This window comes from Cheilinus undulatus, linkage group 7 (genome assembly GCF_018320785.1).
Source record: "Cheilinus undulatus linkage group 7, ASM1832078v1, whole genome shotgun sequence".
Lineage (NCBI taxonomy): Eukaryota > Metazoa > Chordata > Actinopteri > Labriformes > Labridae > Cheilinus > Cheilinus undulatus.
This window is the reverse complement of record NC_054871.1, coordinates 7,774,227-7,846,315: the sequence shown is the minus strand read 5'-3', so window position 1 is coordinate 7,846,315 and position 72,089 is coordinate 7,774,227. Positions and strand designations below refer to the sequence as shown.

Sequence of the window (72,089 nt, the reverse complement as noted above, 5' to 3'; positions counted from 1 at the left end):
GATAAGGAACTCGGACAGAGAAAATGTTTGTCAATCCGTGTCAAATACATCCCTTTATGAAGAAAAAGAGAAATGGTTAACATACTTCGGTACCCAGGTGAATAACTGCTGCTATCATTAGCATCACGCTGGTTGGCCTTAGATATTACATGTGGGCCACAAAAGGGAATGTACAATAAATTAAAAAACATGTTTTAGAAACGATCACAATACTACTAAACTCTCATCTCTGCATGGTCACGGAGCTTCTTTTCCCTCTCAGCTTGGCTCTCTCTGAGCGCCACATTCTCCTCTTCTAATCCTTCATTGTTCGCTTGAAGCTCCCGTAATCTCATTTACTTGGGATATCTGCTGGACATGACGTTGATTTTGAACTTTTAACATTAAGCATTGCTGCTGTAAAAACCCTACAAAAGCCTTTTGTAGTTCTGGCTCTGGAACCGCGTTTAATTGGTTGTCTCCACTCATCTTAAAAAAATCTGTTTCCAACGTTTTTCATTTCTAAGAGATTTTCTGCTTTCTCAAGAAGGGTCTAGCCGCAGCTGCTACAAATCAAGCTCCGTACATGAGCTACCCCTAAACCTAACCAGACAAGTGGGCGTGTCTTGTAGGGGGCGTGTTTTGTAGGAGGCGTGGTTTGTACAGTACCCACAGAAGTGGGCGTATTTTGTAGGGGCGTGGTTTGTACGGTGGCCGTGGCTGCAGTTGGGTATTATTGGCTTTCTCTGGCCCTTTGGAGGGCTTTGGTCACAAAGATCAAAGAGAGATGTGTGAAACAAATCCATCTGGCGTGTCAGGTTAGTATGATCCTAGGTGGTCCTTGGGAAGAAAAATGGTGAAACCACAGGTGTATGGTGTAATGATAGATCAAACCAGGTGAAATGATTTGTTTTTATTGCTGCCAATAAAAAAAAGAATAAAGGAGGGATCAACTGTGCACTTCTGTCAGTATATGAGATGTTTCTTTGAAGGTGTAAATCAAAAAGCCTGCAGCTCCCCCTTATCTCTGAAAAGTGCTGCTAACATAATCAGTCTTTACTCCAACATGACCTCCCTGCGTAGCTCCATCTGTAAACATATACATTACCTCCGGGGGTTCATCATTTCACATAAGGTGTCTACATGATTCTCCCTCCTGGAGCTTGTTAGGTGATTCCCTGCTCAGAAAATGAATTCCTGTGTATACATGAATATCTGAGGGGGCAGGTTTTGTAACATTCAGGTTTTTTTCATTAATGAGGACAGTGCGAGTGTTATCAAGCTTCTAGCCGGCATGTCTGAGGGAGTTCGGCAATCACGCTCCTATCAGGGGGTGATCTAGCCACTGTGACCAGATTACATGGGGGGAACCCAAGAGGCTGCCTTTATAATTACTTTGCTGATTGGAAAAATAAGAGCCCTCTAACAAGCTCTGTCAATCAAGCATGCACTGTTTTCCACTAAAGATTATGAGGAGAAAAATACTGAGCTTTTTGTGTTAAAATACAGCCTGCAGATCTCGCTTAACACCTAAAAGTCATCCAATTTCCCCGTTTTGCAAACAAATAATGCAAATTCATAAACCCTGTGCATCGGTAAACATTTCAGCTTGAGTGAATCAGCGCACACACATGTTGAGAAGAGGGAATATTAGTTTGTGTGTGCGTGCCAGCGTAGGCATTTCCATGTTTTGGAGGCTGTGTGTCCAACACAGCCTAAACCAAATCCGACAGTGTTTGTTTATTTGAATTTTCCCCCATTGTGGCTCGCTCTCATACTAATCCCTATCTGAGGACTTATTCTGGTCTGTTGTTTGGGGTGAGACTCCAACTTTACAGCAAAGCTTGGCAGGAAGGAATGAAGCCTCTCGCTCTCCCGCCGGCGTGTCATTGATGCATGCTATTAGGCGCCATGTGTCACATTCTTCAGCTAACACATGCAGCTTTTGAGAGAAAGGCACCAAACAATGCTGAGCAAATAAGGGCCAACCTGCAGGAAGGCATTCTGGGAAGATAATAAGGACAACCAGGCGCTCGATATGGGAGTGACTGAGCTGTATCTGCAATTCACAGAGGGCAAAGTTTGGCCGAGAACTTAAGGAGGTCGTTCCGTACAGCCGCTCCGTGGCTATCAATCGTCTGTCAGTAGCAAACAGCTCATTTGTCAAACTAGGAGTGATACCACTATTTACCATAAGAGCAAGGTGAAAGCTGATGACTCACTGCATGTGATGGTAACCAAACACAACTGAGTATTAAGAGTGATAAGCATAGAAAATAAAGAGTCTTGTCATTTCTTTTCTTCAGTTTTTTTCCTTAATCTCTTCTCTTCAAATTTTTATTTTTTATTCATGCATCCATTTGCTGTATCTGTTTGGGGTCGCGGAGAGCTGGAGGCTATCCCAGCTGTCATTGGGCAAGAGGCGCGGTACACCCTGGACTGGTTACCAGTCAAACACAGGGCTGACATGTAGAGACAGACAAGCAGGCACGCTTACACTCACACCTACGGGCAATTTAGAGTCACCAGGAACCTTCATGCTGTGAGGCAAGAGCACTAACCCCTGCACAACACGCAGCCCTGAATTTTTTTTTTTTTTTTAACTCTGAAAAAGCAACAAAAGACATACATGTACAGTGCTTAACAAATTTATTAGACCACCCTAACCCTAACCAAAGTAAGGTTTATGCAACAGCTGCCCTAAATTAACAGCATTGGTAATTACCAAAATCTTTTTTTATGTTTCTGCAATGGTTAATACACCAATATGTAGAAGCTCTTTAACCCAAATGATATTTTTAATTCTAAAATGTAATTATTATTGTTATCCATGAATTTTCAAATTTACTGATTTACAAAAAAACTGAAAAAATAGTATAGCACGTTATTATTTCTTGATTAATATGTCAAGTTATAGTTATTTACTTGCATTCCTGAACAGAAAAATGAGTTTTAATGGTTGAATGTTATGCTTGATTAATTTCTGACTTCTCAGAGAAGCCCAGTGAGCCAGCTCAACTTTGGGTGAATTCAGTTTGAAATCCCTCATTCCTGTTCAAAATGGTAAAACGTGGAGAGCTCACTGAAAATGAAAGAGTCCACATTAAAGCACTTCATGATGCTGGATGGTCTTTGAGACAAATTTGACAGGTGGTCTAATAAATTTGTTAAGCACTGTACATTGCCTCAAGAAAGTAGTCACCCCCTTGGGTGTTTTACTTTTTTATTAATTCTATAAATAAAAAAATACATTAAAAAAACCCCTTAATGTCAAATGGAATTAAGATTTCTAAAAAGTAATGATAATCAAATAAAAAATATGAAATGTAAATTAGTGCTTAGAAGTGTCACAATTAGTGAAATGGGGATCACCTGAGTGCCGTGAATGTGTTTTAAGTGATTGTAGTATAAAAACACCTGTGTCTGGAAGGTCCTGTCACTGGTTACTCAGTATTCCTGGCCACCATTACACCATGAAGACAAAAAAAACACTCCAAGCAACTCAGAGAAAAGGTTATTGGAAAGTATACGTCAGCAGATTGAAACAAAAAAAAATCCAAAGCATGGAACATCTGAATCATCAATCATCCATTTAAATGTCTCAGACTGATGGGAACATTTGCATAAAATTGAACCTGTTCCAAAAAAAAAAAAAAAGAAATGACGGTCATCAATGTGCAAACATGATTAAACAACATGAGATTGATTTTCTTTTTTAATGTGCAAAAAATTTGGATGAAAACAGACTCAGTGTGCTAAGACCCTTACACCATAGGGCATTGCCTATAGATTTTTGAGGTGAAATTATCCTCTCAAATGAAGATTTTCCTCTTGATCCCTGAAAAGTATTTTGAAACTTCCTAGTAGTAGATTATTGTTGGATTTAAACATTGTTTGTGCAGCTTGAAATTCAAAAAGTCCAGAACATTTAGAAATATTGGTGCTTGACTTTAAGAATATTGGATCAGTATGATTTGAATTTATTGCTTGATTATGGCGGATGAGTAGCAGATTTAATGAACTTTTAACAATGTTTACCAAAACCTCTTCACAATAATCAGAATATGGGAGAACCACTGAAAAAGAACGTGGGGTTACTGAGAATCCACAGCCTGCTTTGCCTTAATGCTGACATGCTTCTTGGCTGTTCAGATTGTACATTTTGTGAGATTTGTAATGTGTTTTGTCATCTTTTGGAGCCCAAGGAATTTATTTTCATGTACTCACTCAATATCAATGCCATCAATCTGTATTTGTACTTGTGTATTTACTCTGCAGTTTCCAAACATCAGTCATTTCAAACATCAAATAAACCCGAAAAGCATACCCTCATCCACACAAACACAGTTACCTCTCCTGCTTGTATGCACACTTCGGCTATAAATAGCAGCGAAAGGATGATATACCCTTGAATCAGAGCGTCTTCAGCAGCACAAGTGACAAAAAGAAAAAAGACTGCCATCTTCAAATGCACTGGGAAAGCTTTGGGAGCAATGTGGCCTTTCTGCAAAATTCATATTGTTTTGCGTAAGGCTATAACACCCCAGCAAATAAACAAATCAAAAGGAGACAAAACAAGTGGCTGTGATGAAACTGGGCTGCAATGACACGTAATTTAGCCCGAGTGGAGCTCTGAGAGATGTGGAAAGGACCGCTCACCCCTACGTTTACATCCTGTGAGACAGCCGCTGCGACTGCAGAGCTTACTGTGGGCAGTGCGGGGAAGAGAATAGAAAAGAAAAAAAAGCTGCTGACTTATTCATGGTCAGTCTTCAATTACAGTGTGAGAGAGAAGCAGCAGAAGCCATTTGGCATGTGAAAAACACATTTCTCTCCAGGCAGCTTTATCATTTTTACCTGAGCAGGCATGTGAGGAGAGCTTCCATCTGTTTATTTTAAGTACACTTTGCATTTCACGTCTGTTAGTTATGCATGCATCCAGCAGAGAGGGATCCGCTCAAGGAAAATTATTTGTTAGAATTTTGGTGCAAGCAGTCATAAAGAGATGCAAGCCAACGCTCTCTGGTGCTGAATGTACTTCAGGGAATACAAGAAGTTTTTAAGGCTGGAGAGATGCAGCGATAAAAGTACCCACTGAAGCCATAAGAAGAGGTTATTGCTTACTGTTAAAGCTCAATATTGAGGCACAAATAGTGAAGCGAAAAGAGGGAACGTTCAAAAGTGTTAACTGATGCACCATATTTACACAGCAGTACATTTACTCTGGCGTCCAACTCAGGGTGAAAATGGAAAAGCACTTTCAAAACTGCGATCTGCAAAATATGGGAAATATTTAGGCGTCCCTTACAGGTCACCTCCCTAAAAGACAATGGATGGTGGTGGAATATCAGGGCATAGATCAAACCTAAAACAAATAAATCAATCACAGGTTAGTGCTGAAAGCTTAATTGCATTTAAGGTATGTCTTGATAAAATACTGTTAGCCAGCCAGCATTCATGTAAGCTAGGTATTTACACTTTTCTTATTGTATTGCCTATGATATGAAAATGTTACATAGGATGTAACAAAAACAGACCAAAAATCAAAACTAGCTATAAACATTGATAGTAAACTGGCTTAACTTGGACCTCAGCTTGTATGGCTCTGTTCTAGTCATCTAACTACTCAAAGCTCTTTTTCTATAGCAGGTTATACTACCCCAGCCATATCCATCCATACATTCATGGTGGAGGCTGCTATCTAGAGTGACCATCAGTATCAACTAACCCAGTTCATGCACAGCCATTCCCATTTACACACCACTGAAACAGAAAATTTGGGCTAAGTGTCTTGCCTTTCCCTCAAGGCATGTGTTATGCACACTGAATAATGGCAATGTGGTTCCATAAGAAAAGGTGGTCTTTATTTTCATCCTTGGTAACTGCAAACAAAACAGAAAGACAGTCTTGTTTGAGAACCACTGTCTAGTGCTTCTTTGCAGACTGTCTAATACAATACAGCTGAGCTTCCTTCCTGCTGAGCCAGGAGAGCAGGGTCAGTTGATAACAAATCAGTACAACTACTGACACCTACTGGCCAAAATGAATATCGCCCTGCAGGCACATTACCCCGAATTTCCATATACAGTGTGCGCGCTGCGCACCGAAGCGTCGCGGGTTTGCTCCGACCGAAAGGCGAGCGACCTCGCCCACTGGAAGCGAGTCTAGAGTGCTGAGCCGTGGCGCGCAATCCTGATCATCAGGAAGAGATCACGGGAGAACTGCGAGTCCACGCAGGAATAGCATGTCAACAGCGGACTATTTTACCTTTTGGGGTTAATTTATTATCCTTTCCGCTATAAGTCCATGATATTATTGCTTCCTCCATTGAGTGAGTACATTAGCAAATCAAAAGGTGAATGTTTGCTTAAAGGATCTGTGGTTTTATGCAAAATTCTTTGGCTAAAAATCCCTCAAACTTAACTTTTCCTTGTCAAAGGTGCCACTTTAGCTCTGTGACCCACTGAACTCTCAGTGACCCTTTGCTCTCGATGGAGGACGAGACGTAATGTTGGTATAGTGATGATTTGCGGTCGGGAGTCCGTGCATTGTGTTTTATTTTGAAGGAACCGGATGTTCTACTCTTGTGACTTCCATGGTTGGTGCTTTCTGAACGACGGTGAATTTAAGAGGTTTGGCAGCGCTGAAATAGACCTGCAGCTTATTTGAAACGAAGCAGAGCAGAGTGGCGCTCAAAGGCAAACTCCTCTGTCAGTGGTGCTGTGGTAGCTCTGTTACCCACTGAAAAACTGGTGACCTGTTGCTTGTGCCACAAGATCAAATGTAGTGTTGATGTAATGTTTTACTATCTGGAGTCCATGTATTGAATGCTGTGATCTATCTGTCTATCTATGTGTTGTGATTCAAAGATGACTGAATTGTTTTCCATTTTTCTGTTTGTCACAGCAAGCACCATAAATTGACCCGGTAAGTATCGCGAGCGGAGTGGCACCTCTGAGACAGGCAGGAGTGCATGCAGGGGAAATTGCAGACTGACTAGAAAGGCAGCAATTTGGCCCAGATTGCTGCAGATTTAGTCTGTGGAAACTGGGGGAAGGGACAGATTAGATGGACAAATAATTTATTAATCATGAGAGAAATTCAAGTCATGTGACTGCAGGAGGTGGGGCTTAGACCATGCATTTTCACTTGAGAGATGACCAACTCTACCTACTGAGCCCCAGTCGCCAACACAAGGGACATTAACATGTCACCATGTTAATATGTCAAAATAAATATTATTTAACTGCATTTTGAGATCTGCATAATGGACAGACAGGTGGATGGATGAATAGATGTAAGGACAGAAGGATGGATGCCTTATTGATCTGAAGGAAAACTCAAGCATCCAGTAGCAGCTCACAAACTCGCATAAGCTACAAATTTACACTTTTCCTATTGTATTGTATAGCATAAAAGAGTTATAGAGCAGTGGTTCTCAACTGGTCCGGCCTCAGGACCCACTGGTCTGTCTTATGACAGATCGCAACCCAAGTTTTAAAAAAATTTTAAACAACCCACGACACAAAACTGACACATTTTGTACCCTCTTTCCCTATCATGATGTGTCAATTTTTGCCAATTTCACAGAGAACTTGTGAAATTACTTCATTATCATGGGGAAAGTAGCCATTTATTGCAAGAAGAGGCGATAAAATAGTTGAAATATTGATCAAACATTTAAATTTACCCAATTTCGCAGTAAAACTGGGTAAAGTAAAGTATGTCCAACAGGGACTTAAGGACTTTTGCTACCATTGTTTTTCAGACACCTAATCAGAGCCCACTGAAAACTGCTCCGCGACCCACTTTTGGGTCCCGACCCACCAGTTGAGAACCACTGTTATAGCAAATGTTGCTTGGACAAAAATGGAACAAAAAAGCAACTAATACAGTTATTTCCATATATAAGATAGCAAATAATTTCTATAACCAGACCAGTTATACTGTAAATTAAAAAAAGTTGAAATGAATGAATGAATGGATGGATGATTAACTATATGAGTAAATATGCATTGATAAAAAAGTAGACATACAGACCTGTAGCATCTGATGTCACACAGTCAGTTCTGTCTGTCCTTGTCCTGCTTAGACAGCAGATGGGGAATGTTGTTTAGGACTGCATGCTAGTGCTAAGTAAATACTCATGTCCACTAATTTTCCATGTTATAATATGTGTAGTTACCTGAAAATCATTTTGAAATATTCAGAAATGACCTGTTTGCCACACAGGTACTCATTCAGGCTCATGCAAGCACTTGGTTAGGTTTACATTAAGTTTACATTAACAGTTTCAGCATAATCTTGTGTACTAGTGACATTCAACTGAATAAAATGCCCAAACAGAGAGTACTAACAAATACCTCTTTGTGTAGTCTGATGAGCATATTTTGACATTTTAATTAAATGCTAAACAAAGTGGTGTTGTCATAGACAGCTTTAAAGGCATTGAGGTTTTTGTACGCTTCAGTATCACTGCCTGAAAAACACCTTTTCCAGTTTGCTCTTCACAGGTCTCTGTGTTTGTGAGCACCCTTGAGGTGACTCACTTGATTTGACAGAGTCGCTGACATTTGTTTCTGGTAGTTTAAATCTATTTTGTTTCTTTCTTTTACTTTTATATCTCCTTAAAACAGAGAATATAATAACTGTCTAGAATGCACAGTAGTATCATGACACTGCTGCAGTCCACTTTAGTGCCTGCAAAATGTCTATAGACAGTTAAAACACAAAATAAAATTAGACCTGTGCGTTATACCTTGTAATTGTGCATGACAAAGGTCATGTTTTGTATGGAGGCAGAGCACGGTATGTGTTCTTTAAAGGTGCATTAGTGGAATAGTTTTAGCAAAATTAGCATTAAAGTGTCCAAAAACAAAGAGCTTTCTCTTTGAGACAGCTGTCTACATTAAATGCTTTTAGTCCTTCTCTGTGCCAGTCCTTCCCTGCATTAACAGAGAGGTGCTCTACAGCTGTATGTCCAGGATGACAAAAGAGTCTCTTTAAGTTTAATAAAATAAGAGGAGCAGCTGTATGTTTGATCTGTGATTTTTTCATCATAATGTGCAAGGACTTTTGTAAGAGGGGGTCTCAGCAAGAGGCTAATGCTATTGGGCCCCTTAGGAGAAAAAAAACACAAAGGTGCTGGATCCAAAAATAAACAAGCAAAAATGAAGAAAGATCAGCAAACCAGGAAGCTCCTGTTAAAAGGTTTATTTCCCAACATGCACTTCTTTAGACTTGAAAATGTATTTGTAGATCTCCATATTACATATATGGTACATATACATACATGTGACCCTACACAGCTGAAGTCCAGCATCTTTAAAATAAGGTTAAGAAAATTGAAATATACTTTCTTCAAATAACTTCATGTAAAAACATGAAATATGAGCAGAGCAAAGACATACACAACATGCACAGCTAAGGCATGTTTGTGTCATTACTATCCACACAGAAAACATTAAATGTCTGTAGACTTTCATATTCACCTGTGCATTAACGTACAAGGATATGAATGAAAATGATTTACAAACATAGACCACAATTATTATGAAGATCTTTTTAAGGATCTCCACTTATGTTTGCTAAAGCTCACATTGCTAAAGCTAACTTAGCAATAGATATTGGAGATACATAGCTAGTATGTATCTCCAATATCTGTAAGTAATGTAGCTAAACTTTAGCAGGTATGTAAGCTACATATACCAAAGCCAGTTTAGCTTCATTCGCTTTTGTAGTATTTATACTTTGTTTATCAATAAAGTTTAATTCAAGAAGAAAATCTAAAACTGGAAATACGTTGTTCCGACAAATTACGGAACTTTCTTTCTCAGATTTACAGCGTCTCCCTAAAGTCAGGAATAGGCAGAAAGCTGGGATTCAGTTCGTGCTTACTGTCACAAACGACTCTGTTAAGTTACTTTTATGTACCTGCCTTAGTGGCTGTTTGGTTGAGCAAATTCACCTGAGACTGCTTAAAAATACATGAATCCAGCTGGGGGCAGGTGTCAGTCTCCCTCTGTTACTCACCACTGAGAGCAAATTACCCAGAATGCAGCATAGGTGGAGTATGTGTATTTTGGGGGTATCATCAGTCAAAAGCCAAAATGAAGTTAGATTTTTCATTTGGTGAGTATATTTCAAGGGACTAATTGTTCTTTATTATTTGCAGTTATTTGCTGTAACTAAATAGTCATGTATAACATAACTATTCAGAGTTTAAGCCTTTAAGCGCCAAAGTTGAAAAAATTGTGACAAGCAACATTGCTGAATTAAACAGGCTATAGCTGCAAATATGGTCCCTATGTTGTTACTACTTTACACCAGGAGATGGCGTACATGAGTAACTTCAATCCCAGCAGCATTTGTGGGTGTGTTTCTATTCAAAGTTTTGGAGAGGGAGTTTTGAAAGCCACACCCCCGGTCGAGGAGACGAGGAAGCTTTGGTTGTAGTCGGAGCGTAACAGAGAGAAAGAGAGCAAATTGTAGCAAGAATACTAATAATGCTGGAAGGAATAGAGGAATATTCACACTCTAACATGACGTTCAGTCGTCCGATAAAACCATGAGTGAGACTGACGGTGCGTCTGTGAGCACCGACAGAGTCTGTGCCCCATGATAGTCCACAAGCAGCACATACCGAAGCCAATGCTTTGCCTCACTGTGGCCAGGTTGGGAGTAATCGGAGAATGCCGAGGAGGGGACGTGATGGGGGTATCAGGCTGGTCAAAACACTGCGAATAATGACGGAGGTAGCAGGGAAAAAAACACCGCTGAGGTAGGGCAGATGTGGTAGAAGCTGTGGGAGAAAACACACAGCCAATGGCGATGGAGGCCGCCTGGTGATGTCAGAATATGCAAATTAGACAAGTGAATTTACTCCCATCACAAACTTTGGGTCATACTGACAATTTTTCTCATTTGCCTTTTTGTCTAACCACTTTCAAGCTACAGCCTCTTGCAATCTTGATATCAAAATTGAATATTTTCTTGAAAAAAACTCTGGCACCCAAAGGGTTAAATCGCATTCGCTGCATCTCTGTGGCTGCCTCCAGCACACCTGAGAGACCTCAGCTCAGAGACAGCTTGTCTCTCTTGTACAACTTTTGAGTTTTACTCAAACTACACCCAGAATGCTTGTATTTCTTAGGTCAATGAAAATGCATCATTACAGTGTTAAATAAATCTACAGCTACTAAATCCCTGTGCAGATTTTTAAGCGATATAAAAGTTGCAAATAGCTCATGTATGGAGCTCCACACATATACTAAGACATGCTGCTGAAACCTGCATGAAGGTGAGTTTATCTTAGCTTTTATTTCATCTAACATTAATGCAAAGTTAATCAGGAATTTGGTGTTCAACAACTGTTCAGAACAATCAAAAATAAATGTAACAATATAGATGAAATATAGGCTACATATAAATACTGTGTATGAGCGACAGGTGAAGCTGAAATAACTGTGACGGAGGAGCTAAATGAAAATAGTGACACAGCAATTCAAAGGAACAATAGGCTCCATATATATAATTTGCCTTGTTAATGCAATCAGCTCACAGCACTAAACTCAAAATGAACTGTTAAAAACCCTCTCGCGTTATGTAGACATGCATTCATCTACTTTTAATGAGCCAGCCTGGGATTCCAATACAGTTAACAGTTCTGAGCTTTTCAATCTTCAGCATGACCTCCATTACCAAGGAGGACTCCACCATATTGTAATGAACAAAGATGGAAAATGTAATTTTTTGTGTGCATGAGTGCTTGAATTTTTTTCCCAGTGGAGTCTAAAGGGACAAAAAGAAAAATGGAGTTGGCTCTAGCAGTCAGGAGTGTGAATTCACAAGCTTTGCTCAATAATGGCCCATTGGTGAAAATGCAAAGATTCCATACACGCCTCCTGGATTGTTCTAGATGAGTTAGAGCACGAGAAACTCTCTGTGGCCCAGGACAGGGTCAATCAAGTATGAGCAAAAACAGACGGAAAACATATGTATCAATTAAGACCCACAGATTATTCTTGGCATCACGGTAATTTTACAGCTAAACCTTGGGTTTATGTTTAGGCCCTAACTGTGGATGAGTTTCTACACACCATGAAAACATGGTTAAAACTGTCCCAGCTTTAGAGCCCTATTTAACCGGAATGCCATCACTAACACGTTTTATACAACAGGCATTTTCCTCTTAGCCTGCAGGTTCTGGAGCTCATATCTTATGTTTTACTACTCCATTGCTTCTCTGTCGAAGGTTAAAGAGTTAATATAGGCCTCCATGTATGAATTCAAATACTGTACATTATTAATTTACCTCTTATTTTGACTCATCGATCATCATCTGAACTGAATGGAGAATCAAAATCTGTTGGGACATTCAACTACTTCCAAGGTGAAAACATCATGTTTGATAATCCATTGGTATGAAGTAATGAAGGGCAGTTTAGACAGTTCTCAACTGGCTGATTTGGACACAAAAGTGGTTTGCAAAGCCATTTTCACTGGGTCTCTGATGTGTGCCTGACAAATTTGTGGTAAAAAGTCAATGATGTACTTTAATTTTGAAGGAAATGTCTTAATGCCATGTTTCTTCATGAATATTACAAATATTGTTTTCTTTAAGGTCATCAATCATTTCTAATAATGTTTAAGGTAACATTTAGCTGACCAGACTAGCCTCAAAAGTGCAACTCATAACACAAAACTTTAATCACACACTGCAGTACACACCAAGAGCTGTAAAAGACAAAAATCAGCATGTCTGTGCCCTTAAAGAAACATATATTAAAAAGCAGTGGGATAAGGTGCTGCTGATAGCAGCAATACACTCACTTAAGATCAACCTTGCAGAGAGTCTGCCTCAAGCATCATGCGGTGTATCTGTGATGACAGCAGCTTCACCTATGGCCTGAAAGTACATGCAGAAACACAGACAACGCATGCATAATGCTCAGTTCTCTGACTGCTGATGGTGACAGCAAAAGGACTTAAATAGGAGGACACTGGGCCATCCAACTTCTTGAGATGCATGACCACCAAAGACAAGAAAACGGCAGGGTCAGCAAAACTGTCCTTTCAAGTTTTTTTCTTTCTTTTTTTTTTTTTTTTTTAACTTCTGGGTAAGGCAGTACACAAGACCAAACAAACACATTTTGACAAGCAGTCTTTGAAGAACACCTTGTATAAAGATATGGCCATAAGATATAGCTTCCCAGAAAAAGTTAAGCCACTCAAAACTATAACATCTGCCAATACATATATAAAAGTACATATGCAGAATTTAAAGCATAGATATACATCAAAACAGACCTATGGCACAACCTCCTAAAGAAGTTTTTTAACAGAAATTTCCTCCAAAGTGTTAAAATATTTTCTAAACTGCATACCTGCTTCTGCATCATAACTCACACGTGCATATTGACATTGCAGATATGAAACTGTATTGTTTAGCCCTGCTAACCACCATCCCTACACTATGACCTTCTTTATACCACATGGCCACCACTGCCTATACAGCATTACCACCTAAACTCTATGTAGTGATGCTACGTACCCTAGCACATCACCCCTAGTAGCCCTCCTGGTGTTAACATAACACATGGAAACAACTGCAAAGAGAACCAAAGAGAAAATAGAGTGACAGAGAAAAAGGATGGGGGAAGCAGAGATGGCTGAGGTGCCCTGGTCTGGGCTAGTTTTTTCCCCCAAGCATGGTCAGGCTGACAGCCATAATAGAAGATAAGATAAGCGTCCCATCTTGAATGTGTGACATCAGAGCTGTCACATAGGCCTTTTTGAATAGTCATTTCCATGTTGCTTTGCTTGAATCACACACTGATGCTCTTCTGTATTTTTAGCAGTCATTGTTTTTGGTTGCTGATGAAACAGGAGGAGGTAAATGGTGGATCTCTGTTACATTTCCTCCTTCTTGTGATTTGACAACATTTGATCACAGTAGAGCCACATTATAGCAGCTTTTGAGCTCCTCATCCTGACAACATAACAAACAGTATAGGAATGATAACCAGCTACCTCATATAAATATCTTTACTCTGGAGATTAAACTTCAGGAAACAAAGCTCACTTTCTCACATGATTAATTAGCTGAACTAAAGACAAAGAGATCCTCATCTTTTTCCTCAGTGATCAGAGGGATTTTTATGTATTCTAGAAGTATCCGTTCGTGTTGGTTGTGTAGCCTTCAGAATAATAGCCCTGCCATGTCTCTTCTCCCTGTTCAGTTGTTGCTGAACTAATTTTCTATTCACGCTTTCAAGAAAGCCTTATCAGGGGGAAAGTTGTAGGATCGTAGGGTGGTACAAAAGTTTTAATGATGAAAGTGCCAGCAGCAAATTGCGACATGATTCACTGGAGTCTGCAAGAGCCTTTTTTGACAGATGAGACAATCATCAGAACGGGAAAAAAAGGGAATAGACCGATTCAAGTCAGCCGAGAAGCAAGAGAGAGTTTGTACTCAGAAGGAAGGAGGCAATAAATGATTTTGGCTTTTCATTAAATAAACCCTGAAGCTACTTAATTTTGCTTTTAATGAGCCTGGGGGGCTTTTGTAAAGTTTTAAGAGTCCTTGGAAATCCTAAAACATTCACTTTTTTACACATCTGAATCCTTAAAGGGTTTCCTCTATTTAGGCGGCTGTATTAATCATGTGTCTTCTAATAGAGTCAGTTTCTTTACTGCAGAGTCAGCTCTTTTTTGCTTGGACATCCATCAAAGTGGCGTGGATGATGAGCAAGACAAATGGACATGCTTACATTAACTATACATAGACACCTTCAAATAATATTTACATGCTGCACTGTTAGATAAACAGTTGCCTAATTGCACTATTCCACAGCTCATAAAGACTCTCGGCATCCATTAACGTGAGGTAATTAGTTGTAATTTGCATCATTAAAGACAAAACAATAGCATAATAGTTTATGAATACTCAATCAGAGCATAATTACCTAGCCTTGATCTGCATCTTCAGGCTGGAGAGATGCAAAAACATGCAAAAGAGAGTCGAGAGCCTTTGTTGTTCCACCGCCGGCCTCCGCTTCCTCCCCTGCTTCAACGCCAACGCACTTCCTGAGCTTTAACCAACCCTGAAATTTGGCGATTTAATTGCTACTGGCCCATTTTTTGCTCCCCTTCTTCTTAAGTTGGAGGAAAGTAAAGCGCAGAGAAAAGTTGATGTGTTGTCCTGTGTTGGAGACTTTTCTTCAAGATGCCGTTTCCTCTCTGTTGGATGTCGAAAGGGAAGGATCGTTAGCTGCTGAGAAGACATAATGAGGGGCGCTCTGGAGAGGAATATCATGCTGCATGATGGGATGTGGGCGGACATTCACTGAGGGGACGTTTGCAGTAACCATGCATGTTCACACATCGCTGCCTACATATTTACACTACGTCCACATCTTTGTGTTTTATTCCTCTGTTTGAAGGCAAACCTGTACACACTCTTTGTATATAGCTGTTGAGTAATTATGCAGCCTGCAGAAACTTCCATTTACTGGCCTTGGGGATGCTTTAGATCTTTGGAGTCTGTTGTCAAATGTCATCTTTCAGAAGCTGTATCCAGAGGCAGAGAATCGCCTTAAAATTACAATCTTCTGTTTACAGCTTTTTTTTGCATTTGTTTTTGTAGGGCTCACTGTTTTGGTTCCAGAGCACTTTGACCAGTGCTTACTGTTGCTTAGTTCAAAAAGTTGACTTCTGCATCCCTCATAAGGGCCCATTAAGGCTGGAGAAGTGTATTTGTACTCATCTTGTTCGGGTCAGGATCCAGTCACACAACAATTATGTCTAGGAAAAAAGATACAAAGAACATACACGGCCTCCACATGGAATCCACACCCTGATATAAGCTGGCAGTAATCCTCTTTGCTGTTTAGTAACTGTAGAATATAAAGACGTAGGTGTAACAAAGCACATAAAGAAGAGAGTGACGTGATCACAACTAGCAAGAAGACAGCAAAGATTCAAGTCCCACCAGCTTGTTATTCCTCCCCTCAGCTTCTCTGTGCTCTTATAAAAAGTCTCTGATGTGAAACTACAGGGTCAAAGAAATGTTGGGTCAGTGTATTTTCTGGATCCCCACCAGTTTGCCTACAGAGCCAACAGGTCCACAGAGGATGCTGTAGCCACAGCCCTCTATGCTGCTCTGTCCCACCTGGAGCAGCAGGGGAGCTACGTGCGGCTGCTCTTTGCAGACTACAGCTGGGCATTCATCACCATCCTCCCCCACAAACTGGTGGTCAAACTGGGGTACCTGGGATTCCCACACTCCACGTGCAGGTGGATTCACAGCTTCCTGACTGGTTGCAGCGAAAGGGTGAAAGTGGACCACAACACCATCATCAAGTTTGCCGATGACACCACAGTGGTGGGGCTAATCTCTGGGGGAAATGATTCCGCCTACAGGGATGAGGTGGAGCAGCTGACAGCATGGTGCAGCGACAACAACCTGCTCCTGAACAAATCCAAGACCAAGGAGCTGGTCATCGACCACAGGAGGAAGAATACAGACATTTGACTACTGTTCATTGGCAGGGACTGTGTAGAGAGGGTGGCAGACTTCCCCTTTCTGGGAGTCTACATCAGGGAGGACTTGACATGGAGCACGAACACCTCTGAGCTGCTGAAAAAGGTCCAGCAGAGACTGCACTTTCTGTGAGTGCTAAGGAAAAACAACATCGCCCATAGACTGCTGCTGTTCTTCTACAGGTGCTCCATTGAAAGCATCCTCACATACTGCTATGTGTGTGGTTCAGCAGCTGCACAGTGGCTCAGAGGAAAGCCCTCTAGAGGGTCATTAACACTGCCCGGAAGATCATCAGCTGCCCTCTCCCTGCCCTTGAAGAACTGCACAGATCCTGTTGTCTAAAGAAGGCTGAGAACATTGTCAAGGACACTTCTCATCCTGGTCACTTCCTGTTCGAACTGCTGCAGTCAGGCAGACGATACAGGGCAATGAAAACAAGGACAAATAAATTCAGAAACAGTTTCTACCCAACAGCAATATCAACACTGGACAAAGCCATAAAACAAGCGCTGCTACTGTTTTTAAGGGTTGGTGCTATTTGATTTGACAACAAATGAATGTTTGATTGTGTGTCTATTGTGTTTTTATGTATTAGTTATTGTTCATTTTAGCTTTTTTAAATTGCTTTCAATACTCCTTGCACGGACTGGGTGGCACTTTACATTTTGTTTTACATGTTACAATGGCAATAATTCTTTTCTATTATGGAGAAGACTGTCAACTGCAGTTTGGACCGTAGCTGGAACAAAACTTGCTTTGATTTTGGTCTGGTTGTTTTAGAGAGAGCTTAAGGGCGCATTCACCCCAGAGCTGTTTGGTCCGCTTTAAACGAACTCTAGTCCGTTTTCCAGGATAGTCCAGTCCATTTGGAGTGGTGTGAAAGCTCAAAGGAACTCTGGTGCTGACCAAACAAGCAGACTCAAATACGTGTCGGTACCTCACTTGGCGTCTGTGAAGCCATAGCAACATGTCGTAGTCGGTGCTGATTAATTCGTCTCATGTAAAGAAGGACATGCTGGACAGCTCACCGCCTTGCTGACTGCTCATAATACCCCGATGCAAGAGCAGAAACCCCAAGACAGCGTGAATTCGGTGTTTTATCATTGTTTATGTGGAAGAAAAGACCGGCAGAAGGAGATGAATTTCCGGATTCGTCTTCTTCTACGCCTTCTTTTCTTCTCGGTCGCCTTTTGTTTGTGACAACAGCACCCCTAATGGGCAGAGGTTGTAGGTGTTCAGATGGTTTGGTTCGTTTGGCCAAGAGCAAAGTGAATGCAAACCAAACCAAAGGAAAGTGCAACAATGTTGCAATTTCTGTTCCAAAACAGACTGAGTCCCCCGGACTATCAGGTGTGAAAACGACCCAAGAAGTTTGTATTTAGTCATGGGAAAACAAGTAACGATGCTGTGGTCTTGTTGTCCCAGGATAACAAGATAAATAAGTTAAGATATGGAGATAACTACCAAAAATTACTTGTTACAATGGCAAAATTAAATACAGTAACATATAAGGGAGCTTAAACCCTCTGAAAGAAGGCCTTTCACACACTTTTGGGCCACCAGTAGTCGATGGTAAGCACTGATATTGAGAAATCCTGTACTGGCATTAGCAGCAGCTCTAGACTGAAGATGTAAACTCTTGAAAAGATGAGTCTGAGTAGTTTCTCCTCCACCATTGCACAACAGTTGTTAATTGCACTGTTCTCAGAGGTGCTGCCGCTTTTTAATGTTCACTCTTTGGTGAAAGAGAGGAGACGTTAAACAGAATGGTTCCTCTAAAAGATGAACTGAGAGGTCTGTGAATGCAAAGAAGAAAACACAAAAACAGCAGGTGCATAGGCTGGCCTTGCACTAAAAACTCTGAAAACACTGAATTGCTTTGGGTTTGAATGGTAAATGTGCCTCAATGAACACATGCTTAAAAAGAAGCTAAACATAAAATGTTTGGACCCTTTCTCTGGTTGAATTTGTTTGGTTTTAGAATTTCAAGTAAACTTCTACCATCAGGTTGTAAATTGTAAGGGGATTATATTTCACTCAGTGATCTTAACTGCCATCTTGTTGAAAATGATGTTCAAGTTTCTATGTTCCAGGGTTTGGAATTGGTGGAAAAATCAAATGCCAAATCTAAAGGCTTCTTTTGAAAGGTTTCCTCCTCACCAAACAAAAACTGTTTTCTTTGAGTGAATCCTCTGAGGGTTTGAAATGTCATGAATGCATTTCTTTCTCCCAGAAAAACTTAGACGTTGTCTAATTAAGTGCCTGAAACCTTCATGTTTGCAAGGAATATTTTATTTTCAGCAGTCTAATGGGACCTTTTTGATCAGTGGAGTAGCATGAAACAAGTGGCAAATTGGTAGAACAATGTCTTCACAGACTCACACTTGGAAAAGCCAAAACTTTGCAACTATATTTGTCTGATTCCTAGTCAAAAATATCTTAGTGCTGCTGATATACAGTGCCGATGAAAAGTATTCAACCCTTGGATGTTTTTCACTTTTATAGATTTTATAAATCAATCATGATCATCATGTAGCTTTTTGGACAAAACTAAACTGTCATAAATGTCAAAGTGAAAACCGATTTCTGCAAAGTAAGGTCAACTGAATAAAAATATGCAAGGTAAAATAAGTGACTGTATAAATACTCCAGCCGCACATTCTCTATTGGATTGAAGTCTGAGCATTGACTTGGCCACTCCAGAACATTTACTTTGTTGTCTTGAATCCGTTTCTGTTTAGCTTTCACTGTATGGGGTCATTGTCTTACTGGAAAATAAATCTTCTCCCAAGCTGTAGTTCTCTTGCAGACTAAATAACATTGTCCTCCAGGCTTTTCCTCTATTCTTATGCAATCATTTTACCCTCCACCTTTACAAGCCTTCCATGGCCAGCTGCCGAGAAGCATCCCCACAGCATGATGCTGCCACCACTGTGTTTTAACAGAGGGAACGATGTGTTTGGTGTCTGCCAAACACAGCAACATGTCTAATGGCCAAAAAGCACCATTTTGGTCTCATCAGACCAAAGAACTTTCTTCAACTTCCTCTCGAGTCTTCTATATGCCTTTTGGTGAACTCTAGACAAGATTTAATGAGTTTCCTTCAACAGTGGTTTTCTCTTTGCTACTCTCCCATAAAGCTTTGACTGGTGAAGAACCTGGGCAACAGTTGTATGCAGAGTCTCTCCCATCTCAGCTGCTGAACCTCGTAACTCCTTTAGCGTAGTCGTAGGTGACTTGGTGGCCTCTCACTAGACTCATTCTTGCATGGTCACAGTTTGTGAGGACGTCCTGATCTAGACAGATTTACACATGTGACATATTTCTTCTGTTTCTTGATGATGGATTGAAATCTGGGGGATGTTCGGTGCTTTTGGAATTATTTGTATCAATTCTCTTACTTGTACTCTCCAATCACCTTTTCTCTGAGTTGCTTGGGGTGTTCTTTTGTCTTCATGGTGTAATGGTAGCCAGGGATACAGATTAACCAGTGACAGCACCTTCCAGACACAGACGTCTTTATACTATAATGACTTGAGGCACATTCACTGCACTCAGGTAATGCTGTGAGACTACTAGCACCAATTGGCTGGGCTTCTGATGAATAAGGCTGGTCACCTTTACAAATAACATCTGATCTCCCCAAATCTGAGGGTATTTTTGCATGCAGGACAACACAAACAAATCAGGGACACATCCAGAGGGGAAAAAACAGTGAACTACTGCAAAAGGCTATTTGAAAAACTCCTTTATCAAATAAATGTTGAATTTAACATCAATTAAGCAAATTGATGATGATTCCTCATGGAGTCTTTGTTCTTAAATATGTGCAGGTGGGGATAAAATAAAATAATGTGAACACAGCTAGAGAACAACACTGAACACCTGGTAGGGATTATCACTCATTGATTTTTCTTTTCAAGATAAAATACTATTAATAAAGAGAATCTCATTGAGCTGGGTCATTTTCTAGTCATATAAATGCCTTAAAATAACTTTTTCACCTTCTACATACTGTAATTTTGAAGGTAATACCTCTAAGGTTTCTTTATCCTGTGGCCTTGTAGAAACAGTGAACTTTTAGAATCCTTTTATCACAAACTGATTGGTTTTGGTTTAATAGATGCCACATAAAGAAGAAAGCCATTAAAAAGTGCTCATTTACGCATTGTAGAAAAGATGGAATCCGGTGTTTTAGGATCCCTACATAAACGAGGGGCTGAATTGCGAGATATCTGTGCTTCTTTCCTCCACTGTCTGTTTTTATCTCCCCAAACTTAATGGAATGCTAAATAGCTGGAGTGCTCTTTTAATTATCAGGCTTAGATGCTGTATTTTTCCTGCCTAAACAAACCAGTTCTGTGAGTTTTCCAGACAGCTGCTGGACAAAATCTAACCCTCTTCTGCTTTGTCTGAAACTGCACATTACTGAATGCCTCACTTCCCTTCTAAATGGGTTGTTTTCTCAGTTTTTATGCTTCTTTGTACTCATGAGATTTGAAAGATTGATGCCAATGCCTTTCAGATACTTTATCAGTAAATTGTACCTTATGAAAGGCATGTTCTTTATGGACGTGTTTATTTGAACAGAGATGTTTTACATTCATCTGACAGTCAAAGATGGCGACATGCCATACCACAGTCCTTTGTGGTCTAAATGAAACATCCGCGTCATGCTTTGGTTAAAATATATACAGATCAAGCCCCACAGAAGGATTTTGACCCTGTCTAAACAAGCTTTAAACAGCCTTTCACAGAGGTTTTTGGCGTGTCTCTTTAAATGTGAACAAGCTCATTCTCAGCCTCTCTCTGTCATATGTGACAACATGAGTTTAGCTGCTTACTTCTATGACAACTTGTCAGCGATCCCCTGGTAAAAAACAAAAAACAAACAAACAAAAAAAAAAAAACGTGGCTTCTGATTTTTTTTCTGCTAATTTTGAGACAGACATCCAGCATTTCCCCTTTCAAAACATGCAGATCAGAAGCTAACAATGCTAACCTGACCATGTGCATGAAAACAAATAATTTTGCATGCAGTTTAGCTGGTAATAAAGCTTACTGTGAGCATTTGGACTTAACATCCCCCGTTAGTGGTTGAGCCACAGACCGTTGGTGCAGACCCATCCTTCTGTAGCAGCCAGGCCTACATTGTACTGCCCAAGCCTGATGAAACAGTCAGGTGTAAAGAATTTGGCACATATGATTTTTTTTTTCAAACTACACAAAAGACATATCCTTTCAAAATCAATCAATCAAGCAAACTTTATTTATATAGCACCTTTCAAACAAATTCAATTGCAGGTCAAAGTGCTTTCCAGGATTGTACAAAAGTGATTGACAAAAAGGTATCATGGTATAAAGGTTTAGAGACTAATGCACACACAAGTAGTTCACTAAAACAGTGAAAAAGATAAAAGATAAGAAAAGAGACAGAGATAAAAGACAAATCAGAAAAGGGAAGAATTTATGAAATAAGAAACATTAAAATTTGCATAAAAACAGTAAAGGTTGAAATAAAACAATGATAAAAGATTTAACATCCCAAATAATTCAAAGCCTATAAAAATGGAAAATAAAACATAGATGATCATAACTAGAGTTAAATAAAAGCCTAAAACCCCTAAAATTAAGAGTTAAATTTTCTATAAAAAAAATAGAATAAAACATAAACAATGATTGTGATAATCTGTATAGTCATAAAAATTATAAAGTACTACGTAAAAGCCAGACTGAATAAGTGTGTTTTTAGCTTGCATTTAAAAATCTCAATATTCTCAGCTCCTCTCAGATCCTCTGGCAGGCTGTTCCACCATCTTTGAGCATAAATACTGAAAGAAGAATCACCGTACGTTTTAGTTCTGCTCTGTGGAACAGCCAAGAGAGAAGTGCCAGAGGATCTGAGGGTCCGTCCAGGTTCATAAACTAAAATCATCTCTGATAGGTAGTCTGGGGCGAGGCCATGTAGTGCTTTATAAACTAAAAAAAGAATTTTAAAATCAGTACGAAAACTAACAGGCAACCAGTGCAAGGACTTTAAAATAGGAGTAATATGTGCTCTCTTTCTGGTCTTGGTCAGTACTCTTGCTGCCAAATTTTGGATGAGCTGGAGCTGATTTATTGTGTTCTTTGGTAGACCAGAGAGAAGAGCATTACAGTAGTCTAGACTGTTAGTGATAAACGCGTGCATTGGTCTCTCAGTTTGGCTCAGAGAGAGAAATGGTCTGACTTTTGCAATGTTTTTTAAATGATAAAATGTTGTCTTTGTCACCCCCCGCACATGAGCCTTAAAATTAAAATCACAATCAAAGATCAACCCAAAGGTTTCTTGCTTCTTGACATGGATTTAGTCCTATTTTGTGAAGTATGGGGGTCAGTTTCTCTCTCTGAGCCTTGGATCCAATTATTAAAACTTCTGTTTTGTCCTGGTTTAGCTGCAAAAAATTCAGTGACATCCAGGCTTTTATATCTAAAATACAGTTAAAAAGTGAATCTATTTCTGTGGTGTCATCAGGAGACACGGCCACATAGAGCTGAGTGTCATCAGCATAGCTGTGAAAAGAGATGCCGTGTCTCCCGATGACACCACCCAGGGGTAACATGTACAAGTTAAAAAGTAACGGTCCTAAAATCGATCCTTGTGGTACCCCGCTAGTTACCTCATAGTGTTTGGAGGAATGATCTTCAGTAAAAACAAAGAATTTTCTATCTCTCAGATATGAGGCAAACCAGTTAAAAACATTTCCAGAGAGGCCTATGTGACTACTTAATCTTTCTAAAAGAATCTGGTGGTCAACAGTATCGAAAGCAGCACTGAGGTCATGCAGTACCAGAACTGATGGCTTATTGTTGTCAAGGTTGATTCTGACGTCATTAACTACTTTAAGCAGGGCTGTCTCAGTGCTGCGATGTGTCCTAAAGCCAGATTGAAACATTTCTAATGAATTATTTGAGTTTAAAAAGGCACTCAGCTGATTAAAAACTACTTTCTCTAAAATTTTGCTTAAAAATGGAAGGTTAGAAATTGGTCTAAAACTACTGGGGGTTAAAATATCTAGGTTCCCTTTCTTCAAAAGAGGTTTAACTAAGGCTGTCTTAAAATTAGTAGGGAAGACACCAAGCTGTAAGGAGTGATTTACTATTGCAAGGACATCTTCGAATACTGAACTAAAAACAGTTTTAAAAAGAGAGGTTGGAATTGGGTCGAGGGAACACGTAGAGGGCTTCAGTTCTGTTACTGCTTCCCTGAGTATTGCAGCATCAGCCAGGTCAAAACAGTCCATTAATATTTGCACAGGGTATGGGATAAAGTGCAGAGTGCTGGTTTTGCTGGCAGATACCAGATCTAATGGCAACTATTTTATCCCAGAAATAGCCAGCAAATTTCTCACATGTAGGTCCAGGAAGCATTGCACAGTTTGTGGTTGAGGGATTTAAAAGAGAATGCATGGTGCTAAAAAGCAGTCTTGGATTTTGACTGTTACTGTTGATCAAGTCTGAGAAGTATTTTTGCCTGGAGATTCAAATTGCTTTATTGTAACATTTGTTTTTTTCTGTTAGAATATCATGATCAATTTCTAATTTTGTTTTCTGCCATCTACGTTCGGCAATCCTACAATCTCTTTTAAGTGCAATGGTCTGACTGTTTTTCCATGGAACAACTTTTTTAGTACTTATTTTCTTAGTTTTTATTGGTGCAACTTCATTAAGCGCTGTCCTCGGTTTATAATTAAAATCAGTAACTAATTGGTTGGTAGATGAGGGTAAAACTGTATTCTGTAAGGCTGTAATATGTGATGTGAATGCTGTGGCTACTTTGGGGGTAATGTAATGTTTTTTTAACTGTACATTCTCTAAAACCAGGGAGAGAGTGATCAAAGCCGTTAAAAAATATGCAGTAGTGGTCGGAAAGAGCTAAATCAGTGGCAGATGAAATGTTGATGCTGAGACCATAAGATAGAAAATATAAAAAATAAAGTCCAGCCATTTCTCCTTAGGTCCCCTGAGGCTGGAGTGTGATGTAAAGACACATATTGGTCTTTACAGCCAACAGCAGAGCAGCTTCTATGCTGAGCTCCCCTGTTGACGGGACTCTAGCTGTACACTTCCAAAAAAAAAAAAAAAAACAAGCTTATATCTTCACAAAAGTTTGGCTTGGAAGCTGTTGATGGAGAAACCAGGGTAGAGCGGTTTTGAATTTATTTATAAAAGAGGCCAAATTCCCAGCCTCCTTAAAAAAGAAATATTCTGACATTCTTGTTAATGGACTGAAGTCTTCATCACACACCTGCACAGGTGTCTGACCTGCACAGTTAGTTAAAACATTTGTTTTCATTGGGACACAAATCTCTCCCGTACTTTGCACTTCACTGGAGTTGTGAAAATCCTGCAGTTTAAACAATATATTCATTGTCCTGAAGAAACACAAATTGAAGCAAATTTAACAATGAATAATATCTGGAAAACAGTGTGACAGAGCTCTGCATGTCTGCTAGTAATGGAGAATAATAGCTTTGAATAATATTGAATACAGTAAAACAAAATCAGCTAATTTGACATTACATTTTTAAAATCTAGAGCAGAGGTGTCAAATTAAAAGCCCAAATGCCAAATCTGGCCAACAGTTGTACCCGACCCTCAAGGTCATATCAATCACCACTGCCAGAGCTAAACCCGTTCATACACATACATAAACATGTACACACCACCAACAAAGCATATTCTTTTGTTTGTCTGTCGCCTTTTCTTCTTTCTCATTTCTTGACAACAGGAAGCTTGGTTCCCCCTTGACATTTTAACTCCATTACATCAGGCCAGCAAGGATGATGGGTACACAAGGGCTGATGGTAACTGTAGTTTCCCTTCACTCTGCTACTATCTCAATAACACACCTCGCTACCCAGCAGCCGTCTACTGATGATTTAATTCTTGTGGAAACATAAAAGGTCAGTGTGAGACTTGCTAGATTGAGGACAATGAGCGTGAGTAAGCAGAACAAGCTGTGATGACTAGGGTTGGGTATCATTTGAGTATTTTCCGATACCAGTCGATACACAAAGCTGGTGCCTATACGGTGCCTGAATTGGTACTTTTGAGGAGAAAAACCTGTGTTTAAAGTCAGCGGGAGAATAAAAGCTGTCAGGGTATCATCGGAAACTGGTGTAGCTTAACACATAAATCACACAAAATCCATCATGTATTGTCTTTTATCAGGTGGCAGGGTATCAAAATGAAGTATCAATATCTGGGTTTTAATACGATCTGGTAGGTATCGGATGTGTCAGTACCGGTACCATGACGGTATCAGGTTTCAATACTGATCCCTAATGATAACTAGCAGCAGGGCCTCAGTAAAAAAAAAAAAATGAACCTGAAAGTAGGTTTATTTTAGTGTAGTTTAGTTTAGTTTATTTGTTTATTAAGGGACAGGGTGCAATGACATTGATCATTCATATAAAGTAAAAGAAAACATGGTTGCACCAGATTTAGCGAGTCACTAATTTCCATCTGTTGTACAACATAAAACTGACAAAAAACAAACATAAAAGTCCCAAAAACAAGGGCAGATGCCTGACAGGACCACAGCTGACAAGACAAAGTACAAAAAATACACTAGTAATCTTATAGAGGACGATAAATATGTACAAATTGTATAAGGGTAAGAAAGTAGTCTAAAATTTTCACACATGTATTTTAAAGGCTAAGGCCTAACACACTAGATACATAAAACCATAAATTCATCTTGTTCTATGTAAAGTGCAGAGTATTATCATAAAATAACCATGGTACAGTATAATCAATATATAAATGCAGGAAGTCAATTGATATGTCATGTCCATTACACATTAGCAGCATTAAGAAGTGCCTATAATGCGACACTGAAATAAAAAAGTAACCAAAATTCATCGGTAGCATTATGAGCTACCAAGCTTCAGAAGCTACATTATAAAATAACCAAGATGCAAAAGCAGCAATATAAAAATACGGAAAGGCAATAGATACACTATATTGCCAAAAGTATTCAGTCACCCATCCAAATATTTGAAATCAGGTGTTCCAATCACCTCCATGGCCACAGGTGTATAAAATCAAGCACCTAGGCATGCAGACTGTTTCTATAAACATTTGTGGAAGAATGGGTCGCTCTCAGGAGCTCAGTGAATTCCAGCGTGGTACTGTGATTGGATGCCACCTGTGCAACAGGTCCAGTGGTGAAATTTCCTCACTCCTAAATATTCCACAGTCAACTGACAGGGGTATTATAACAAAGTGGAAGCAATTGGGAATGACAGCAAATCAGCCACTAAGTGGTAGGCCACGTAAAATGACAGAGCGGGGTCAGCGGATGCTGAGGCGCATAGTGCACAGAGGTCGCCAACTTTCTGCAGAGTCAATCGCTACAGACCTCCAAACTTCATGTGGCCTTCAGATTAGCTCAAAAACAGTGCGTAGAGAGCTTCATGAAATGGGTTTCCATGGCCGAGCAGCTGCATCTAAGCCATACATCACCAAGTGCAATGCAAAGTTTTGCATGCAGTGATGTAAAGCACGCCACCACTGGACTCTAGAGCAGTGGAGACTTGTTCTCTGGAGTGACAGTGTGGGTGTGGAGTTGTTTTTCAGCAGCTGGGCTTGGCCCCTTAGTTCCAGTGAAAGGAACTCTGAATGCTTCAGCATGCCAAGAGAATTTGGACAATTCCATTCTCACAACTTTGTGGGAACAGTTTGGGGATGGCCCCTTCCTGTTCCAACATGACTATGCACCAGTGCACAAAGCAAGGTTAAACCCTATGGATTAAGAATGGGATGTCACATAGGTTCATATGCAAGTCAAGGCAGGTGAGTGAATACTTTTGGCAATATAGTGTTTGTCATGACCAATACACAATAAGAGCATTAAATAGTGCCTAAAATACGACAGTTAAATGAAAGAGTAACGAAAATTCATCAGTTGCATTATGAGCTACTAGGTGCATCAAACGATTTGTGTTACATATTTATTGATCCAGAGCTTCACAGACTGATGATCTCAGAAGTCACAAAAAAAGCAGATCCTGAATGGACTATCAGGATTTATGTTTTCAGAAGGACTGGGATGGCTTATTTCACACATTTTTTGCAGGTAGGGATTCAGGATATCCCAATATGTGCAAAAAAAAACGCCAAAAAGGTGTTTTTTCACATGTTCCCTTTAAATCTAATACAGCCATGAAACTGTAAAGTTAAGACATTTAAATCTGATCTTTATATGCATTATCTTGGAAAAAGATGTGTATGATAATGAGATACTTTAATTGCAGGCCTTGCTCATACATCTTGGCCATTCATCTTTGTAAAGCAGAAAAAAACACTCCTTAACCATAAAAGCTGCCTGCCGTGCAGTTGCTAATTTGGTGTAACAGCACCTTTGTCGTCCCAATTGAAACGCTGCCCACAGTGTGCAGGATCATTGCATATGCATAAAGATAAACTGAGAAATTACCCCCTGTGCACACACACACCCTCTCTCTCTTACACATACACTCCTCACACACCTGTACAGCGCAGACTGGCTTTGATAGCCGTCTCACCTCTCTGCATGATGAATGGAGATTAAAGAATCGACACATGCACGCATAAGAACAGAGGTGGCATGCACGCGCCTTCCTGCCCACTGTCGCTCTTACACTTCCTCTCCCTTCTGCTCACCACCTCCCCCACCCTAACCCAGATGGTCGGTCCGAGCTACAGAGCTGTGAAACACTGAGGCCACAGAGCATCAGTCCAAGGGATTCTGACTTCCCAGCTGAGCTTTTAGCATGCGCAACAACGGCCCACAGCCACTGCATATGATGCTATGTGCCAGAGAGAGACGGACAGAAAAAGGAAGACGGATAGACAGAAAGAAAAGAAAAGAGGCAGAGAGAGAGAGAGCAGACACAGAGACACAGCTCCCCACAGTGGAGCTGTATTGTACCGTCTACAAAACACCATAGGAGACGTAAAAAAAAGAGATGTAAAAGCTTCAACGCGAGCAGAGCTTTATTTACTTCAACTACAATGCAGCTTTTCACTGCTGCTCCTCACAGCAGCGTCTATAGCTCAGTCCCACTCCCTCTTTAATGCTCCACATAAGTTTTATTTATTGCATTACAATAGAATGGCTTTACAGCTCAATGAAAAAGAAGCTTTGTAGGACATGCAGGCCCTGGAGATGCTCTTTCACAGCCTGAGGCATCAGAATTTTCCCAAAAGCACATTATGAAGTTTTAATCTTTTATACTCCTGTCTTGCTTCCCTTTGTGTTCTTGTCTTGACTTTTTTTTTATTTCAGATCAAATCCTGCAGAGAAGGGCGTGGTATGCTTGGAACTCAGCAGAGATTAGGGTGTACCCTGCAGCTTTCAGTCCAATATAATGTAATTAGAGAGCGGGTTTGACATGGCCAAACATGGCTGAGAGAGGCTAATCAACTGTCTGAGTCACTCTCCATGTGCAATCAGAGGGAAAGCCAGAGAGAGACAGCAGGAGATTGAACTGATTAAAAATTAAAATCCCAGACCAAATATGTTCTAAGAGAACTTAATTACAATTACAGTTAGTCATTGTATTTAAGTTTTGCAGTAATTTCCCCAGTCTATGCATCCATTTTTACCTCTCTTTGACCTCACTGATGAAGTGACTTGGATGAAGAACTGCACAGTGAGGTGCAATGGACTGAAAAAGCATGTGGACACCTGCATTGACTCTGAGGCTAGAGATATACTCGCAGTAGAGTATACTCTACTGCATATGCAACAGCTGTCAAGCATTTCCCAGTGCTATGGGTGTGCATATCATCAAAATACACAACGAGGTATATTCATGACTGATAGGGAGAGAGCAGATACAATATAAAGTGTTGTGGAACTACTTGAAAATGTGTATGCAGATCTAGAAATGTGCACACCAATGTTACACAGGTTTAGCATGGCCCATTATGTCTGTCCAGCTTCACTGTTACCCATTAGAGCTATTTATGAAAAAGCATGTAACAATTTCTCTGCATGCATGATTTTGACATGTTAAGTGAGAAAAGCTGTTAAATAAGACACCCCAGCATCTTAGCTCACTTCTAAGTGTCCATGCATGCTCCCTTTTTGCACATTTATTTATGGGTTACCTATTCCTGAGTTTAGAGGCTGGCAGTGCTTCTTCCTTACCCTTGTTTTGACCTGTTTGCTGCATGTACCCTGTGTGTCCTGCTATTTTAAGTTCTTCCTCAATGAATCTCCCTACAGGTATAACTGAGCCAGGGAAAATTCAGAATAAAAGCGTTATGAGCAAACAAGATGAGTATAAATACCAAACCTTGCTTTTACTATATGTAATTTTCATGTCTGTTTGGGTTGGCCTTCTGTTCTTTAGAATCCTGGGTGTGTGACGCACGCATCAGGCGCATGACATGTGATGCTTAGGCAGACGAATGGAGAGCCCTTACTAGTTAGTATGTTCTCTAATAAAAATCTAGCTGTGATGTAGCCATGATGCAACCACCACAAACATATGATATAATCAGTACGGACTTCATCACCAAAAGGAACTTATTGAAATTGTAGGCAATTATCAATCCCCCTCACACAAAATGATACAGACACACATTAGTCCTGTTAGACACTCAAGATGAGTGAATGTTTTGCCTCTGCAGTTCAACCGTCATAGACTGAAGGCATAAAGGTGTGTCAATGTCCCAAAAAAAGAAAAAAAAACTGATACCACACACTAGAGCGGAACCATAAGAATATTGCAACAAAAAGTCCTTAATTAGAGCACTGATGTCCTGCTTTCCAGCTATGTCACTTCCCTTGGATATCAGTGTTAGATAGCTGAGTCTGTGTTGTCCTGATTCTGGTATTGGATTTGTTCTTTTCTAACCCATGTGGTCCAGTGCATCCTCATTCTTTCCACAGTGTTCTGGGTCCATGTAGGCTGGCGGAGGGGCTGAAGGTAGCAGCAAGTGATGCTTGGTCAGGGCAGGGAGAGTTCACCACTGCCTGGATTCATCATCACCGGCTGCACATGTAGCAGCAGCTTGCTTCTATAAAAAGTAAAATTTTTCAGCTACGCTGCAGCCAAGCACAGACTTAGCTAAGATTGCTGGCTCAGCCAGCCCATCCATCCATCTACTTTCACCACTTTTCCAATTTTGGCTGGCAGCGCTCAGCCAGTATTAAAGTTGAAATTCTTAACATTATCTGCATAATCATTGGTGTGGCTTGGCTGGACACTTTACAGTTAAAAAAAAAAATTCAGACATGTTCTCTTTCCTGCAGCCGGTGTGTTGGTTGTTGTTGCCCAGACGGTGGCTTTGGCCCCTGGCAGTTCTCCAGTTGTTGCCACTGGAGAGTTTTAGGATTTTTCTGCAGCTTTGGTACATCCAGTTAGCTCAGCTTCCTGCTGTTATTTAACTTTTCTGTATTTTGGTTTCTTTGCTCCACCTTTGCATTTTTCACACATATTTGTTGTACTTTTTACAAGTTCCAGCTGCCATGAAAAGTTACATGTGCAGGAGAGCAAGTCATTCATTGGACATGAAGGCCTTTAAGGACAAATTTTATCTTAAAAATGGTTGGTGACTGAAGCTCAGTGTTTCTGTAAAAACGCTTTCTCTCTCTGTCATCTTTGTCATAGCCTTGACTTTGTCAGAGAAGTGCCTGGCTGATAGAATCACATCCATTTCTATCTCTCACTTCATACAATTGTCCAAGAGTCCTGACGTGAATTCGCCAGATCAGCTATCTTTGTGATACACACACCTCGTATCGTGAGGGAATCTTTCATTTTTAGCTGCTGTGATGGATCAAAACTATACTATACTATATCCTTGGCTTAAAAATTCTATCTGCTACACCACTCCAGGTGTAGGTCTCTTTTGTTAAATGCAAACTTCATTCTGGGAATAGACCTTTAAAAGCTCCTACACTAAAAGTGCACAGAAGGTCCATATATTTTGGTATAAGCAGACAGAGCGCCTTGACTGAGAAATTTTGTTATTTTTATACCTCGCAGACCTAAATGCAAAAATCAATTAAACCATAAGTCAGTGATTGGTTCCATTTACATCTAATAAGTTTTGCTTATTATTTATGATTTGACATTTAACATAATGGTCCAGTGTCATTCCTCATTATTATAATATTAGGACATTACTATAGGAGAAAGGGCATGATTATAATTAATGCAGTGTAATACACTGTGAGTAAATTTGCATATTTGTTGGTAAAATGTAACCATCATTGCTGTTACTCCTGACATCAACAAGCCCTTTGAATGAGCACCAGCTGTGCAGTGGTTCATGGGTCTGCTATATGTAAAACTGCATCTTTAATCCCTCAGAGGGGACAGGCAAAGTCAGTGGAATGTGTGGAGAATAGTCAATCATCTACTAAGTATGCATGAGCGGCTTTGGCATTATTCAAATCAGCACTGCCCCTGGTGAAAATGCAGTCAGCCAACCTGTTTCTAGGAGTCTCTGTTGCCAGATCAAATATTTGTAAATGGGTCTTTTCTAATCCTTTGGTTCTACAGTCGACCTTTTATATACTGGACTCTTTTATTCTGGGGTTCAGGGACTGTGGGGGTCACTGCTCTTGTTGCATATAATTATCCCTAATGTAGAACAAATTAAACCTTATTTGCTTTGCATTGGGCAGAAAATTTCACACATGCAAATGGGACCAAAAAGCACTTTATCATAAGAAAGCACAATCAACAGTACTCGCATCGTCAGTAAAACTAAACATGAATAAATAATGACATGAAACTGCTTTAATGTAGGTGTTATTAGTCTGCTTTGAACCAAGGTTGTCATCAAAGCCCTCCAATGGCCTTCACAAGCCAACCAAATGATGGGTATTTACATAAATGGTTTATGTAAATGAACATTATTATGTGTAGTTTAATTATGAAGGTCTCGTCTGACTGCAAAGGTGGGTTACTTTAGTCAGACCTTGATGTTGCACTAAACAGATGCTCTCTACATTCAGAGATGTTGTATTCACTTTGAACAGTATTGTTGTGTGTTATGAGCAGGGTGAGAAAAAAGTCCTTTAAAGCCCACAGCTACATTTGTGTGTTTTTGTGTGTAAAGATGCACAAACCTTCTAAATATCTACACAGCAAGCACACATTTAAAGTCCTTAGCTGCACCTAACATATGAAATATTCATGAGTTACATATTTTAAAAATGTTTTACATATGTCGCCTGTTACTTGACCCAAGCTCAACCTCTTTGAGTCGGGTGCTTTGGCATAATTTAACTCTAGATATCTCTTGTTACAAGTGTTGCCTTCATTAAATAATATTTGCATTAATGCATGGCCATTAAAGCTGCATTAGGCTAAATTGAATATATATATCCACTTGGAGACAGTGTAAATAGTTGTTTATACAACACTGACATATTTTCCTCTCATTATGACAAGCATGCTGGCAATAATTGCCTGTTTACACATCCAGCAGTCAAAGACCAACAGCATCCACTTAGACTCATGTCTTTAGCACCCTGACAAATGTAAGCCAATAAACAGTCTCTCATTTGTTGTATTTAGGTCTCTCAAACTCCTAAGGAGACAAAGAATGCTGTCATTTTTACACAAGCTAGCTGCTAACTCTGTCAGCTTTGTTTCGGTGCAGTGTGTCTGATGCTTGTTCTTTTTGCTTAAGCTTGCAATGCCTTAACCTCAAAGTGTTTTATCTATTTTGGAAACACTTGATAATAACTGGACTTTTGGTGACATCAGCAACAACCTCCAGGGGTCGTAAAGGAGTGAGCCTTTACCAAAGTAATGGAGAGGCTAAAGTTTGGAGAAAGAAAGGCTCTTCCTCATGATCCCACAGTGGAGGTAATGTCATAGTTTGGGCTTGCATGGCTTCTCCTGGGATGAGCAACCAAACTGATTGGGAGATCCTTCATCATGCAGAAAAAAATAATGACCCAAAACACACCGCCAAAACAACAAAGGAGTTCATCAGGGGCAAGATATGGAAGGTTTTAGACTGTCCAAGTCAATCTTCAGACTTAAACTCAATAGAGCATTTTACTTGCTAAAGAGGAGACTGTAGGTCTCCCAAAACCAAAAAACTGAAAGAGGCTGTGGTGAAAGCCTGGAAAAGCATCACAAAAGAATGCCAGAGTTTGGTGATGTCAGAGGGTCACAGTCTTGATGCAGGTATTTTCAAGTCTTATTCAACTCAGTCTAAGTCTATCTGATGTAAATACCTGAAAATAAAAGCTGAAATGTTGATTCGTTGTCTCATTTTCATCTTTTGATGTCAAGCCCAAATGTGTTCAGTCTACAGCAAAGATGATGGAATTCACCTCACTTTTCCAATACTTTTGGAGAGGAGTGTATTAGTGGACTTTGTATGGCTGTATTCAGAGAGGACAACTGTGGATAGAGTCAGAAACAAGGATGAGAAAGTGGGGGGTAGTCATGCGGGAAAGAAGCCACGGGACAGACTTGAACTGGGTGCATGGGGCACAGCCTAACCACTAGGCCATCTGCACCCCACTTTAAGGTCTTCCATCATCACTGATCAGTACAGATGCACTCAGAATTTCTAAAACATTGTATCCAGTCGAGGCTGAAAGGACAGCATGATCTTGTTTTAAATAACCTTTATCTGATTGTAGAATCCTTCACAGATTAATGTAACTTACAATAAAGACTTTTAAAAAGTTCTTGGATACATCAACATTGGGTTTGCTTCTATATTTGAATACTGAGTACTTCTTTTTTAAGATCTTTTTCTGGCTGAGAGGCCGTACTCATTTATAAAGAAAATACTGACAACAAGCAGCAATATACACAAAAATATAAGACACATGAGTGTAATACTTTAAACAGTCATAAAAACAAATGTGTGAGAAATTCTGACCTTCTACAAACTTTATTGTTTTCTAAAACAGGAATACTTAAACACTTCCCAAAAAGGAAAAGCTTTGTTTGTTTAAACTGCCTTCTGCTGAAAACAGCCGCCTCCTGCTGCTGCAAATGAGGAAACAAGTAATCATTGACTGCATTGTAAAGTGTGCTTTCTTACCGTCCAGCAGTGATTTATGAGTCTGGCCCTGAACCGGACTCTGGCATCGTGTTTCTCCCTCTGCCAAGTGAAATGTTTTTGTGTAATAAGAAAACTTGGTTTGCATTTTTGGACTTTGACCATGACTGCTTAGCACTAGCCAGAAGTAAAGTTGGAGAGTTAAAAAAGTACGAAGCACAAGCACAGCTGCTCTGGGTAACTGCAGTTAAATATATTTTAGAGATCATGCTGCTCTGTGTTTTAGGTGTCTGCTTTTCATGTCATCTGTCACCATCAACCAGAAAAGGTAAGGCATCAGTAAAAGGTGTGCAGACTTGAGTTTGTATAGAGCGCCTCTAGTCGTCACCCATTGACACCCACTGACTCCTCATTCCCACAGTGACGGTGAAGGCTGCTACAGAGTGGACATCAGTATTAACTAATCCTATTCCTATGTATACATCCACATTCACACATCACTGATGCAGCAGTGGGAGCAATTTAAGAGTCTTGCCCAAGGACACATTAACACATTACAGCAGAGCTGGGCATTGAACCCCTGACTTTACGGTTGAGAGACAACCAACTCTACCATGAGCCATGGAGCGCTCTATTGAGGATAAGTGAATAATTCAATGTAATGAATGATTAAACATGTGCCTATTTATGTCAAATAAATGATTATATTAAGCCTAATCAACCACCCAAACAGTGCAAACAGAAGCCAAGTCTAGAAGCATTAGCATGGTTGCATTATGTAACAGACGCAGTTATTTTAAATTTATATTGAAAACACATTTCACCTTTGAACCACTGTAAAGGAAATGAAACAGTAGCTACCAGTGGGATTTAGTTGTACTGGAAGAGGGTAGCAATGGCTGCCAGTGTGATGTTAAACTCAATGTAGCTGTAGTACAGAGGCAGTTTTATCAGAATTAGGCCACACTTCTAAAAAAAAAGTGCAGAAAGCTTTTAATGACTGAGTTTGTGAGTGTTATGGGTGGGGTTCGGTTGCACTGTGAGCTGGTGTACTGTACATGGATATAGGTATAGTATAGAGGCAATTTTATCATAACTGGGCTGCATTTCTTTACTAAAACAAAAATAAACACACACTGAAAGCTCCTCTTGGCAGAGAAAATGCTTTTGCACTTCTCCCGAACGCCCTTGGCATGAGTTTCATCCAACAATGAGCTCCGTCGCTTCATAACTACAGCAGTGCCAGCCAGTCAAACTCAGGTTAGTACCAGAGCTGAGCATGCAGAGTACCTCATTTTGTCATGTCACTCTAATTGGCCCCTATTGAAAGTGACAGATAATGGAACAGTCATCCAATCACCATCTTATAATTTCTTAATACGTCCTGCCCTTCTCAAACACTTTGTATGGAAGGTTTATCAGATGAATAAATGCATCCACAGATGTATGAAACAGTCTGTCTAACATGATAGGTTATATTGGACCAACAACAGCTGTTTTGGGATGTTTCATGCAGATAAAGAGAATTGGAATCCTGTTTTGAAAGTCTATAACCACCAGCAAATATGTGTTAAAAAAGACTATTTGTTTATATATAGGCATGCTGTGTATCTATCTTTTTTAAGGCCTTGTCCACACAGAGACGAAAACATTATATTGCCTTTCTTTTTGAAAAAGTTTTACATAAACACAGGATCTTTTCAGGAGATGTCTGCGTAAGCACAGAACCACTGAAAACAACTGAAAACGCTGTAGTATATATGCCCAGCCTGTATCTGGTGCTGTATTGCTGCCACAGAAATACACCAAAAGAAAGAAGAAGATCACAGAAAACTGACAGACTTTCTTTTAGTTGCCCTCCTGGTTGTTCTCTGCGTTGGATTTAAGAACATATGGTGTATGTTGTTCACGGTGGTGGAAAAAGCATCAGATTTTGCTGTAAAAGCCATAATAAGCTCAATAGCTTCTGCAGAACGAACACGCCCCTGTAATCCGCCATTGTTGTTTTGGTTCGACGGCGCATGCGGCGTAGGTGGGCTACGCTATATGTGACGTAATTGTTTCAAGAAAGATGCAGTTGGCTGTCCGCATGTAGATGAAATGGTAAGCGTTTACAGGTATGTTCACTCTGGGACCTGGTTTCAAAAAGTATTATTTACGGCCTCCTAAAATCGCGTTTCTGTGTGGATGAAACACCAATACAACAAAAAATCTTTTGCGTTTACGCCTGAATTCGTCTCCGTGTGGATGGGGCCTAAGACTGTTGTTAAGAACTCTGCTCTTTAATACATATTTTCCTGCAATTGTGTTTTTTTTTTGTTTGTTTTGTTAGACTTCTGCTTTGAGCTTTTGCGATTCAGCTGCTCCAAGTGCCTTGAAATGCCCCCCCTGGGGACAAATAAAGTTTTATTTTTTATTTTTTTATTTGAATGTGTGGCCATGTGTGAAATTTCGCTGCCGCACTTCAAGGGTGATAACAAAGGACTTGTGATGATGAGGAATCAAACAGATTTCATGCATCAACAAGATGACAAAGATCCATGAAAAGAGTAAATATGGGGTAAATACCTTACATGTCATACATTCTTGCCTCAGAGCGTACATACAGGCCGTCCCTCCATGAGTCACAACCACATGTAGGCCACCAGAAAGTCTTTTTAAGCAGCATAGTGTTTCCACAGCTGCTATTTATGTGACCAATTCCCTAAACACTATTTTACTTTAACTTCATTTAACCTCTGTTTAATCAAGTTAGTCGAACTGAGATCAGAGATCTCTTTATCAAGGGAGACCTGACCAAGACTGGCAGCAGTAAACAGAATGTCCCCGGTCTCATTAGGACTAGTGACTGCATGCTGGCTTTATTAAATACTTAATCATTATGATTACTATTATTGTTGGTCAGTGATGGAGCTCAGAAATCTGTTGTGAATAATGCAGCGCTGCCACAGCTGTCATATTAATCATTAATAATGTCAGATAAGTCAGATAAATTAGATGTCACTGTCGCCGTGTCTGTCTTCGAAGTTAGGAATAGATTTCTTGTTTTAACAATGAAATAAAAAAGGAAAGTAAAACAGAAGAACAAATCACCAAAAAGCATAAAAGTTTAAAAGACACTAAGAGCTGGAGGAACAACAAATCAAACTTAAGTGAAGAAGTAAAGAAGAACAGTACTGACTTTGGTATTTGTTAAAGACTTAGAGGAAAAGAAATGTCAGACTGACTATAAGGATGCAGAAAAACACTCAGGTGCTGCAATCAACTGTTTAAGCTCATCATCAATGGAAATGTTAGGTTTTATTGTTAGTCATTTCAGCTGTGTAGGCTAATTTTGAGCATATAACATTGCTCTTACTTGCTTTGGTTGGACTTACAGCCAAGATGACCTATGACTGGGGATAAAGAGGAGAGCTCTCTTGATATTTTACTTTTAAACTGAATAATAACCACTCAACAAAAAAGTAACTGTATGTACAATTCAGCCTTTCAAAAATGTAAATCATTTTCTTAAAACAGAATCACCTTTTATCAGTAATGTTACCAAAGTGGATGGGCATACTTAATTAAACGATTAGGGTAATGTCAGACTTGATAGCTAGGCTGTAATGTGCACAAATGTCAGGATGCCAGAAAAAAAGGAGACAAGAAGTGGCAAATAACAGGTTAAAGTGGCAAAAAAAGTGGCATAAAACTACAAAAATGGGATAAAATGGCAAAAGAAAGGGCACACTGGGAAACCAGTGGCAGAAAAATGACAAAATAGGTTAAAAGAGACAATGAAAATTGCAAATTTGGTTAAAAGAGGTACAAAACAACTCCAGCAAAAAATGGGTCAAAAGTGGTCAAATAGGGCAAAAACAGGCCACAAAAACAATGGCAAAACTGTGAGAAAATGGCAAATAGGTTAAATGTTGCAAAAATGAAAGAAAAAGTGGTGAAACTGGTTTGAAACTGCATAAATAAATAACTCCAACATCAGAACCCATTAAATGATGACAAACTTTTCAGCTCCAAAGTTAGCTAACTGTTAGCCAGGACACTGCTGCTACTGCTCCAACACACGTGCATTGATATCATCAATAAATCACCACTGGGGAGAGCACATTCAACCTGCTGGGTTTTTAGGGGACCCTGCTAAATCTGTGGGCAGGACTGCTTACAGCCTGGAACAAAAGAAAAATGCATGTTGGTCTTTTTTAAATTAAATGGTTCAAATAAAGCTGAACAATATCAGAGACAACTATTTTTTCTTTTTTCTTCTATGATATGCTGTGTTACAATCCAAGAAGGAAATTCTAATAAATGCAGTGTCTTTTTCTGCACAGCAATTAAAACTCCAAATAATCAAATGTTTTTACTAAACTCACTGCAGCTGTATCAAACACAACAACGTCTCTGTCAGCAGGGACAGAGAAGGAGCAGCACGTTTCTTCAGAAACTTTTCAAATAAACTTCTCTCTCGTAACTGAGTTTCTTCACCATCATCACTTATTTCTAACAGCGTTCACACTTCCATTTAGTCTGCTTGAGCAGCGCTGTGATTGTCACTTCTAATTGAACCAAAGCTCGCTTGAGCTGCATGTCATTCACTCAGCACGCTGCAGGTATGCCTGCTAAAACTGAACTATCAGCAGTACATATGCATCATTAATAGTTCATAGTCAGAGTGTTAACAAGCTTTTTTTTTTTACACTCTGTGGACACACAATACCTCATAAACATGGCACTAAAAAGCTCAATGTGCAGCACAGCACAGGTGTCTGTCCTCGTCCCACCTGATGCAGTTGTTATGTTAAAACCGAGTACTTGTGTTGTTGAAAAAGTTAATGAACCTTTGCTCCAAGAGATGTTGGGTTTCTATCTTAAGAACACAGGAAGTAGCTGTGCCACAGACAAACCTAAAACCTACTAAAGCCTAAAGTATGTGGTTCATTGTGTTTTATGAGTATATTGAAGCAATCTCATGCTTTATTGTCCTTTCAGTACACTTTGGTTAAACCATGTTAGTGTCTCCCTGCAGCCACAGTGATGTAAATAAGTCCACTACTGCTCCTTAAAGTCTCACTTCAATTTTAAAACAAACAAAAAAACTCATAGACAGCTCAGTGGACAAGTCCTCTTCATCTTGTGACTTCGAACATTTACTTTTTCACTAATTCCTTATTTCCGTTTCAATCCATAACAAGTTCCTTTTTCCATGGTTCAGGTCATAATCTTCAATCCACTCAAATCTCCTTCTATTCTCTTAAAACCAAAGGAGGTCTGTATCCAATCAGAAAGTCACCCTTACTTTAAGACAGTACAAAATAAATTATTAAATAAAAACTGTTTTAATGCAAAACTGTGAAATCCCAAAATGTGACAAAAAGGTGAGATGAAATAGGATTAACTAAAGAAATTCTGAGATTAATTGCAATTAAAAATGTTGATTGTTTGGAAGCCCTATTATTCACATATTTTTCTTACCAATTTGAATTGGGAACCCTTTTCTAAAAAACAATTTAGGAAAATCCACAATAACTCTTCCTACAAGTGACTTATTCATTGTATAACTAGACCAAAAGGATTCTGTGCAAAGAAAAAAAGTCTATCCATCCATCCTCTTCCGCTTACCCTGGATCAGCTCACAGTGGCAAGCAAAGCAGGTCAACCCAGATTTTTCTCCGCCGCAACATTTTCCAGTTCCACCTGAGGGATTCCAACGCTCTCCCAGATCAGATGGGATATAAAATCCCTCCAGCAAGTTCTGGGTCTGCCTCGGAGTCTCCTTCCTGTTGGACATGCCCGTAAGATCTCCACGGGAAGGCCCACAGGAGAAATCCTGATCACATGCCTGAACCACCTCAGCTGGTTCCTTTCGACATGAAGGAGCAGCAGTTGTACTTTGAGATCCTTCCGAATGTCTGAGCTCCACCCTATCTCTACTATCTCGAAGGCTTAGCCCAGACAACCTCCTGAGGAATCTTATTTTGACTGCTTGTACCAGCAATCTCATGCTTTCAGTCATTACCCAGAATTCATGACCATAGGTTAGGGTTGGGACATAGATTGACCAGTAAATCGAAAACTTTGCCTTTCAGCTCAGCTCCCTCTTCACCACAACTGCACCAATCTGCCTGTCAATCTCACGGTCCATTCCTATCTCACTCGTGAACAAAGACTCAATCCCCATCCGGAGGGAGCATTTAACCGTTTTCTGGCAGAGGAGAGTTTCTCCCAGAAATGCCAAACAGGGCTTCTACCCTGAGCACACAAGATGTTAATATAAATGTATTGTGTTTATCTTGTCTGTGACATACCAATGCTGAACAAATAAAACAAGGTCAGTATGTCTCTGTATTTGTCACTTTGTTGTGTATTTGACCATGGTTGTAGGAACAAACTATTAAAGCATCCCATCATCTGGACTCTTCACATGTGAGACGTAGCACACATGTAAGTGGTCTTAAAAGCCCTGATTTGTTAACATGCATGCTGAAATAAAAATGAAGCTGTCCCACAACAGTTATGCATCTATCACACACCCAATTTATAAAAACTGTTACAGGTAACAAGAGCTGTTTGATCCATGTCACACCCCAAACATACCTTAAATGCCTTGTATAAACAAGGCATTTAAGCCAACAACTTTACGATCTGTGACTGGCCTTGTGCCTGGACTGTACCCTGAGAAATAAGTAAACTGTAGACTGACACGACCCAAATCACTGCACCATTAGCGTCCTTTACTTTGTCAAAATAGGGCTTCAAACACTGTGCATGCACAATGTTCAGTTCTCTAACTCAGTGCTTTTCAACCTTGGGGTCTGGACCCCCATGGGGGTCAGGAGTCTCCAGTTGCCCTAAAAAAAAAACTAAGAATATTTTTCAATTTGCGCTGTTGCCACTTTACACCAATACTGTCAAATTTTAAACCCCTTTCATCATTTTCCCACCAATTTTAAAACATTTTACCATTTAACACCTATTTTTGTCAGTTTTAAACTTTTCCAACACTTTTTCTGCCTGTTTTTGCCACTTGTAAATCCATTCTTGCCACTTAAGCTTAATGTTGCCTCTGTTGACTCATTATTGCTACTTTTAATCCCTTTAAACAATTTTTTACACCCAGTTTTTCCCAACTTCATTTCACTATTTGATATGCCCATTTTTGCTTGTTTAACCAAATTCTGCCAATATCTGCCTATTTTTTCTTTCTCAGTTAACCCTTTTTTTGCCAGTTTATTTTCATTTTTAATCCCATTTCTCAGAATTTCCACCCATTTTTGCCCATTTAAAGCCATTTCAGCCACATTTTAACTCCTCTTTACCATTATTTCTGCAAATATGTGCCATTTTAACCCATTTCTACCTTTTTTGCCATTTTTATCCAATTTTTGCCACTTCTCACCCATTTCTGCTTTTAAAATCCAACTTCACCACATTCTCCACCTTTTTTGCCATTATTAACCCACTGTAGCAATTTTTAAACCATTTTGATCCCTTTTTCAACAAAAGGGATCTAAATTTTTAAGAAATATGAAATATGGATATCACATTTTAACTTTACAATGGACCATGGTTTTGTTGTGCTCCACTGGCCCCCAGTTTGGCTGGGCCCCAGAAAGCTCTCCCATTTATCCCCTTTATGGACGGCCTTGTCTGCACATGACTTTTCTTGATGTGCATGGTTGTGTTCAGCCACCTTCAGGTACAATGGGGGTTTCTGGTCTCTGGCACCTTTATTTTGAGCTGAAATGGTTGAGAACCACTGAGCTAAGTACTGATGGAAGTATCAGACAAACTTTCATTATAGATTTGACTGGTTGCTTTTTTCTGCATCTTAAGGTCACTGGACTTATTGCAGATCCTGAATGGTGACTATTGCACAGGCCACGTAACTGAGATGAATAAACAATATCAGCTCTTACAACCCCATTTCCAAAAAAAATGTGACTGTGAATAAAAAAAAACAGAATGCATTGATTGCAAGTGTGGTATAGAGGGGATCTCATCTCAAGAAGGGGATACTGCACAATGGTAAGCATGGCCTTGTCCCAACTTCTTTGAAATGTGCTGCTGCTATCAAATTTGAAAATGAGCTAATCATTTTTATGAAATGATGAACTGTCTCAGTGTCATCATCTGAAATGTTGTTTAGATTTTGTTGGGAATAAAATATGAGATTTGCAAATCATTGTGTTCTGTTTATTATCTATATTTTACACAGTGCCCCAGCTTTTTTAGAATTGAAGTTGTATTTCATATTAATGAAATATTTTCCGAAGCAATATATGTGTCAGACAAATAGATGACTGATAGAAGTTGTTGAGCAATGTATAGTAAACAGGCTATTATGATAGAAATAACCCCCCCTCAGAATGATAAAGGCCCTGCATCCTCCTGCCATGGTTTATTCAATGCATTGTACCCTTATGATCGCTTACATAATACCTCCTAACACATCAAAACACGGATGCTCCTGCAGATGTAATGAAAAGAAATGGAGGGCCTGCTGAGTGAAGTTGTGTCTGAAATCAGCTCTGTCACCTTGAGGTGTCGGAGATAACAGACTTTTAAAAAGCAGAACTGTGTCTTTGTATGCCCGCTCTGACTCCAACATCTAACAATTCCACTCCATCTCACCGGCCGCTACCTGGGCTTTCATTGGCTATCGCTCTTGAGCTGAAGCTGTGATCTCCACACACTAAAAGGACTTACTCAGTACCCTGCAGATGTCTGGTCATAAATATGAAACATGTCTGATGGTATCAGGGAGCTCAGATGTGTGAGTCGCTCAGTCTGGGATTGTTTGAATTTCTAATCCCCTCACGCTCGCTATCATCCGTGACATCTTTGCCAACTAACCAGAGTATAAACCTACCTTGTCTCCTGAAAACGAGTTTTTGATATGACTACACTGTTCTCCTAATTACACTATTATGGCAGTTTAATCACTGCCTGTTTTGGCAACAACAGCGCTTAATTTAAGGGTTTGGAAGGACTGTGGTAACACGTAGACATGAGAGAGCTTTGGTGTTGAAGAAACATCAAGTTATTGGTTGAATTTCATTAAAAATGTAATGTCTCAACTCAAATCTTTTCTGACTGTCTCTGTTTTGAACATAACCATAAAATTTTAAGTAGCACAGCAATCCAAACCAGTGGATTTGGTACTGAAAGATTGTATGTTTTTGGCTGAAAATAAATCAAAGCTCCTGTTAGCTCCTGTTCCCTTTATAATAAATAGATGTATTTGTTTGTTTTTGTACATAGTAGTCTGTAATTGATGCCATCTGGCCAGCATCAAACCATGCAATCAGACTGTGTCAGACTGTGTGTCAGGCTGCTTTAAAAGCCAATCCTGTCAGTTAAAGACCCTGTAAAGTGAAATCCAAAGTTTGTGGCTTAATTCACGAGATATTTTAGAATATGGTTGCTGTAAACGTGTGAAAACACTGAGATCTACATGTGACAGAATTTTGAATTGAGGCAGTGAGAATGTTTGTTCACCTCTTTCCTGGCTTGCTTTAATTTGGGCGGGGCCTATATGTGGGCAAATGATGTCATGAGCCCACAGTGAGGAATGACCCCGCCCCTCTAACACTACAATATAAAATCACAGAGCAGTTCATCTCAGTACAGTCTGTTGTTAGCTGATGTCTCTGGCCGTGTTGAAAGTTAACAGTCAGTTAAATCTTTTTTTTTGTTCATTGTGAGGTAATTTTGCAAAATCTATCAGCCACAGTGGTCTATAGATTATTTAAAGCATCATAACAGAGATTTGAGCCAGAAAATGGACTTTGTCTCTTCTTCTGAGGTCAACAAAAGGTCAAGAGGCAGGCTAATGCGTGAGTGCTTTTCTCAATTCAGACTGTGGCACTTCTTGTAATTTGAGGGGATCGTATTTCTCCTGAGTGGGCGTGGCTTCAGCTCATTCAACAGACATGCCCACACCATCCTGGAGCAGATCTTACTGCCTCACTTTTCTTGATTCTGAAGCTTAGGGCGAAGTCCAATTCTACCCCTTAACCCTTCCCCTTATCCCTACCCCTTTGTGTTTGCCTTCCCCTTGCCCCTTGAAACAAAGTGGTAAGGGGTAGGGGTGAAAACCTTCCCGTAAGAAATGAGACCCCACTTGATTGCAGTTCATCATCACACATTGCCAATGAACAGCTGTGTCATCAGAGGTGACTATAAAGTTTCGACCATCTCGTTCATACTGCGTTGATCTTCTCCACTTATTGATGCAATTAATGACCCCTGTTTACACGTGTAGATACCCAAAAATATAATAAACTTAAATCTTCAGTGGCTAAAGATTGAACATATGAGAAAGTACAACTGTTGTGTTTTCTATAATCATTATGCCGAAAACATTTTTTCATTCATGCACCTCCTCCGTAGTCTGTTGTGCCATTTCGCACTTGAACTCAGCGCATGGAGGGGAAATTCATCATACCCCTTGGTTTGAAGTGAGGTCCTGAAAAGTCTTCGTTTCAAGGGCCCTACCCCTCGATTCAAAAGAGAATTGGGCCACCACTTCGCTTGACATGAACGTGCAAAACCAAGGGGTAGGGCTAAGATAAGGGCTAAGGGGTAGAGATGGGTTTCACCCTTAGGCTTATAAACTTAGAGATGTTTCATTTGACTGAAATTTGAACTGAGGGTTCATAACACAGTGACCTGTCATACAGCAAACCTAAATACAAATCTATTTTCACTTTAAAGGGTCTTTAAATGTCATAAATAAGGTAATCACAGCATTAAAAACTCAGATGAGACAACTAAAGGTTGTCTAGTTTGAGTAAAAATATTCTGGAGTCAATCAGATGAAATCCCTCGGACAAATTCATTCAAATATGCCTGACAGTGGTAAAGGTAAAAAAAGCCAAATTTTGACCTTTAGGCGTCTGTAGTTCAGTTCCTGTGTGTTTTAGAGGATGGTCATATTGTATTTATTTTTTTATCTCATCATGATACATATGTGTTCCGAGTTTCATAAATGTAAATGTTAGCCAGGCCCCATCTCACTTTTGGCGCCCCCTAGAGGCGACTGTGAGATGGACTTACACCGTTCCATCACCAGATGGCTATTTCCACAGGGGGGGTAATTTTGAGGGGAAAGTTTGGTGAGTTATTGGGCATGTTAAGGCCCCCAAAACAGACCTCGAAGAGGTGAAAAGTAGAAAAACAATGTGTTACTTTTTTACATTTCATTTAAGTACCAAGTCATAATAATGAATCACTAATCACAGAGTTCTTTGACTTTAAAAACTGTTGGAAATATTCAAGGTATTATATGTGCTCAACTAAAAACAAATATACTGTAGATGTGTTTGTTTTATTGAGCTTATTTTACGTATTTTCCCTTTAATTAGCAAAAGTTCTTTAAAAATTCAGTCTGCCTCATGCTTTTGTCTGCCCTTCATGTCTCTGGTAATTGTTGCTGAAAATTAGTCATAAATTAAAGTTATTATTATGAGGAGGAGCTGATAGAACAGGATATGAATTATGAGAATATAATTCAATTCAAGTCCTGTTCTGCCAGGATTTAGGATAAAGCTGAACAATGAGGAAATTTCTAAGAAAAAGACGACCTGTTATTGTCGACGGGACAAAAAAAGTGCTTTCTATCACAGTTAAGTGAGATGTTGGCAGATATGTTGCAGCTGAGCTGGTGATGAATACCACTCTGAGTGCTCATCTGACAGGTTTTGTTTGCGCCCATCATACTCTCAGCTTCTCCAGTGGGGTCATTACAGATGCAAATCCCAGTCGCAGCGGTGTTTTATGACACCTGTTCTTGTTTTCCAGGCCTTACCCTGCGAGTGTCCCGTCGAGGACTTGCAAATCAAGACGGAAAACGAGAGAAGGGCGGACAGGTAGGCTCTCTTAGCTGTCAGCGTTTTCCCTTGTCTCCCTTCACCCCCCCCCTCCCTCCCCTCTCCTCCCGATCACAGCTCTGCCATTTGTGTCGCCATCAGTCATTTTCACAGCCCCATCCCTCTCCCTGTCGCTCGCTCTCTCTCTCTCTCAATGTTAGATGAGGACATTGCACCCCACCTCTGCCTGGTACTCGAGCATCTGCCGCTTCCTGCTGCCGGTTTTCTCCTGAGAGTTTCACGTTCAGGGGCTTCAGTGTGAAATGGGTCAAAGAGACTCCCTGTACCTGTGCAGATGTCTGGTTCGTGCAGAGGAAACAGGTCCCAAAAACATGGTAGAGAAAGACAAAGAAACAATGAAACGCCAAAGAATCCAACAACGCCTGCAGAGCGCTGCATGTGTGATAAATTTGGAGGCATCCACAGGAGGGACTGCATGTAAAAATAGGCTTATAGCATTGTTTGCTGCTTGAATCTGAATGTTGAGACAGTTAAGAAGGTCCACCGTTGGAAACTGAGATGACAGTTTCATGCTTTTCATAGACGCTGTATGGAAACTTTCTCACAGTTTATTACAGGGGATGGGTGAAACATCTTAGGTGATCAAATGTGCATGAAAACCCAAGAAGAATTGATCATTTTTTTTCTGAAAAATCTAACACTATTGCAGCCTTTTAAAATATTCTATTTCTTAAAAGCAGCCTGCCCTGAATTCTGCAGTTATTCTTCATCCTCTCAAGTGAACATCATTCACCTTTGCCTCACAATCACCAGCTTTGTCACAGCTCCAAGATTCAAGCCAAACTCTCTTTTATACTTTTAATCCTTGTAATAGTTCCTTTCACCACCTATTTAAGTCTTTAAAAATAATTTTTTTAAAAATTCAAGACTTGCTGCAAAGAAGCAGAGTTTTGGTTCAAGGCCTATAAGTGTAAGCCACATTCAGTCAGATATCAACTTCAGAGGAGTCAAGACTTTATGTAATTTCAATGAAGATCATGATTACAGGACTTTTCACTCTTGTCTATCCAACATGATAGTGCCACTCCATGTGTAACCTCTATTTTTTACTGCTACAAAAAAACATCAACAAGGCCGCACATCGTCATAAATTTCATGCCATTCCAGTCATCCAGTACACACTGATTTTACACTGATTTACTGGTTTATTTTTATTTATAAAAGCAAAACAGACAAAAGAAGATCATCTGTTTAACTCTTTTTATTTCTTTCCTCTTCTTGAGTTGCGGTATATGACGGCTTTCATCACCGTCGTGATGCAGCTAAGTCTGAAGGCATTTGATTGGTGCAATGTAAACAGTATGCCCGGGCATAACCCTGAGGTAAGTCTATGTAATACATTTTTTTAAAAATATGCTGTTAAATGATGGCATGTAAATGCTAAGTTTCACATACATAATTTGTGTTAGTGTTTTGCAGTTAAAGGTCACATGTTTTACTCCTTTAAGACAAGTATATATTGGTCTTTGTTGCTGAAAAAAACACTCCAGTATTGGATTTTTGCATGTCTAAAAACCCCTCTGTTTCAGCCCTGCTTAGAACGAGCTGTTTCTGTGTCTGTGGCTTTAAATGTTAACGAGCTGTCTGACTCCGCCTCTGACCATGCCCCTCTCAGGAAACAGATGTGGCTTAATGGATGTGGCTCTCCTGATCCTCCTGTTAGCTGGCAGCAGAGTGGGAGATCGAGAGAGGAGGGCAGAACTTTCTTCCAAGTGTGGAGGGCCAACCAAACCTGGGGGTGGGGCTAACTCCCCACATGACATCATGGTGGAGGTGGGGGGGTTGGTTCTGATTCTTGGGGGATTGTGGAATGGGCAGGTGCATGTATTTATGTATTTTTGTTCAAAAAGCCTGAAGAAGTGTATTTTTCATAATATGTGACCTTCAAGGTCAATCTTTGACTGGTTAAACTTAAAGCTGATGATCTTAAAGCCATGTCTCTGCATTTTTTTCATGCTAATTGAGAATAACTTCTTCTTAAAATCGGTTGGGGATTGTTCTATTGTGTATGTTACAATAGAACAGACCCTGGGTGGTATCCCTTCACATTATTGTTTTTAGGGGGAAGTTGATTAATTAGTATAAATTTAAAAGTGACTGTGCAACCTTGCGGTTGGATAAGTCCTCATCATTCTAAACTCCCCACATCTTGAAAGTGCTCATCTCTAAAAGCCAAAACTTAATTCAGGACAAAGTTGTTGGGGCGTGCAGAGGTATTATGAGGGCAGGGTGAGCCACAGCTGCGCCTTCCTCTCTGCGTCTTCTTTGCATTGTCAACACAAGATTTGTTTAACTTTTCATAAGGTGAGAGCAGATGCTAGCTTCAAACGGCAGTCTTACAGCCATGGGAAGCAACAAATGATGCTTTCACGGCCAAAATGCTGAGGTAAAACTTTTTTATTTCTTGGGATGGAGTTTCAAAAGAAAAGCAAAGAGTGAAAGCAGGTATTTGTGCAAACCCTGGAGTTGTTTGTGCTGCAGCTCAACATGCATGGGCTTGTACCTGTGGGGTTTGTCAGGTAGAAGGAAGAGAAACTCAGGCTGCTAAGGATCAGAGAGTGTTATTTGTGTTTATTTACTCTTCAGCTCTCCGCTACGAAACATCCTTCAGTCTTTTTGGCACCGGAAAACACATGTTGTAAGTATGAGCTCCAAATTGGCTTTAAGCTTTGAGACTTAACTCGTCTGGCACTGAGGAACATTTTGAATGTTTTACTTCCCCTCTGGTCAGAGTTGTTCCCCAGTAATGACTGACTCTTTCTGATCTCTCCAAGCCAGCAAGCGTGTTGCTAAAATAAAACCGGGATGTGTTCTGTGGATGGTTCGCTCTTGTCTGCAAGTTTGCGAGCGCATGTTTCTGATGGGGCTCTGTGATCTGAGCAGCTCTTATTGGAAGTTTCTCGCTCTGTGTTTCTGCGTGTCTCTGTGCTTCTCAAGATGCCTCCAGCTCTTTTTCCGTTCCATCTTTCACTTCCTAAGAAAAAAAGCCCAAATACAAGAGACATTTCTTTGAGCTGAGTGTGCTCTGCATTCAATCTGGGCCCCATATGAAGCCATCGAAAAATGAGTGGCTGCTTTTTACATGCAGCCTTTCCCCTGATATATTTTCCCTTGGGTTTGATAAGACATCTCTTAGAAGTTAAACTGTTAAAGCTGTCAAATATATGAAGCACCCATTTCACTAAAATTTAAAAGGTGAGTATCTTTAAATCAATTAGTTTTTGTTATCATAAAGACAGATCAAGAAAAGCAGTGGAAATGTGAATTAATCCGTTCAAAGCTGAAAAACTAAAAAGAAGTATAGATGTAGCCTGCTGTTCTTTGTCTTTGAATGATATCTGAAAGCTTCTGATCTGTTTGCTCAGCCTGGCAGAAAAACAGCAGGTCAAAGTCTGCAGATCTACAGCCAGTATCTTTGTTTTACATATTTATCTAAAAGCAGACTCTTATCACTCCTCACAACTTCCCGGTCCTCTGAAGCGCTGCATAGTCTCTCTTTGCATCCACCTCATTCTGAACACAACCTATAGCTGTACTGTTTTGCATGTAATAAGAGCCACATTTAACATCCAAGCATTGGTATAATTCTGCAAACATGGCATTTCGTTTTTTAAAAGCAACATAGAGCCTGTGCATGTTCTCTCACTGAGTCCCACTGACTGTTTACCTTGAAAAGCATATGCCATTTTGGAAATCCATCCTGCAAATCTCCAGTCTGAAACAGTTGTGCCAAGTCTGAGAACTGACCTGACCAATGAGCATCATTTGAGAGGAAGACATGGAAATGGGCGTATCCATCTGCTTTGCAAGGTTAATCGTGTTCCTAACCTTGCAAAGCAGATGGATACGCCCGTTTCTGTGTTTCTCACTGGGGAATCTATCTTGCAAAGCTCCCCTCTGAACTGTTTAGGCCTGAAAGTTACAGGACCAATGAGTGACGAGGGGCAGAACATTCAGGTGTGATAGAGTCATGACGTAAGCAAGCAGCAACAAGAGGCCGGTGCAAATTAGGTGGCAGACATTAACATGGATGCTGCTAAAGCACCAGTTTTATCAGAACTTGACGACATTTCTTCGTTAAAAGAAGAACAGAAAACAGCATTGAACTGTTTAATTTTTAAAAAACGACAAAAGTCTACAGTCACCATGGTTCATGTTATGCAGTTCTCTTTGGATTTTACTCCTTGGTAGCAGCTACGTCATGTTTTGTTGCTCTGACTGGCCCGTAAAGATGTGACAGACAGAACATTCATCCAATCTCACGCTGAGTTTTTTCAAAGGCTATGCCCTTTCCCAAACACTGTCTATGGAAGGTTTTCCTGATGGATGTGTAAAACACATTCATTTGGCATGCCAGGTTATCAATGTCCCTGCCTGGATATCTAACACAAAAGACCTGTTTACTGCATGTAATTTTCACCATTTAGGATCAGACATATTTAACTCAAACCCAGTGATGCACAACTTGACACCTGAAATCTGTGGCTAAAATATCTCAATCGCCCCCTTGTGGCTGGCTGCAGTATAGGTAATAGGGACTGAATTTACTGCTATTACCTAAAAATAGGTACATTTCAAAGGAAATCAAAACATCTCAATAGATCTTGTTTGCTTTTTTTAACAGCCTGGCCCCCACACTGTCTGCCAAGAAAAAAATCTGGCCCCTGTGTAAATGTAGTTGGTGATCCCTGGCCTAGCCAAAGTGTTTGGGAAGGGCAGCACATTCAGTAAGCCAACTACAGAACATGAGTTTGACTGGCATGTATCCTCATTGTTTACCAGCAGAGGAGCCAGTTGGTTAATCAAACTTGTAATGAAGCTGTCAGGAGAAGAAAAAAATATATTTTCATCAGGACAACCTTTCAGTGTGATATTTTGCTCTTCTTTCAGTAAATATCATTGAGTTCTGTCAAAATCTGCCACTGTAGCTACATTTGAGCTAACTGCTTTACCGGCAGCAGCCATGATTGTTCACCAGCATCTTTACCACATTGAAAAGCTTTCAGTGCAGTTCTTGCAAGCTAAGTGCCATTGTTTACCAGCTTGCAGTACATCTAAACCATGCCCATAGCTACGGTCTTGATCTCTTCAAGAGATGCTGATTGGTCAAATAATCTTTCAGACACTACAAAAACATTTCACTTCGGAGCTTTGCAAGATGGATCTGCCAGATGACACATGGAATCAGGGCACTGGCTTTACAGTCGATGTCTAAACTGCCTTGTGTTCCAGTTTTATTCTTCTAAAACTGGTTTACCTTTTGAGAATTTCTTTGGACCTTGGGTTGGATTTTGTCTCTTTTGCAGAGTGTAAAGGGTTAATAAATGTGTTACAAAGCCACTTATTCTCTCACAAACCTGCACTGACTGGCTAACAGGATAGGGCAGAAGTAAACAGGATTCTAATCACTGGAATCTAGTATAGAAAACAGTGTCTGTGAATATTATGTCTCGCCTCTATAACTGCAGATATTTCTATGATGAAGGAGTCGGTGTAGCCACACTCACTCAGTCACACATGAGCTGCAGTCAGTTGGACAGCTGTCACAGCAGAAAGGACTGCATGGCTCTCAGTCAGCACTGTTCATTTGATGAGGCAGGCTGCTGCTGCTGGACTGAGCCGCCTGCAGCAGTCTTATTCCAGGTGCTGGTGCTGATGACAAGCCGGTGAGGTCGGAGTTGTGCTGCCGGCTCCGTCACATTTCAGATAAAAAAAGAGAAAAATCCAGTGCCAGCATTGGGATGTGTTTTTGTTATGTAAGCAGCTTGAGGAGTTCTGTAACTGCTTGTCCCTAAATATACCTAGAGAGCATTTAAAACATAAGCTAGAGAAGTATCCCAACTTTCTCGTTGACTAGTGATGCTCGGGTGCACCCACAGCCACCAGTGCTGACCATGCTTATTTCTGACACACTGGGCTACGTTTTTACTCATTTGGACTGACATTTGGAATAGATATTGGATTTTTGGAAGGGTTTTTGTAATTCAGGCATGTTTCCTCTAACAGTGGGCAGCATCAACTCACAAAAAATGTTTGGTTTCACCAATCAATCAAGCCCTTCGCCCATCTGAATGAGTGGTGTGTTATCAGACACAGCTCAAAACCAGTGAGTGATGTCTGACAAAACTACTTGTTCAGGTCATTACAGCAGAGATGAACCTCTTCACATCTACGCCAACATCTCTGTCTGACAATGTGGTAGAAGAAATCACCCACTCTTCTTTACAGAACTGTGAATTCAGCTGAATTGGCATGACCTTAAAGGATCTGTTTAAGGTCATGCCAGAGCATTTCAATTGGATTCAAGTGTGCACTTTGACAAGGCCACTCCAAAACCTTCATTTTGTCTTTTTTAAACCATTCAGAGGTGGACTTCTGGTGTGTTTGAATCATTGCATAACCCAAGTGTGCTTGAGCTCGAGGTCATGAACTGATGGCTTGGCATTCTCCTTTAAGAAGTTCTGTTAGAAAGTAGAGTGAATGGTTCCATCAATTATAGCATGTTATCCAGGTCCTGAAGCAGCAAGGCATTCCCAGACCACACTATCACCACCCTGTTTCACTGTTGGAATGATGTTCTTTGATGAAATTCTGTTAGTTTTACTACAGATGTAACAGGACATACGGTACATCTTCCAAAAAGTTTAAATTATGTCTTGTCAGTCCACAGAATATTTTCCCAAAAGTCACGGGAATCATCAGGATTTTTTTCTGACATGTTAGACAGGGCTTTGTGTTATTTTTTGTCAGGGGTGGTTTTGGCCTTGGAACTCTCCCTTTGGTGCTGTTTTTCCCTGGTGTCTTTCTTATTGTTGAATTATGAAAACTGACCTTAACTTAGTCAAGCAAGCCTGCAGGTCTCTAGATGTTGTTCTGGGTTCTTTGGCAACGTCCTGGATGAGTCATCCATGTGCTTGTTGAGTAACTTTGGTTGGCCAGCCACTCCTGGGAAGGTTCACTGTTCTAAGTTTTCTCCATTTGTGGATAATGGCTCTCACTGTATTTTGCTGGGGCCCAAACACATCAGAAATGGTTTTGTAACCCTACCCAGACTGATAGAAGTCAATGACTCTGTTTCTCATCTGTTCTTGAATTTCTCCACCATGATGTGTTGCTTGTTGAGATCTTTTAGCCTACTTCACTTTCTCAGACAGGTTCTATCGATGGGATTTCTGAATTCGACTGGTGTGGCAGTGGACACTTCTCATTTGTCTTAAATCAGTCTTTTGCTTCAATTGCATGATGCAACTGAGTTTGTGTTCTGGGTCTGATTTATTTTATTTATTGAACTTTTTGCACTGTCTGAATCATCACACTGTGTAATTCAGTCATCCTTACTTTAGGATGTTTCTTTGCTCATTGGGAGGTTTTGTTGAACAAAGAAAGTAAACATGTTGTTGACTGAACGAAGGTTGACTCTTGACTTCTCCATCAATCAGGTTATGCTGCCACCTGTAGGAGGTATCAACACATTCCAAAGCCAAGCCGACCAGCAAATACATCAAAATGTAAAATCTGATTGTGTCATTTGATTTTAATCACAGGTCACTGGTGATTCATATCAGCTGCAAACAAACAAATAAAATCAGAAATTAAAAAGGAATGATTGGGGCATTACCCATATTCTGGGTTAGAAGACTTCCATGCTGTCCTGTGACCTCAGTTTGACATTTTTCATAATTGTGTTTGTATTTGAGTTATTTTTGGCCCTAATTGAGCAGCTCTGTCCAAATCCAACATGGAAACTGGGACTGCCAACACTCACTGTTTGGTTTGGCTGTGCAGTTGATAGAACTGATGCAGATGTCAGTTTTCATGTGACACCAATAAACATCAAGTTTGGGGTCTTTTGATCGACCCTGGAGGTGCAGAGATGCGACCTAACTCAATCTAATTATCATTACTTAAAGTACACCCAACACCTTATCCCTTAAGTGAATTGTTCCCTTGGTTTGGTGGATGTCTGACTAATGTGTATGATAAATGACATTTGAAGCCCTAAGTATGCTCAGATTTGGAATCTTTTTTTTTTATATTAATCCTTTCCATTACCCAAAGGCGATTAACACTAGAACTGCCAGTGGGTAAAATTTACCTAATGCTGTTCTTTAATTGCATCTTACTTGATGTGTGTACGATTTTAAAGACAGTTGACTCCTCGTAAAAGTTTGTTTTAGTGCCATTAGTGTCATTAAAAAAAAAAAAAAATCTTTGCCGAAACCCAAATTTTGTTAATCGACATTTACATCTAGAACCACCATGCGGGTCAAATTTACCCCATAAGAAAGTCTTGATTTTCCCACTGTTTTATTTCATACCAGCAATAAATAGATGGAGGAATGGAAATACCTTCTCTCCAATGCAGCAATGCCTTGTCAGAAGTCGCTAGATCAACCTTCAACATGGATACAACAGGGGAAAAAAGGCATTTACCATTGTGAAGTGTCAAAAGGTTTCTCTGTGCTTTTAATGAAGAAGAATCCGGTGATGAGGAAGTTCCAGGATTAGCAATTAGTCCAAAGACGATTTTCTATATGATGAATCATCTTCCAACAGTGATCTGGTTTGCTATCTGTGGTTAATAAGCTGTTCAATGTCAGTGGTCAGTGCTATTTATGAAAATCAAGGCACTTTAATGAGAGGTAAACTTGACCCGCTGGCTGTTTTAGGTATATAGAGATCCACAGCAGTTCTAGTGTTAAATGACCCTCTTCTGAACACATATAATCCACTGTACTTTCTGATCATAGAGCATATTTACAGGACTTACTACCTGTCAGAGACCTAGTGTGTACAGTAGTATTTATCTCATCCACATAGCAGGTTATGTGACTAGCTCTTGTACATCCACTGCAGCCTGTGAGTCTGTCAGAGCAGCTCCTTGTTCCCTATTTATTTGATCCACATTTCAGCATGTTCACTTGCTGTAATTCCTTGTATTACATTCACGGCTCTGACTTATTCTTATCTGATTCTCTGCTGCAGCAAAGACTCACTTTCCCCACAGGGAGCATTAAATTTTAATCTAATTTAGGGTTTCACAACAAGAAAATTAATGACAAGAGGATCCTGCTAGTGTGTTTGTACTCTGCCATGTTTACATGAATCTAAGTCACTTCACAGAGGTGAGATAAAACTTAGTCAAATGGAATTTCTGGTAAGGTTAGATAACCAAATCTGAACAGGCTGGCTGTCCCAATGCCTTAGAAATGGTTCTGTAACCCTTTCCAGACTAATAGATATCAAAGACTTTGTTTCTCATCTGTTCTGAAATTTCTCTAGATGGCACCATGATGTGCTGCTTGTTGAGATCTTTTAGGCCGGCCACACAGACGATTTTTAAATCTGAAACAATTTTAAAAACGTGTGAGACCACAGACCATAGAACCATTTCAAACGATTTTTCATCTTTAATCCTAAGAATGCACACACTAGACGACTCAGCCAGACTGTCAGAGCACTGGAGACCACACACCTGCCGACCTGCCAGCAACCTTGCATGATCCCGTGACATCAGAAAAAAACAAACACAGATGTCTGTCGATATATCATCTTGCTGTCCCTCCACAACAGGCTGTCCAGGCATGCATTACAGATGAAGCAAAAATCATCAAACAAGGGAGAGACTCAGGATGAAATCCTGGCTGGAATGAAGCTACAGTTGTGTTCATGGTTGTGAGCAGTTAAAGTATGTATGGTCCGGCTGATGACACTACCCGGTCAGCTTGCTGTCATTGGTTGTTGTGGGTACTCTGTCAGAGGCATTATGACCTAGAATCGTAAATATCAAACATGTTTGACATTTAAGATTCGGGGTCTGGGAGGCTACGACACGATTTGGAGCAGTAAAATAATCATGTTGACACCACACATGTGCAGATTATTTAGACAAATTATCATTTGTGGCAGGCGTCACTCAGGATACGCCCCCACAATCATGTGGTAGGCAAATCTAGCCTCAAATCGGGTTTAAAATCCTGTAGTGTGTGGCCGGCCGTAGCCTAATTCACTTTGTCTGACAGGTGCTGTTTAAGGGATTTCTTGATTCAGCTGGTCTGGCAGCAATCAGGCTTGGGCAGGGTTTCTCGAACTTTTCAGGGATAGGGACCTTTTAAAGGGCAGAAAATTTTCCAAGGACCCCCACATAACCCTGATGCTGATTAAACATATGTTTACTCCTAGATGCTATATTAACTCTTTAACCTAAAAACAAGCTTTTGTCCAGTTTGAGTGGGGCTTTTTGTGATCCTTTGAGCAGCCCAATAAGAAGGCCTTTTCTTGTGCTTTTTTTATGTGTGACAAGTGATAAATTTATGTTATCTCACAATCATATCTAAGTTTTTATTGACCCAAAGTTGAATTATGTGGGAGTCATTGGTTTAGTATGGTTGTTTTATGGTGCTGTGGTCCCTATATATATTTATTTGACTTAATTACATGACATTACTTTAATAATTTATTTTCAATTATTTCATGGACCCCCAAGCTGGGGCTTACTGACTCCCAGGGGTCAAGTCAAATTGAACTCAGCTTTACAACAAAATGTGGTTAATCACCTTAAATTCCCGATATACCAAGGGGGGCAATGACTTTTCTCCATCGGGCCAGGTAGGGTTGAATGGCTTTTTGTCCCTTAATGAATGAAATTATCATTTAAAAACTGCATTTTGAATTTACTCAGGTTATCTTTGTCAAATATTAAAATTTGTTTGGTGTTCTAAAACATTTAAGTGTGACAAATATGCAAAAAAAAAGAAAAAATCAGGAAGCGGGTACATACTTTTATGCATCACTGTACATATAACGTACCACTTTGTTAAATAATATAGACATTTTAGTTGATGAATTATATATACTGTAACTTTAAAGAAGATGAGAAAGTAGGGATTTAGACAATCAGCCCATTTTAAAAGTGAAATACTGTGGTAACAAATGAAGAAGCTGCACTGTCAAGTCCTAAACTTTACAGTCAGATTTCTCATTTTAGCCAGAGGGGTTGCCTTCCTGCTTGCCCTAAAAACAACGTAAGTTTAAGGCACTTTTCTTCCACCTTCACTCTAAAAACCCAGAAGTCTCATCCATGTCTTGGACAATCTTTTTCCCTCCAGCAAAGTGAAAACCCTCCTGACCGTGTCACTGTGATACCTGCTATTCAATTAAGAGCCTATATTGGATTTGATTTGCATTGTCATTAATTTCTTCACCCAGGATTGAAAATATGACAAAGTGAGGTGGCGTTCATATTTTTAATAAAGTTACAAAATGATTGATTCATATCAGTTAATTAAAAACTAGCCTTAAAATAACAGATGGGTCTTTAATCAGCATTTACTCTGATGCAATAAGGAGATAAGCTTTTTTTAGATTAAGTTATAAATGAAAGCTATTCTTTGGGATAAATTGTCTAACTTTTTTGTTCTGCAGGGCTCCCATTGATGATGTTGTGGCGTGGGGAGAGTCACTGGAGCAGCTTCTGGAGTGTAAAAGTAAGCTAAAGTACAGATTTACTCCGCTTTCACTCTCTCCGGCCTCTTTTTTAACCTCCTCTGCTGCTCTGCCCTGCACATCATCCTGAGTTGCCCTCAGGCTCCTTTAGGAGGATCAGGGATATATTCTCCCTTCAAGTTCATCAAATCCATTCGGAGATATGTTTAAGGAGGATGACACAGAGCGAAGATAAGAGGCCTAATCTGAGCTGGCGGTGTAGATAGGGTGATTTCAGCCAGCTCTCTTATTCATTTATAAAGCCGGCGCTGACTTCTGGCTTTCACCTGACTGTATTCCCAGCTTCTGTTTGAAAACGACTAAAGGGGGCAGATGGGGTTCGTCTTCTTTCTGATGTGTCTCCTCCCTCATTACTTTGCTGAAATGAATTCAGCTGATCTGTAATATTTCAGCCTGTTGTCTCCTGCGTCAAGATCAACCATCCTCCAGATGATAAATCCTCTCGTGCATCACAGTTGCTCCGTTTCCCTTCACTGTGACACATGTGACAAATCGATAAACAGAAGCGAAAATAAATAGTTAAGCGCAGGCACTCGCAATCTTTCGACGCTCATACACCTTTACATCTCGTGTGATTTTAAAGAGCAGACTGTGTTATGATTGAAGGCTCAGATGTGGACGGGGAGTGATTCATCGACGAGAACAAGCACGCCCTGGACGCAGCATTTCCGTCAATTACCGTCAGAGCAGCAGCTGTGATTTATGTAAAGCAATTTGTGTGAATAACGCCGATGCTTGCAGTTAGCTGTTTGTTTGCGCTCCCTGAAGGATTGCTAAGTATTCTACACCTGCATTAGAATTGCAGCTCCATGAATACAGCAGTGACAAAGGTAATGGGTGTGAGGAGAAGATAACAGGAAGTAAAGAAGTGTGCAATTATAAGATGTTGAGGCTGTGCACATTGGGATGCAGGGTCTGGTTTTGAAGGTTTTTGAAGTTAAAAAAGCCTCCAGTCATCCAGCACAATACCGTGGTCTCTTTGTTCGCCGTCGTCTTTGAGCTAACGAGGACTACCATGATGCACTGAGAATGAGAGCGGAATATAATGGAGCAGCTTAACCTTTAACTCCGGCTCTCTGCTTTTATCATTTGCTCTTCAAATTCTCTGATATTTAAAAAGAAGAGAGATTTAAAGATTATGTTCCCATGCACACAAATGTGTTTTCTGCTGTATAACAGACTCTTACCATAGTAGTGCACTGTAAACAAGGTCCTGTAGTAACGAGCTGAAGGTCAGGAACCCTCTGGTCATACAAAGTGGAGAAAACATGAGGAGAAAATACAAATGAGCGCCTGATTCCTGTTTCCTGCTGAAAAATACAAAGTCTGCCATACTTTGTGGTGCGTCTCGCCACATCTCATATATATGACGGTTGAATTATGATGGGGGCATCACATTTTTTCTGCCATAGTCTGAGGGTGTTTCCACATTAGTCATGATTGTTTTCCACAGTGCCTGAGCATGATTGCTTTCTCTCTCATCTCTCTTGCTGGTCTGCTGTTGTATTACTAACACTGTTCTGTCCCTGAGAACCCTTGCATATGTGCACAGGAGGTACACTGCTATAGCTAATCCCACGCTAATCTCTTCACCAGCCGCCATGTTTACAGACTTGCATTCACATCGCTTACTGAGACTTGGGGCTCTTAACTTGCTGAGTGAGGAGGCTGAAATGTTGGAAATGCACATTTCCTGGGTCAAAACAAAGATCAAGGCATTTGGGAATGCCTGGGATGCTGCTGTGCTGTGACTATTATAGAGCAGTTCACCCACCTGGACAGCGTAATCCATCGATCTGCAGACTGCGTGGCTGAGATCAACTGCAGACTTTAACTCACACATGGAGTGATTGGTTCACTGAGCAAGATAATGTGGCGTCCCGGTATCTAAGCATGCATACGAAAGTCACTAGGCAAATCCACTAGAGAATGGCATAGCTTTTTGCACCACTTTTAGCTGTAAAAATGGCTAAATAAATCGTCTTATCCACAGAGAATGTGCAAAGGGGAAATCAATGCTAACTGCACACAAAATGCACGCAACTGCTCAGCTGATCAAGTAGCACCCTGTCCCATTTACTATGAGGACTAGGAGAAGGAGTTTTTACAATTCAGCACAAAGTTGATCCTCTGACATGCAAATAAGCCTCATTAGAAATAGCACCTATTCCACAAAGGCCAGCACTATGCCACAGAGACCAAAAGGGGTGCAATCCGACACCAAAGGAGAGCAGGTATTAAAATCAGCGCTATTTCTCACTCTCACCCTTCTTGCTCCTCCTTTCTCCTCTGTTTCCTGCACGTGCATTTGACCAATCACGGCACAGCTTATTAGCATCAAACTCAGTGATAGGGCTCAGGGCTCCAGAAATACTGTATGTAGCTAAAATATCTCCAGTTTCCCCCTTGTGGCTGGCTTCTGAGGTGATAAGTATATAAGCAGTGATAAGTATATTGCTTCACTTTTAAAAGCTTAAAGTTCTATTCATTTTTAAAAGAAATATTTTTTTTACAAGAATATGTTCATTCCACCAAAATATTGATTTTAGTTTAGTTTATTTCAATGCCTGGCTCCCACAGTGGCTGTCAAGAAAAGCTGGCCCTTGTGTGAATGGAGTTGATGACTCCTGTAGTGTCTAATAACAGACTTGTACTGTCTCCTATAAACAGCTATATATCTGAGCACCAGCGCATCCTCCTTATCCTCCGTATTAAATAAATGTCTCCTTGCTTCTGTTAATCAGAATCATAAATCACATCTGTCTGAACTTGTGCTGTGAAGTTCATAGTCTGTTGCAGTGGAAGTTGCTACTAATACTCAGTTTAAAAAAAAAAAACATCCAGAACCTTCAAATGAATTAATTGAAAAAATATTGATTTACGCAGCAGGCTATTCAGGATGACTTCTCTCAGGTGTACTCTAGTGAGGCCTGGATGTTGACTGATAGCCATAGTAGCACTGGCAGGACTGTGTGTCTAACGCTGACGTGCTCAGGAGAGCAGGTTAGGAAGGGTCAGCTGCGTGATACGGGAACGGCAGCTGCATTTTCCCCAGCCTGATGCACCTCACCGCATACTGGGTGCCCAGGACCTGGCGGGCTGGTCCAGACATCAGGGGCAATTACGTGTGTCCTGGTTGGGCAGGCTGGGAGGATACCTGGACAAGGCTCATCAGGAGGCCGGAGCAGTATAGGACCAAGGTTGATGCAGCAAAGTGTCGAACCAGCATACGACCTGACCTGACCTTTAGATTCTGATGTTTCATCATATTGTCTGTGGATTATTTTCCTTCCAGTTTGCTTCAGTGCATTATAATCTGCATAAGAGATGGAGGGGAGGGCAAAACCAAGAGACTTAAGGCCAGAGTCAAGGGCTTAGTTTTTATTCTTTCTCTCTCCTCCTCCCTTTTGGGACAGCTGTAAATCAGCTACTACCATACTAAAGCATTTCTTGGCTAGAATGTCAAAACCCAGGGGGTTTGATACTCAGCTCTTGCACCCACATGTCAGAGGTTCCTTAGCAAGACACTGAACCCCTTACTGGCTACTTTAGCATCATTTAAATGTGTATAATTGAGCCTGTAGTAATGATGGACCCTCTACATGACATCCTCTGCCATCAGTGTCTAAATGTGGTGTGAACAGGTGCATGTGACCTGTTGTGCAAAAGCTCTGTGAGTAGTCAGAGGACTAGAAATGCACTGCACAAGCTGATGTTCATTTGTTCTATCTACAAGGAGAAAGCAGCTTCAAACTGATCTACACCCACACTCCTCAACTCTCACTTTTACCTTAAGCCCTGTTCTGATGAGACAGTGTCATATATTAATATTTATATTTGCTGAGGTCACATTAGAGCATGGCCAAAGCATCTAACTGTGTGTCCTTGTTTCAGTGGAGTGCGAAAATCTGATTTTTAAATGAAACTTTCCCGCAACAAATCACCTCACACGGCACCTTAAAGGGGGGCACTTTGCAAAAATTATCTCAAAAATGCAACTCGGCATGAACATCTGGCCTTCAGTGTGCTACAAAAGCAATTAACCTCAAGACGATGCAGTTAAGAGAGTCAAATGAGGCAGACAGTTGTATAGGCACACCGTGCAAGAAGGAGTATGGATTTTTTGTGATAAATATTAAAATATATTAGCTCACAAGAGGCATTTCTGAGACTTTAGAGCTTCATATTCTGCCTTTTGTGGAGAGAAAAGTCTCAAGGATATTTATTAAGAAGTCATAATTGCACATAGCTTGTGATATAACAGGGGATTATGTTTCTGGTGAGTTCATGTGCATGGTAATATCAATGGGGGGGGGAAATGGCATAGCTCTCAGAAATAGCTGACACCTTCCCCTGCAGTGGCTATATATTGTGCTGCAGTCTAGACACCATGTAATTAAGGTTTGAAAACGGAGGATTGTGGGAGAAATGGGTCCTTAAAAACCTTGTAATTGAGCTTCTGTTGAATTCCTGACACTGTCAGAGTTTCAAAGTGTTCCTATTCCCTGTGTGCAGCCGGCCAGCTGGTGTTTGAGGACTTCTTGAGGACAGAATACAGCGAGGAGAACCTTCTATTTTGGCTGGCCTGCGAGGAATACAAGAAAATTACCAGTGAGGCAGAAATGACGCTGGCTGCCAAACGGATCCACACAGACTTTGTCCAAGTTGATGCACCGAGACAGGTACGGTTTTCGCAAAGTGGGACATGAATGAAGTCAGACCTGCGTATCTTCAAATCAGCTTCAATTGCTGGCTTGCTTGCTGTCACTGTCACTCCTGCACTCTTTCATTCATATGAAATACAAAAATGTTTGCAGGCCACCTTCAATTTCTTCCCCTGTGCTGAACTCTTTCTCCTCTTTTTGAACGTATTTAACTTTCTGAGCATGATGCATGAAAATGTAAAAATATCTCCAAACAGAAGGAAGCCATGAGTGAAATAAAAGTTACTGTTTTCTGAACACAGATAAACATTGACTGCGTGACAAGAGAGGAAATCAGTGAAAATCTCTCTCAGCCAGGGCCGAATTGCTTCGACAGGGCACAGAGACTGATATACGCTCTGATGGAAAACGACTGCTATCCACGATTTCTGAAATCAGAAATCTACCAAGCTCTCCTGGAACAGCAGTGAAAGCAACGCGGAGGGAGGAGAGCTTGTCTGACGTCCCTCTGAGTGATTGATTTTGCCCTTCGGCCGACTCTCCTTAGGATCTCGGCTCTAAACAAAGAAAGGCTAGCCTATCTGAGGAGACAAAGTAAAAGGAGATGCAGAGCTGCAGGTGAGGCGACCGACAGGATGTAAGAGCACAACATGACCTAAATTATGTATTTAGCTGCTTTTGAAGTCTGTTTTTTGTTCGGATTGCTTTGTATTGCACAGAAAAGAACTTTTGCTTAACAAAAAGACTTAATTCAAGTGCTGAAAGGCTCACATTTGTAAGAAAACCATACATCAAAAGTAGAATAAGTGTTCTAAGTACAAGTGTAATTAAGTACAATTATTTTAATTTGAATCTAGGGCGTCTGAAGTTTCCTCAGAGGTTTAGTTCAAAGCTCTGAAGCTATAAAAGTTGTTGTTACCCAAATCCCTCCTAAAGTATGTTGTGAATTAATTTGCTTTAAATCCACTGTGATTGTACACTCACTGACCACTTCATTAGGTACATTTGTTCAGCTGTTCATTAGAGCAAATATCCAATCAGCCACACAGCAGTAAAGCATTGCACACAGGTTGTTTGATGCAGGAAAGTCAGATGGGTGCAGGAAGTGAAAAACACTGTGAGCTGCAGTTGTCATCAGAAATGTTCTACATGTTATGAGTATGAATCCATACACTACACTAAAAAGGATTTTTTTGCTATGGGTGCCTGACGAGGTGGCAATGATCAGAAACCACTTGGTTCAGCAGACCTCCTACTACCCACTGAAGGCCTTTGCCCACTGAGCCTGTAATTTTCATGTTTCATGTTTGCACATTAAATATGAATAGGAGCTCATGTTATGCTAATCTCCCTTACCATGAAACCTTACTTTAAACACCATGATTTGTCCATGTAGTATGTGGATATCAACCATGGAACATGATCCATAGTGTGACTAAGTTTGTCAGGATGAGATGGGCCCAGTGTGTTTTTTCATAGGAGCAAAAGGGACAGTGACATCTTTACCTTTTCTTCTCTTGGCAGTATGAAACAATGTCCCACATTCAACATTTTTTGTAGCAAATACAAAGAAATGCATTGGACTAAGTGTACAAGGCTCAAAAGTGTAAGATTTCTTATTTTTTTTATTATGGATTTAAAAGATAAATAAATGAATGCATCATAAAATAACTGACTCAGTGTGCAAAGACCTTTAGCCAGATGAAAGCAGACAGTCTTAAGGAGTCTTGTTGAGCTAAGATGCTAACTGCAACATTTTAACAGCTTTTCGCAATCATTTTGTAATAAACTTGGATTTAATGGAAACACTGATATACTATGATGCAAATAAACCATGGGGGAATCATTCTGAATTCTGAGAGCTGGCTCTTTCATGAACATAGCTTTTAGTCAGTTTTAGTCATAAAAGATCTATTTTTGGTTAGTCTAATCTAGTTTTTGTCATGGAAAAAATGGCTGTGGACGAACATTTGTAGTCATAGTTTTAGTGGACGAAATTAACACTGCAGACACAGTAAGCGAGGCTGGACAGACATCAGCTTTTAAACACAAGATCAGGGTTTACTGAGCCAAACTGTACCAGAAGTGAGTATTTTCTGACTCTGCTCTTCCAGACCTCAGACAGAAACTTTTAACATGCATCTGCTGCCATTTTTCTGTTAGTTTTTACATTTCTTTCCTAAAAGGTGCAGTGTATAAAATTAGGGAGTATTAGAAACAAGAATCAATCAGATCCTAGACTGCAGTGTGCACTTCTGATGCTTAGTGTGGCGTCAGTGGGATTTTTAAAAAATATATATTTTGCTTGCCCCTCTCTGTGGTGCTGTAGAAATATAGAAAGTGCAAAAATCCAAAATGGTGGAGTCCATGGAGGGGACCCTTTCTATGTATCAATAAACAAGGTTTATTCTTTCTAAATTAAAGATAAACACTAATTTAGACATGCATATTTACTTACATTATGCTTAATGTTTATCAAGTGTGTCCCACTTAATGCAATTCGGCTAAATATTACGCACTGCACCTTTATGTGTCAACATATTTTTTTATTTAACTAGGTTTCATAGCTGTTAACAGATGGTCAACAGATGGAGATTTTGTTTTCTGTGGTTCTTTGTGGGTTTTATGTTATAGTCAAAGTTTGTCGAAAAGTTGTTGGCACCTGAATCCCTCTTAATCACACTATTTATTTCAGTTTAAACTCCCTGTGATTCCATTAAATGCCTGTTTCCACCTTCTCTATCTATTCAGCTTTAACAAACATCACTGTGTGTGCTGCTGTAGAGTCCCATAATCTGTTTACATTTCTGAATAATCAATTATGTGCAGTGTATTTAGTCTCTGATCAACCAGCCATGTAATTGTGTTTTTGTTGGAAAAACATCACATGAAAGTATAATAATGACAACTTTAAATCATCCCTCTCTGCAGGCTCTGAAATAACTTATTTTTGATGGTAAATATTTTGTTGGAATAAAAAATCGTATTGTTTCAAGATGAATCTTGCAGCTGTTTTCACTGTGTGATTCTGATAATTATAGGACTAATGTGTGTAAGCATGCATGATGAAGTGTGTTGCAATAGCTGAGCATGCAAATGCAGGATGAATGGGGAATAGTCCAGCAGAAAGAGGGTCTACAGCTGCACAAAGACCTGTCCTTTAGAAAAGGTCTGAAACTTTCCAAAGGCCCTTTTCTCAAATCTTGTAATAGCCTATCAACTTATAGCACATCATGTCAGATTTGAAACCCATAAAGGGAGGGTATTTTACCTCCTGTAAAGGTTATTAAATTTCTCACATTTGTTGAAAAAGGGGAGACGACCACAGTGTCCTTTTAGGTAATGACAGTTTTTGGTTTGAAATTGTCAGTTCAGGAGAAAATGTGACAGGAACGATGTTCCACTTTTATATGTGACCATCTGAGGCCCCTTCCTGTTAAAAATTTTTGCAGAGGGATATAAAATCAAGGATCAAAACCAGATATTGATCCAGAAAAAGATATTAAAGACATAAAAGATGCATGGTTTCTCTGTGTGGTTATTGATTAAGCTGTTAAACCTTCTTCAAATCTCTGCACTACAGCCTGGAATGAGTACAATGATTTTTACATCATTAACATTAAGAGGAGAATGAGGCTTCTGGGGCTTGCAACTCAGCCTAGGAAATCTGCAGCATGATATTTGAGATAATGAAAAGGTCTAAATTAAGGCTAACCCTAATCAGTGCTACTGCTCTTCTTCTGTACATGGTCGAACCTACACTGCAATCCAAATTATTATGCAAATGATATTTTTCTCTTATTTTCCCAAATAATTTATGGAAATTACAGTATAATTGTCAAGCCATCAACCGTTACAGAATAATTTTATTGAACCTCCCACTGATAATGTTTTTTTTTTCTAAAACAAAACACATAAAACACACTGTACCAAATTATTATGCACAACAGAGTTTAAAACATTTTATAGGTTGTAAAGAATTGAAAATGGTCATTTGTTGAATTTGCAGCATTAGGAGGTCAAATTTACTGAAATCAAAGCTATTTCAATCAAAAACATTTTGACAGACCAAGTTCCATGTTAACATAGGAGCCCTTCTTTGATTTCACCTTCACAATTCTTGCATCCATTGAACTTGTGAGTTTTTGGAGAGTTTCTGCTTGAATTTCTTTGCAGGATGTCAGAATATCCTCCCAGAGCTGCTGTTTTGATGTGAACTGCCTCCCACCCTCATAGATCTTTTGCTTGAGGAATCTCCAAAGGTTCTCAATAGGGTTGAGGTCAGGGGAGGATGGGGCCACACCATGAGTTTCTCTCCTTTTATGCCCATAGCAGCCAATGACACAGAGGTATTCTTTGCAACATGAGATGGAGCATTGTCATGCGTGAAGAAAATTTTGCTACAGTAGGCACAGCTCTTCTTTTTGCACCATGGAAGAAAGTGGTCAGTCAGAAACTCTATAAACTTTGCTGAGGTCATTTTCACACCTTCAGGGATCCTAGAGGGCCCTACCAGCTCTCTCTCCATAATTTGGGCCCTAAACATGACTCCGCCCCCTCCTTGATGACATCACAGCCTTGTGGGGGCACAATGGCTATCCACCGACCATCCACTACTCCTCCATCTAGACCGTTCAGGGTTGCAGGAATCATGAGTAAACAAGACTGTTTGAAAGTTAGTCTTCATGTATTTCTGGGCCCACTGCAACCGTCTCTGCTTGTGAGCATTGGTTAGGGGCAGCCGAATAGTAGGTTTATGCATGACCGCAAGCCTCTGGAGGATGCTACACCTTGAGGTTCATGGGACTTGAGAGGCACCAGCAGCTTCAAATACCTGTTTGCTGCTTTGTAATGGCACTTTAGCAGCTGCACGAACCCGTCTGTGCTCTGAATCAGCCACAAATTTCTTCACAGTTAAGCTTTTGTGAACTATCTAATGTTTTCATAACTTGCCCAAGGTATGGCACTATTTGACACTTTCCAGCAGCAGAGAGATCCTTTTCTTTCCCATATTGCTGAAACCTGTGGCCCGCTTAATAATGTGGAACATCCCTCTTAAGTAGTTTTCCTTTAATTGGGCTCACCTGGTAAACTAATTATCACAGGTGTCTGAGATTGATTTCAGTGATCCAAAAAGCCCTGAGACACAATACCATCTATGAGTTAAAAAACTAATGTTTATGACACTAAAATCCAATTTGCATAATAATTTGGAACGTAGTGTGTAAGAGTCTAAAGTATGCAGGCGTGGACTGCTGTTAAAGCAGACATCCATTCAGAGACTGAAAACCATGTAGATGTTGGAGAAATAGGTTCTAATCACTGACTCTGGAGGAATACCTGTGATTATATCAACATGAAAATTGCATGCTTACAGTACTTTCCTCCATTCCCAATGACTTCCAACCATTATTTTCACTTCCTGCCCACAGCTTGACTTTCACGCATCATTGGGATCACCCAACTGCAAACATGTAAAACCAAATGGACCAAGTCGTGTTTTTTTTTCTTCTTAAATGACTGGAAAAATAAGTTTTAAAAAGCACATACCAAGAGTTTAAACAATTTTTTGCACAGAGGTTTTTCAGTCCCACAGCTTCCTTGTTCCCATGGTTATCACCCTTTACCCTTTATGCTTCCTCCACAAAAAAGGTATAAATAGAAGATTTTAAACATAACCCCAGAGGGAGTGTAGTTAAAATATGTGAACATTTCTTTGCTGAGGCAACACCAAAAGATCTGGTTTAAAATCCCCAGGCAGCACAAGAATGTTGGATGTTGTTTAATTTACATAAAACCTTCCTGAAAGTTAGAAAGCCACATGGGAATTAAAGATTTTTGCAAACTTTGAGCCAAAACCCTTCACAGCAACCACAGCTGTCTCTCTGTCCAATGTGGCAAACATTTGTTTCTTCTTCCTCTTTATTAAAAAAACAGGAGGTCATGACATGTCTTGACTTTGTTTCTTCAGCTAGCGCAGCCTCCTGTTATGTTGTTGACCTTGTGTATGGGTAAGAGCGCAGATGTTTGTTGCTCCCATGCATGAAACCCTTCTTGGACCTTACACAAAGAGTGTACATCTGCAGAGCGTAGAGCAAGCAATTCTGCAGAGAACTACCTTCTGCTGGCCTGATTGGAGGTCTAGCATTATCTGATTGTATTTCTGGCCCTGCTGGAACCCAGCATGGGCTTAATACTCGGGAGAGATGGGAAGGATAGGGAAGGAGTTCAGCTAAGGTCAAAAAGTGGGAAGAAAAGAAGGAAAGAAAATCAGGAATGTGTAATCAGAAAGACGGAGTTCAGAGGCTGGATAGAAGGAGCTGAAGAGAGGAGAGGAAGGGCAAATAAAAACAAGGAAGGTAAGAGTTAGTGGTGGAGAAGAAGGGGAGGATGAGGCAATAATGAGAACAAGAAGAAGAGAAGAGAAGGAACAAGATGAAGGGTAAGGTAGGTGAGGGATTAGAAGAAACAGAAAGGAGAGGACAGGAAGAAAGGAAGGGGATAGGAGAGGGATGAGATGGTGGGCTCGGGGCAGTGAAGCCCCAGCAGGTCGCCTTAATGTGAGCAGTAGAGGCTGAGATAATACCCCAGGGTTTTTGGGCTCAGGGAGACGCGAGTGGCAGAGTCCACAGTGGGTGGGAGATAAGGCAACCAAGCCTCTGCTGACAGACACTAACGGTTCTCTCCTCCCGACTGGGGACGAGGAAACTTTACGACGTCTCGATGCAGAAACTCCCAGAGATTAACTCCTCCGGTGGGAGACATCCAGCGCTTTAATACTTATAGGAGGAGTGATGAAAGAGTGTTTTTTCCCCCTACTATCTTACAATCTGAGAAGCCGGCAGCATTTCTCTTCCAGCCTCCTTCCAGCCAGTGTGCTGCGAGCGTGTTTGTTAGAGACAAAGAAAGAAACCCTGCAGCTGAGCCGTATGTTTCTATTGTAAATGTTTTACTATGCTGCCATCATTTAAGTCAAGGCCTTGCTGAAAAACAAAAAAAAAGTTCAGATTCAAGCCAGATATCTCAGGGAACTGAAACTTGTGCTTTGTCAAAGACTCCAAACTAAGAGTTGCACCCAGGGCCCTGTAGAACTGGGCCTGCCCATCCAGGATTCTGGCTCTCTCAGGAGCAAGATCATCATTACTGTTTGATTTGCCTGTCATTTAGTGCTTTAATAAGTTTGGTAAAAAATGCAAATATGCTTATTTACAATCTTCCTTCTGGATGCATGTCTGATAGAAAAGATATATTACAAATATGCACTATGTTTCTGTATGTTATAATAAAATTGTTGAACTGCACCCTCTGCTGGTGATCAGCAAAGTTGTTTTAAAGTGCTGTGTGACATCATGAAGTCAACTTTTCAATAGTTCTATTCAACAATTCTACACATTTCTGAGAAAATTTAGCTAAAGTAGCCATCTTTGTGGCATTGTGAAAATTTCTGAGGAAGCCAAAAAGAAAAAAACTCAAATGTACATGTCCTTAATTATTGTCCTACATAGAAGTGATGGGGGTTGCTCTGATTTTACACACAGTCATACAGATGTAGCGCTTGCACAGACAAGATTACACTAATGACACTGACATGACCTACTCTGTCTCTCTGTCTCTATCTGAGCAGGTTAAATATGAGCAATCATACCCAAACAGCATTTCCTCACTTAAACAATTACCATTCTCAAAAGCAGGCAGAATATTACCTAAAAATGTCAAGAAATGACTACCAACTGCACTTGTAGAGGCTATAATTGATCAAAATATCATCAGTTCAGTTAACTTTACTTGAATCTGTTTATTTCTGCATGTAAACAACCAGAGTGAAATACCTATTAGTAAAGGGATTATCACATGCAGGTAAATCCAGACAATCTACAAACATCCAGCATGTTGGCAGTTGAATAAGCAGGAAAGCCATGGAGAGAGTAAGGGATGCTTGTATCACTTGCCCAATTTGAAGAAGAATATTCATCCGTCATTCAAGGTCCTGGAATGATGAGCTTATTAAGCTGGGGGTTCTAAACTCAGGCTGCAGTTCAGTACTCCTATATTGGCTGTCATTGAAAGTTAATTTCCCTCAATTTACCTCTCTGTCAAAGAAATCAAAGAAACAAAATAATAACTCAAAAATAAAAAATAAAGATCAATAAGTGATAGATACCAATGATTAATATATTTAGAAAATAATATAGATAAATTTAAAAAATGAAATTAAACACAAAACAAAAGCTGGAAATGATATGAAAAAATAAAAGCAACAAGTTAATAAATACATTTATTTTTTAAAATCAAATTAATGATTGAACAAAATTATACTAAAAGTCAATTAAAGGGGACATTTAAAAAAAGTCAAAATTAATCAACAAAAATGAAATTGAAATTTAAAAAGTTCCATTATCTTTAACGAGGCTACAAACACACTCTGCTCCTCACTAGCCTCCTCTTTGGACAAACTCTGCCCTCTAGTGTCCAAGCACGCTCACAAGACGCCATCTCGTCCCTGGCTCCCTGAGGTCAAACAGTAAAATAAAATAAAACAGGGTTCAAACTGTTTTAATAAAATCAAAACTAAATAGAAGAACTTACAATATACCAGTAACTAAAAATTATAACAGAAATGTTTTTGTTTTCATGCTGTCGTTATAGATTTTGTCATGTTTCTTAAAACCAGGTGAGGTGGAGGACTGTTTGCAGCCCCCCGGCCACCAGTTGCCACTGCTGATGTGAGTGGTTTGCATGGTTGCTTTCTTGCCTTAGTGGATTTGAAACTGACTAGGCTCTATAAAAGTCTCTTAGACTCATATCACTGAATCAGCAGGAAAAAAGGCAATACTGAATGTCTCCGATTGCTTTAAATTCCAGCCCATTTCATCATCTGAGCTGCACGGTGGATTTAGATAGAGAAAGAGGATCGCTGTAGTCTTTAAATTTTCCACAGCAGCATGCAGGATGGACGCAAAAGACATCACGTGAGCTGACTCCAAATTCATTTTTCTAGTACTGGTGGATTTGTAAATTAAGTGCATGTCGCCACCTCCTGTATGAGACTGTGCACATATGCAAGTGTGCTCAGGTAAGAAATGATACTACTGATGTGAAAGCAGACCAGCAGGGGCGAGAGGAGACAGGAGCAATCATGGCACAAAACAATTGTGCATAATGTGAAAGCACCCTAAAATTAATTACAATGCTATTTGGCTTTTTGTTAATAAAAGAACCCGCATCACAGATAAGCTAAAGGATAATGTATTTTTGAAAACAGTCAAAACTAAGTGATGTTAATAAGAAAACAACACACAACACATCTAAATGAGTGGTTTTCAATCAAAATAAAGTGTTCAATCCTGTAAAATGTTGATGCCATTTACCAAGCATTCCTAATCCATTCACATGTCTGGACTTTCTGCTTTCATCTATTTAACATCAGAGATAATTGAAAAGGTTTGTTTTTCAGACAATTACTTGAACAAAAGAAGTAATTTCACAAGT

General features: G+C 40.0%; 1 protein-coding gene across 1 annotated transcript; it reads left to right on the top strand.

The window, feature by feature from the left end:
- The first annotated feature begins 45,387 nt into the window (after positions 1 to 45,387).
- On the top strand, positions 45,388 to 63,070 carry LOC121512202 (regulator of G-protein signaling 21-like). The gene is made up of 7 exons (XM_041791360.1): positions 45,388 to 45,406; positions 46,343 to 46,410; positions 47,655 to 47,753; positions 48,951 to 49,069; positions 57,856 to 57,917; positions 62,452 to 62,618; positions 62,903 to 63,070. Exons 1-7 carry the CDS (start codon positions 45,388 to 45,390, stop codon positions 63,068 to 63,070), a joined length of 702 nt encoding a protein of 233 aa, XP_041647294.1.
- Positions 63,071 to 72,089: the final 9,019 nt, after the last annotated feature.

What these genes read in the sequence shown, in the direction of transcription:
- LOC121512202 (XM_041791360.1), top strand. An exon ending in AACGAGAGAAGGGCGGACAG is followed by an intron (nt 46,411 to 47,654) that starts GTAGGCTCTCTT and finishes CCTCTTCTTGAG; the next exon opens with TTGCGGTATATGACGGCTTT. An exon ending in GCAGCTTCTGGAGTGTAAAA is followed by an intron (nt 57,918 to 62,451) that starts GTAAGCTAAAGT and finishes CCCTGTGTGCAG; the next exon opens with CCGGCCAGCTGGTGTTTGAG.